This window comes from Gymnodraco acuticeps, unplaced genomic scaffold (assembly GCF_902827175.1).
Source record: "Gymnodraco acuticeps unplaced genomic scaffold, fGymAcu1.1, whole genome shotgun sequence".
NCBI classification, from domain to species: Eukaryota; Metazoa; Chordata; class Actinopteri; order Perciformes; family Bathydraconidae; genus Gymnodraco; species Gymnodraco acuticeps.
This window is the reverse complement of record NW_022990295.1, coordinates 2579829-2651917: the sequence shown is the minus strand read 5'-3', so window position 1 is coordinate 2651917 and position 72089 is coordinate 2579829. Positions and strand designations below refer to the sequence as shown.

The 72089-nt window shown below is 40.7% G+C and overlaps 2 protein-coding genes across 7 annotated transcripts; both read right to left on the bottom strand.

Moving 5' to 3' along the window:
- Positions 1-12037: 12037 nt before the first annotated feature.
- On the bottom strand, positions 12038-67118 carry col12a1a (collagen, type XII, alpha 1a). Of its 6 annotated transcripts, none has more exons than XM_034222065.1 (66): positions 66961-67118; positions 65606-65711; positions 62028-62144; positions 61801-61944; positions 61252-61305; positions 59891-60154; positions 59623-59787; positions 59238-59411; positions 58817-59107; positions 58105-58707; positions 57438-57716; positions 57029-57304; positions 56655-56927; positions 52883-53152; positions 51142-51408; positions 50723-50915; positions 50511-50635; positions 48857-49006; positions 48634-48753; positions 48363-48527; positions 48120-48266; positions 47435-47574; positions 46571-46700; positions 45718-45863; positions 45153-45282; positions 44443-44579; positions 43278-43407; positions 43036-43175; positions 42685-42817; positions 42463-42495; positions 41465-41604; positions 39133-39262; positions 38881-39020; positions 38618-38747; positions 35286-35431; positions 32271-32400; positions 31982-32124; positions 31667-31796; positions 30997-31116; positions 30723-30869; positions 30490-30606; positions 30248-30400; positions 30035-30109; positions 29794-29933; positions 29535-29658; positions 29288-29431; positions 28859-29023; positions 28566-28604; positions 28320-28458; positions 27302-27444; positions 26779-26888; positions 22058-22216; positions 21666-21743; positions 20736-20822; positions 20251-20304; positions 19337-19432; positions 18980-19033; positions 17972-18025; positions 17601-17654; positions 17005-17076; positions 16868-16903; positions 16709-16775; positions 16434-16616; positions 16108-16185; positions 14687-14863; positions 12038-13811 (listed from the first exon to the last, which is right to left on the bottom strand). In XM_034222065.1, exons 2-66 carry the CDS (start codon positions 65673-65675, stop codon positions 13801-13803), a joined length of 9231 nt encoding a protein of 3076 aa, XP_034077956.1. In that variant the 5' UTR covers positions 65676-65711; positions 66961-67118; the 3' UTR covers positions 12038-13800. The 6 variants fall into 6 exon arrangements, with proteins under 6 accessions (XP_034077956.1, XP_034077952.1, XP_034077953.1 ...); XM_034222061.1 differs by having other exon boundaries at positions 12038-12926; XM_034222062.1 differs by having other exon boundaries at positions 12038-12926; positions 35286-35428.
- Positions 67119-68039: 921 nt separating this feature from the next.
- Positions 68040-71771, bottom strand: LOC117550188 (cytochrome c oxidase subunit 7A2, mitochondrial). The gene is made up of 4 exons (XM_034222546.1): positions 71754-71771; positions 69804-69893; positions 68393-68477; positions 68040-68148 (listed from the first exon to the last, which is right to left on the bottom strand). The coding sequence occupies exons 1-4, from the start codon at positions 71769-71771 to the stop codon at positions 68093-68095; spliced, it is 249 nt and encodes an 82-aa protein (XP_034078437.1). The 3' UTR covers positions 68040-68092.
- Positions 71772-72089: the final 318 nt, after the last annotated feature.

Below are 72089 nucleotides of genomic sequence, written 5' to 3'. Positions count from 1 at the left end.
AACAGAAGGTTTGATTAACTCTGGCAAAATAGTCAAACTGCCAGTAAAAATGAAAAAGGGCTCTCAGCCTTAATCACTTTAAACCAGTGATTACTAGGCAGCAGTTTTCCAACAATTATGCAAAAATGTCAGCATTTTTACATTATAAATCCACAAGTGCATTTACTTTTTGAATAAGCTACTTGTGGTTTTGCATCTGGTCTGCGTTTCCTCAGGGCCTGGATGTCTTTGCAAAGAGTACAATTAAGAAAAGAAAAGACCTTTGTTGATCAGATGAAGATCTATTAGACCATTAAACCTAGCCCTAATTGCAGTAGTTAGACAAAATTACAGGGGTATTACACTGTATTCTGGTATTTCTGTTCAGCTCATATTGAAACAAGAAAAGCAAAGAACATCATAATTCAGACTTGTTTGACTGGGCCAATCACAACAGTATCAGATGACCTATTCAATTGATATCGGTGGAATTTACTGATTTACTGTTCGCTTAACCCCTCCCCAAAACAAAATTAACCAATCATAGCTCAGCAACCAAAACCAGGCACAGCAGGTCTGACTCTCCACATAGTGAATGGATAGAGTGATACTCCGCATTTAAAGAGTTTGAGGGTGTCATTTCTAACGCCTTCCAAAACCAAGATTCAACAGCAAAAGAGGGCCCTGGAAGCTACTGTATAAGAGTGTAGTAAATGTTATTGTAGTAAGCTTAGCAGCCATATTTGTTAAGTTTAGAATTACAATTTGATAAATGTTTTCTTATCATAGGCTGTAATGAAGCAGACTTGCAAAGCTAGGCTCAGTCTTTTCTAGCAGACTATCTAACAGATTGAACCTTTTTCACAACGTTATTTTACAGTCCTGCTGCACATATAAAAAAAAGTCAGCCCTGAGACTTTAGAGTGTTTTCAATCAAGTTTTGGAGGGAATGATTGCATTACTACTAAGATTTTTTAGCAGGTAAAAGTGAGAAGCCTGCTATGAGAGATTGACATGCATAGCAACCGTAAGTAAAGGGCACAGTGCATAGCTAACGGTAAATCAGCCAACATTTTATTTCACTTTTCTGCTTTAAAGTGGACCTATCATGCTATATTTGAAACATATATTGTAGGGCCATACCTACAAAACATGTCTGTGAAGGTTTTTTTTCAAAATACCAAACAGTTCACCCATTGTAGCCATACTGCTCAAACCCCTCTTTTGAAGCCCTGTTAGAGAAACGCGGATCTTGGGTCCTTAGCTTGAAAAAAAAGAAAGAAGAGGATGCGAAGCTAATGCCTGATCAGAATTCTACCGGAGATAAAGTTAAATTCTGCTGTGATAAAACGCCATCCTGTTTAAACCACGTCAAGGATTATTTCTGAAATAATATGGAGCTCAAATGCTTTTTCTCTTGCAGGTTTATCACAAGGTGAGTACTTTTTTTATTTCCTGCTTTTTAAACACATTTAAAATATTACATTTTAAATTTAAATTTAAATTTAAAACATTAAAAACACATTTTAAACTACAGCAGTGGTTCCCAACCTGCGCCAAAGATCGCAGCCCCCCTGCGATCTTTGGCCTCAAATGATTTGAGGCCAAATATCATATTTAGACTTTTTTTTAAACTTTTTTTTTTTTACATATAATTGTAACGCAATACATGATTGTCACTAAAAACCTTGTCTCTACATTACAATAAAATATAAAAAATAATTGATTAATTAATTTGAATAACAATTCAAGTTAGTGGCTATTATAGGCATACAAATACAGAATTGTATCATTTTTTCTTTAATAGAAATGTTTCTTCTTCCCGTAAAGTGTCCAAACCAGGCTTTTCTGGATAAGCGCATTTTTAAAACAGTCATTGTCCATGCCGGTTTCAGTTGGATTATTTGTCACAGTTGCTCCGATCAGATCGGTCTCCTCCATTTTGTAGATTATTTACGACTTTTGAATCCACATAAACACATCGGCACAATCCGGCTCACTTTGAGCATGTGTTTTAAACAGTTTAATCCCTTTGTGAATTGTTTCCACTTGCGCCGTCCTTTAATTTCTTCATACAGCGGGAATCCAAATGAATGAATCCTGAGTCCAATAACCATCAAAGTCACTCCAATAGTGCTCCTTAATTACGCTTTCATCCTCCTTTAACAAAATACTTCACATTCATCCAGTTTGTGACAGTAGTTGTAGCATTTTTGAGACTTTTAAACTTTAATTACCACTGCGCAACTTCCAACAGGAGTCATTTGGGGGAGCTCTTGGGCAAAAAGGTTGGGAACCTCTGCTCTCCAGTAGGCCTACAGGTTAGCTCTGAGTGTTAGCGAGGCTTGCTAATGTAAACAAAGACGGGATTACGTCCAAAACACGTCAGACATTGTTTCTGATAGCAACTTTCTGTGGGTCCGCTGCCGATTTGACGTCAGTTCGGATGGAATCTGTATCCGCTCGTTGTACACCCGTTTTTTAAAAAGATTTGGGTACGGAGGAAAAGAGAGAGGGTTGTATTTTCTGACGCTGCGTGAGTTCCCCGATGCACCGGGGACACATATGTATGTATAAAAGACATCACAAAGTGCATTTTGCATGATAGGTCCCCTTTAAATGTGAATGATTGTTTTTTACTGTACTCGATATGCAACACATTTAGGTTTACATTTACTGGAAGTGTGACATCTCTTCAGAATATGCACATCATCTTTGTTTCCCCTTCAATGTAACGTTCTGAAACATGGTAATGCAGGACTCAAAGCAGGATCAACTGCTGCCATTACTCATTATTTAGTGAAGACAAATGCTTCTTTGGGGAACATAGGGGGTGGAAAGAGGAAGACTACGTCGCCTCCAGTTGTCATCCGGTTCCCTGTAACAGCAGCAGTGAGAAGCAGACACTGATGGTCTGTGAAATCCATCACTGATAGGAACAGGATTATAAAGTCTCCACTATCATCCACTAGGAATGTCCCTCCCACACAGTTGAGGACCATCAGGCTTTACAGCAGGCCCCCCCCAACCCCACTAGTCTGGAGGAAGAAATGACTCAAACCCCCCTGTGGTGGAGTTCAAAAGAGGGAACAATAAAGCAACATGAGGATTCATGTTATAATTGAATGTGTTCTATTGATGATAATGAGACGCAGATAAACATCTTCCAAATGCATTTGTATCATTTGTATCACAAGCTGCTGTAGCCACATTTCCTCATAGTGACAATTTTAAAGACCATGATGGAAACACCACGTCAACGCACCGAGTCATGATGTACTATATGTTCTGTAACCTTAAACTAACATGCTCCAACGAGACGTTCGACAATGACTTCAGTGTGACGCCGTAAAATGCCTCCAAATGACCAGTGAGGGACACATGGAACGGCTACAGCGCCTGTACTTTTATTCCACTGGCTGCTCACTACATAACTGCAGCAGTAAGGATGGAATTAGACCTGTTTTATCAGCCTTATAGAAACAACATGTCGCCTTGATTCAAGTTTTCTGGTGTCATTTTTGTGGAAAGGAACTGCTGCCAGTTCCTTCTGAGAATCAAAACAAACAAGTTCTCCAATATATCATGGTGTCAAGGCTCCCTTTTCCTGAGTCAGTTGAAATTAGTCAATTACATTTGTCTCAGCTTCTGTTTGAGAAAGAATCCCAAAAAATTGAATAGTTAAACAATGAGAACGTTTTGCCAATGAGCACACCAAACGGGAATGAACTATTTGAACAGAAATGTATAAACACAAATATCCCCGTGGTCAAACTTGGTTGAGTAACGCATTGCAAAAATGAGAATATTGACAGTAAATTGGTCTATCTAACATTTACGTCCTAAATCATATGACTATGAAATAATGTATGAATAGTTCATGAACTACAAGTTTTTCTAATCTTTAGAGACTCGGCTGAAGTTTCCTCCTGGCAACACACGCTTCTTTAGGTCTCCCAAAGGAGGAATCCTAGTTTTGGTGACCTTGTGACCTTACCTTTAACACCAACCATCCATTCATCTCTTTTATGATGCTTATCTTGGGTCTGGGTCAAGTAGGCATTAGGCTAAGCATAGTAGCTTTTACAACCTCCAACTCTCCCTGGAGAATCCCAAAACCTACTCTCAAGATAAATCAACTCTTGGGTGTTTAATGACCCCATGGCCTTTCTTCTGGTAAACCTAAGCCTTTTTGGCTCATTACTAATAAGCTTTATAAACAGAAAAACCTCTCAGGTCAAAGAGATTTCATGGACAAATACCAGATCTGACAGTGGGTTATCTGTATTTCCAAAGTAAAGTTTGAAAGTCTGTTGTTGACCTTTAGAAGTAGTCATTTTATGAGAAGGACCACATACTAGCTTTTTTTTCTTTTTAGCCTTTCACCACATTTCAAGGAAAGTCTACTTCATATGTAAATATAGACAATCTGTTGTATGTGTTCAAACCAATTTAACAAAGTAGGTGTAACAGAAAATTAATATATAATCATGACAAGTACAATAATGCTGACATTATAAGTGGTTCATGAATCAATAAGTGTTGTGCTTTTCATCTGTTTTGGATCAGTAAAAGTAAGTAAACCCAGAGTATGTTGCGGTCATATTTAAATGTGGGAATCCTGCTATAATTGAATATGGTTTTTGTAATTACTCTATTGTATAACTCTAAAATACGACTTTGTTGTAAACATCGGAACAACGCTCTTCTTTTTAAAGGAGCTTTAATTATCTTTCAATCTCAACAATAGTGAATCATTTATACTAATTTCCTGTCTGCTAAAAAAAGGAAAACACAACTGGTGGTGAAATATAAGAAAGAAATGTAATTATTTTGGTCTTTCCTAGAACAGTAGGCCCTTTTTGCTTTTCTCCTCGACATTCTCAGACACCTCTGGGATCTGAGTCACGGAGAATCGTCCTCAGTTCGGGGTTCACAGGTCATCATGGCGGCTGCTCTGCCAGCTGCTGCGGCCTGGAGGGGAAACTGAATCTTCTCAAAGTTGCTGTGCAAGGAAGCAGTGACGCAGCATTACGTTGACCCTAGCAAACGATTTTCCTCACTTTCCTCAGGGGAGCCCAGGCACTCCACACTTTCACCCACAGAAACATCTGAATGAACACAGGGTGTGTAGTCCTAAAATGTTCAACTCTTTTCCAGTTATTCTGATAGCTTTATGTATGCCTGGGTCTCAACCGAGTCAGCTATCATTCATCGATAATATTCCATGACTGATTTTGATCGGTGGTTTCCAAACTTTAGGGAGGGGACCTCCCAAGCGATCCCAGGATACATCTGAGGGGTCACAAGATGATTAAAAGGATAATGGAAAATGTCTGGTACAGAAAGTCGTTTATTATTTCAAACTTCTCATAGAGGTCCTTGAAAAAAAAGTGAGTGAAATACTGGATATTATCAGCTCTCAAGGCCTCTGAAAATGCTTAAAGAAATATTTCCACTTGTATATCTGTCTGTCAAATATGAAGATATACCTAGGGGACGGTTGGCCTAGCATATCAAAGAGAGGTGGAACAGCTAACCTGGCTCTGTCCAATTGTACTTTTTCCTACCAACACCTTTAAGTTTATTTTTTCATAAGCAACACACTGTCCCTACAAGACACAAGTAAGTGACTGCTTCATGCCGACAGATATACTCGTTCTTCCCCCATGTAACCAAAACGGGGTTTTTTTGCATGTAGATTTTGTACAAATTACAAAATAAGATGTCGAGCTTTGAGGCCGGTCACAGCAGGATTTTAAATGTGCAGTAGAATCTTTGATCAATGGACTGAATTGACATTTCTGTGATCATAGATCCGCTCAACGAGGCAATTGTTCTGCACATAGCTGAACTCTGTGCAGAACATCAATTCATATAACTTAATCAAAACAAGATGACACAGATGACATCATTTATGTCACACTTCATTCTTGACTGATGCTAGATCACTCAGACAAGTATCGACACTGGGATGTTTGATATCTTTAGTGAGAACTAGAAGCACTGTGCTGACATGAGAAACTTGATTTCTTTTTAATGCATCCTTGCTTGGCTTGTAATACCGCAAAACCTCACTGGGCAGAAAGCACTGGAAAATAAGGCTGAAATAAGTGAGCTCTAATAGAAGCAGATGGACCCTGTCAGAAGTTGGGATAGCTTACAATAAAATATTTCACATCTGCCTGGAAGCATTCAAAAAGCCCCCAAAAGAAAGAATAAACATGTTAACTGGGTAACACTTCGAGGAAAATGGTGTTGGAGAATGTCAAATGAGTCACATCGTTGGCACCTACACTATTGAATGAATTGAGGACGTAAAGCTGAAATTCACATTACAATGTGGCTGCCTCCAACATTCAACCACTATCTTATGTTCACAACGATCCCCTGGATAAGTTTCACCTCATTAGCCTTCCAGTCACAACAACAAGACATCTGAGACCACCCTGATCTCCCAATAAACACACCATCAAAGCTCACCCTGTGAAAAGGTCAGACATTTCACAAACATCAGTGCAACCTTTCGTGGGATAGGCAGAGGAATCAAAACACATACTGGCCTTCAACCGGTGATCTCCACAGCTGTGCTCTCCATGCGCTGCTTCCTGCAACAAAGGGCAGAGCTCTGAATTGTGTGGAGGGCTTTCAGGCTTGCCTGCCTTCAAAATTGGAGAACAGTTCACTTCAAAATATAATATATATATTATAAGATGTTTATTAAATCGAGGCATGTTTAAAATAATAGTCATTCAATAACTTTACATTCTGTAACTAGAAGGACACTTAGAGGGATTTGAAGCTGGTCCACAGGTGAATGCCCTACCTTGCAATCTTAAAGGGGCACTATTATGCTAATTTTGATGTTCATATGTGTATGTTGTGCCTCTACTGTGACATGTTTACATGCTTTAATGTTCATACATGTCTTTACTTTTCTCATACTGCCTGTGCTGCAGCACCTCTTTTCACCCTCTGTCTAAAACCAGAGTCCAGTCTACTCTGATTGGTTGACCAATCTGTTGTGATTGGTCAACCACTTAGCTAATCGTGTACAATGCGTTGGAGCGCGAGCCAATAGAAGCCTGAGTGGTACATACATAGTGATGTCACTATGTTACTGAAGTCAAATTGAGGCGTTTCAGGCAGGGGGGAGTATGTTGGAGAGAAAATTCCCCTGGAGGAACTTTGGGAATTTAACCTTTGCAGACTATTTACATTCAAACATATATAACACACTTACAGGAAAGGGAAAACCGAAAAGCCCAAACAGTGCCTTTAACTAAGGAGAATAGTCATGTGCGCTCCATGATTCGGATCTGCTCCAAAATGTAAAGTGCTCTTCCGTGGCCCACGTTAGGCCTTTCTTCGATGTTTCATGAAAATCTGGCCAGTCATTTATCCTTAATCCTGCCAACAAACAAACAAACCCAACCGCAACCTTAACTCCTTGGAGGTGGTAACTATGTCTTTAGTATTTCCGATTGTTAGGGACTTAGTTCTGGCAATGCTTTTCATTTTAACTCATTGATTTCAGCCTCAATGTTTATCCTTAACTTTCCTAGAGCTGTATGAAGTTACTGCTAATGCAAACACACCAGCCTCTGCTGCTGCTGCTGCACATCAAAGCAACAAACACAGGGTGGCTTATTTTGTCAAGCAGCCACAGGAAACACAATGTATCTGTCCCAGAGGTTATTGCTAACACTGTTAGTTCTTAAAAATTCATCAGCAGGTTATTTAAAGTTTTACATGAATGCAGCAAGAACAAGGAACAATGAGTTGTTAGATGAAGAGTTACTGTACAGACAGGTAAACTTACACTGCCCTGTTGTGCAAAAAACACTCGTGACATGTGCAGCTTAAAATCTGACAGTGGTTTGAATTATTTTGGACAGACATTTTTATAAAAACAACATGTTTGGTTTGGCTGAACAGTAAACAGAAAACAGGAGTTGCTCTTTTGACGTATTTCTAACAAAGCTGTTGCTCATAGAGTTTCGTTTAGTCCGACACTACACATACTCTTATAACAAAAAAGGCTAAAACACATTGAAAGCATTATACATCCAGACTGATCTATCATGGGCTTCTAATTTCGAACACAGTGTTTTCTTTTGATAGCTTTATGTCTCTCATATTAGTGATTTAAGTTATACGACACTACAGGCAGCTGTAACAGGGACCTTTGGAAGGCAAAAGTGTGATATTTAGAAAACACATCTGTAGTTTTATTCCCATCTAGAGGACATTTTGTTGACAGGCAAATCAGGACAAAGATTTTTTTAAGAGGAATAATTCACAATCAAAGCTCAGTTTTTAGAAGGAGAAATGTTGGCTCTCCTCTTCCCGTATTCAAAGGGGAGTGCTGCTCCACTATTTCTCTTGGCTTCTCAGTCAGTGGAAACCTACTTACTGCTGACTGAATATTTGCCGTCTGAAGAGTCAACCCCCCTTTAAGTTCAAAAGGACTACTCCATTCCTTCCTAAGGTTTTGGTTGGCAGGAATCAAAGCCACTCCGTTCTAATGGGTGGCTGCTTCAGGCGAAGAAATCCATAGACATTTGTGTCTGGTTTCCTTTGTGCAGCGAGCTCCTCTCCAGACCACATGAAAGCCGAGCAGAGATTATAATCAGTATGGTATGACGGCACTGTTTTCAGTAATGTCATAACACATTGTAAATTGGTTTTGTTGAGTTTTTAATGGGATTCCACAAATGCATCCATGGTAATAAATTATTCCACGACATCTAAATGAGTGTTGCCGAGTTTTAATGTTGCTTCAGAGGCGTGCCCATTCTGCTCAAAGTAAAATAAAGACTTTTTGTTTTAAATAAAACAAAATCAAAACTGAATTTTGGCTTGTTCCGTCTGTTCAAGAGAAAAGCTATATTTTTTCATCAAAAACCCATACTGGTCAACCTCTCCTGTTGTGGTTTGAATCTTCAGCTGAACAATAGTGACACAAGATATGTAATATGTTGTATTACATGTGATGGAGCCAATGGTTCCCTAAGGGTCTTTGTCTCGCCATGAGTTCGATCAGAAGATTGATACCATTCTCTGTATGCTAAATATGAAGCTACAGCCAGTTAGCTTAGCTTTACATGATGAAAGGAAATGGGAAAAAGAAACCTCAAAAGCAAAACACAAAGTAGATGTTTCATACTCCAATTTTAGTACGGAATAGACATAATGAGTCTTAGTGATGGCTAAATGATGCATGTTTACATTTGAGCACATCAGAGTCTTGCTTTGCCTTGAGTCCATTTCCTGATGGTGCTCTCCTTCGCCATAGGATCTGCAGTGTAATGATTAATGTTCTGTTGAGTGGGTTACATTATGAGCAGAGCTACAACAGGTTTTCAAGGCAAACAGGAAACCTTTCCATGTGTGTCGATGTTCCACGGCATGTGATCTCCATTATTTAGCTGTTATCCCACCAATTCTCACGCTGGTGCTTTCATAGCAGTGCTAAAATTCCTCGTAAAACTCTACTTTTCAATCAGTTATGATTGCTTTTCAATGCGCGGCTAATTCATCTCATCTGCTGCTCATTGCCATGCCCATGCATAGTTCCATTCTGTTATGGCACAGAATTGTTATAAAACGCCATGCAAACACTTAGGCTGCTTGATGAATGTCATGAAGGGTATCGTAAATTCTTTAACAAAGTTTCTAGAAAAATGTCTTGCAGGGTTCTTAAAACCTTTACTCAGTAACGCAGCTCCAAAGTAAATCAAATCAGTATGAATTGGCGTTGTGAGGTTTGCTTTCTTTGAACCTCAAGCTGTGGTGACGTCGTTATTTAAGAAATTACGCAAAACCTTCCACAGGTATTTTAAAGTTATATCATCCAGCCCAGATTTACATTTTTTCCTCAGCAATCCGTTATAGAATAGGTTTTCCAAACTTGAATTGCCTTTTAATTGATTATAAGCAGCATCAAAATAAAGTTTTAAAGTGTAATTAGCTATATTTTGGTACCACTTTACAATAAGACTATACCTTTATAAAGGGTTTACGAATAGTTTGTAATTCATCTATTAATTAGTTTGTGAACACGTTATAAATCATTAATAAGCTTTTATAAGACATGAGATAAACAGGGCAACTGTGACCGGTTGCTTGCCAAATAGTGAGCCCACATGTATCTGTACTGCTAAGCCTTATATTGGCTACCTAGCTTACTTCATCTTCTTCATCAGCCAGCATCCTTGGTATCTGTTGTTCTCTGAGTTGATTCTCGCTAAGTAGCCAATATAAGGCTTAGTCATCTTGCCAAATAGTGAGCCTGTGTTGATGTATGAAAACTATGTTAGAACTGGTTTATAAATGGTTCTTAATGATTAATAAAGTGTTTACAACTTAATTCATAACCTAATTATAAACCCTTTATGAATGCTTTATAAGGGTAGTCTTATTGTAACGTTTTACACCAACATAAATCAACTATGTGTCATTCAAGTGCTTGTAGTGATGAGTCCATAGGGAATTAACACCTCAGCAGTTCCTTGCATTAAAGCATATTTAAGATGGTTGTTGTTTTAAGGTCCAGAACTGTTCTTTCTTGATTCAGGGTTAACGAGTTGTTTCCGGAAAATGATTTAATCTGAAATAAGTCTGATAAACCAACTGTATAATAACCACCTATCACCAAACAGCAGGTGGACACAGTTAGCAAACGTTATCTGAATATAGTTGAGCATTTAGCAAAGTAAATGGTAATGTTGCCCTGTTTGCTGGATTTGTGTTTGCGGGGGGGGGCAAGCGGAGATAAAACAGGTTAGTTAAAAACTGTAACAACCGCGGACTCTGACACAGCCCACTTCAATCTTTTGCCACAAAGTGAACACAGATGAACGCTGGATGGATTGTCAACAAACTTAAAGAAATCAGCAGACAGAAACCAGACATGGTTGCTGTGAGGATGGTATCAGGCATCACTGAAGACTTTTTTAATGTTGGTCGAGCTAGAAAAAAGGTGACTCAAAGGCTACATTGCCGTATTGGACAGAAAGTGACGTAGAATGACATTGAAACCAAAATAGAGCCTGATGTTGTGAAAAAACATGAAAGGCGTATCACTTATAACAGGTGTGAACATTCTTCAACAAGGCCTGCATGTCTATACCAAAGCTATGTTTTTTTATTATTATTCTGTTCTCCCATGTACGACAATGCACTTCAAAGGAGGAATTTAAATGGCAGGCTGTCTACTTTTGTCCTCCTGTAAGCCATTTTCTGTGTGAAAAGCTTTAGCAGACTTTGCCTCTACTTGATGACTAACATGTGGCAGCTGTTCCCTCATACTGTACTTAACCTGCACAATTTTCCAACTCTCATGAAATATAAACTTCTATAAAATCTATTTGAGGTGCTTCGTAAATTGCTTTTGCACTAAAGTAAGTAAGAGTAACCATTGTAATGGTTTCCATAGAGGATTTCTCCCATGTCTTCTTGGTGGTAAACTTGACCTTGACGCATCACTCCTCCAGTCCTTATCTCTGGCATTTGTGCAAAGACTCCTTTGTGAACATGCTTCCCCTTCATCAGTATAAACAGAAATGGCGTGAGTTATTCCTTACCTCATTCATACATCTTTTATTTAACCATTAAATATGCTTAAAGGGTGGAAAGCTGTAAGATTTTCCAGCTGGTATCTGCCAAATCTAATTTCCATTGAAGTCGACCCATTATCATAACAAACTGATAGGACAAAACCCAAATGGGTGCATGTAAAAGGAGCAGCTAATATGTTGGCAATTCTTTTGTTTTTAAATGTTCTCCTTTCTTTTCTTTTTGCCCTGACGTGAACTGACATTCTGGACAATATATTTTTGTCAAAAGAAATAAAGGTCCACACTTCTAAAAGGTTTTTCCAGGGTCCTGATGTTGGGAATAAACAGTGTTGTCCTCTTGGTTCAAATAAAATCTATTTGGTCTGGAAACATTAGGTATAAAGAGAAATATAGTGGCATGGGAGGTGCTGAAGTGCAGGAACTGTGAGAAGTTAAACAGCAAGAGACATAAATGAATGGGAATCTGAAACAAATTGTACATTTTCAGTAGTTTTATTGAAAAATGCCTCTTCTGTTTCAGAAATAAATAAGAAAATAAGGCTGTGTGGAATTCATAAAAATGTGCAGTTACAACATGTGAAAAGCAATTCTATGTCCATAGTCTTGCAACCAAATCCAAACTGCATAGATAGAAAACAACAACTATATTCTGACTAAGAAATCCTCAGTAAATATACAACACATGCAATTTCAGCTTTGGTAACAAAATAAAATAGTTTGGTTTGTACGTCAGATTATCATTTGGTTTAAAGGCTTTAGAAAACATTACAATAAACAAATCTTTGGGGATCCGATTTGACCTTTTTTTTGACCATCAGAGGATCTGAAACAGCTTTACATGAAATTTGACAAAAAAACAAGAAGGATAATCCGGATGTGTTGAAAAACATACAGACTGTCGTTATTACGACATATTTTCTGCTTGTTTTCACATGATTAGTGCATTAAACATTGTAGTCCGATAAACACTTGCAGTTATATTACAAGCAGACACTTACAGTAAGGGGAACACTTAGCAAGCACACAGGTTTGTAAATAACAAACATTTAGGTTGTATTTTTCTTGCTTAATTTTCTCATGTCAAAAAAATATAAGTTCAATATAGCCAAGGGTATCAAACCCATATAAGTACTAGTTGTGTTCAGGAAAATCACGTCATCCTCACATACCATCATAGTTATTTAATATTACACTTTCTGAGAGCTCCTTATAGCAGCTATGATGCTACTGTTTCTGTTTTGTCTTGTTGTAGTGATCTCTTTCCGCGTTGGTTTCGTGAGTAACCGGGTGATTGTATTGCCTCAAACTCTGCAGCTGGCTCCACAAGTAAAGACTCTACCACAGGTTCGGGCTGGAAGTTGTTGGCTAGAAAAATATTCAGGATGGCCAATATAAAAAATTTTCCTTTGACAACTTTTCACATGCACAATTTAAATTATATTGCACTTGGGAATTCCAAAACAAAAAAAACCTTGTGTTAAACTAATGTTTCCTAAAGCATCATAAAAGCTACAAAAGAAAAAGAAACATTTTTGGTAATGACATTTACAATAAAATCCATCAAGCTATTGGATTATAAGACGTAGTAAAATAACCAGCTCATACTACAATGAACACATCAAAATGACAAGGAGGGCACCATTTAGCGCTGATTTGTCCGACAAAGAAACATGATGATTAAATATTACAATTGGAACATGCTTTAGTCTGGACCAGAGCTGTCTACGTCACTTAAGGTGTCATAAATAGAGGTTATGGTTATGCTGGTGATCAGTAAGCAGAGGGTTATGAGGCACAAGCTCAATACAGATGTTAACTTGATTTTTAGTGAAAATGTCCTGGTTCATACAATCATTTACAAGGCACACAAATTAGTTTTATTTACATATCACCTCTACATTATTGCTTTCAGTTATGAGATCCTCTTTGTTAGTAGTTGTTTTGGGTGGTATTTGTACATGCTCCTTCCTTCGTAGGAATGCTCAGTCTTTGGTTTTTGCCCCAACGGTTTGTGGTTCAAGATGCAAACAGGCCAGCAGGTTGCCATCACTGTAGCTTGTAGCTGAAAGATGATGTTAGTGCCAGTCTGCTCCGTTCTGTGTTTTTTGGCTTTCGTAATTTGTTAAATGTTCAAAAATTATGTCCATGGTGATTATCCTTTACACGCCCCATAGCAAATGTGCAAACATCTCAGAAACCGGACTTCAAAGTGTAAGCGGCAAAGGTGACAGAGCGTTTACTATGCCACACCTGCAAATAGTTCAAAGAGGGTGTGAGTATGTTTTCTCTGTGGAACAAAGTCATTAGCATTTGATCTAATGTAAGTAATCATACACTATTAGCTAGAATGCTTTGCATGCCAGTTTTAAAACTTACCATCAAATGTATGGAGGTATTGTAGTATAGTGGCTTCAAACTGACCATTCACAAAACCTCTCCCCCAATGTAAATGTGTAAGAAATACAATTAACTGTGTGTTAGGTTTCTAAATATAAGCAGCAAACATTGGCTGCTTAGCTAACTAGCTAACTGACTTCAGTGGCAGTGAAGTAACTGAGTGTTACCCCAAAGATCCCCAGGGTTTTATTTCAAATCCAGTCAGCTTAAAACATGAAAATGTCAGCCAGAGAAATTGTTTCCAATCAACTACTGGAGATAACATTAGCTTTTTAAGCTAGTTAGCTAGCTAGCTACATCTTGATTGAATCTGCTCGCTTCAGTTTTCATTACATTAAAACAAAATTGATGGTCTCTGACCAGAAAAGCCAAGCCTTCTTTAGTCCGCCTCTATCTGAAGTCAAGGATCTATTGTTCCAAAATGATTACAAACTGTTATGGCAAATTTGCCAGTGTTATCTTCTTAAACGACTCTGTTTCATGTGAAAACAAAAAGCCTAGCAACAGTTTGCAGGGTGGGGCTCTGCGAAGGGTCAGTTGAACTTTTTATGAATATAGGTTATAAGCTCTTTCTGTTCAAACCTTAATAGTCCTACACTTACATGAATATCTCCATACATTATCAAAGAAAGAAGTAGTGCATTGAGTTGCAAATGTAATTAGTCTGCATACACTTAGTCTATTATCTGATATAGTACCATGCAGGACCTAGACAGTGTTTAGTGTACCTTGGTATCCTTGTCCATGTCCATTGTAGGGTATGCCAACACACTGAGAGGAATCGCAATATCCAGTGGGTCCTGGTGGTCCCCTCACCCCTGAAGTACCCTGGCGACCTGGAGGGCCACGAGGCCCTGAAGAGCCAGAAACACCTGTGGGTCCCGTTCTTGACTCTCCTTGTGGCCCTGTAGGGGTGTGACAGAAGTTGAGTGGGACCAGTTTAAAAAGTCTCTGGAGCTCAGCCCAAAGATCCACTGACATGAACCATAAATCCTCAGTGGAAATGGTAGGGGGTTAACACAGGGCTGCAGCAAAGTAATTTGACATTTTCAATGGCTCAATTAAAAAAACTTCACCAAGAAAAAAATATTTGGGGCTGTGTGGAGTTACCCCCCGGCCCCGTCTGTCTAGACGGTAAAAACTCATAGTGGAATTTTCCCCCTCTCTCTTTTCCTCTTCCTTAAGTGAGCCCATGTGTTGTCAATGAAGCAACCAAAGACAGCTCATTGTATAACAATCAGATTCTTCCACACAAACACTTATACTGTACACACACACACACACACACACACACACACACACACACACACACACACACACACACACACACACACACACACCACACACACACACACACACACACACATACACACACACACACACACACACACACACACACACACACACCACACACATACAAAAGTGAGTCATCACTGTTGACTTCCTCTGTTGTCTCTCAGTTCATTCATAGAAACAGACACATCAGTGTTTGGCGATGTGGGGTCGACATCAATAGAAGGTTGCTCTTTTCTCACAACAGTTTCCCAAGGGAAAGAAACTCTCTTTTCTTTAAGAGAACACATATTGGATATCAATTGTAACAGTAGAAAGCTAAGGCCTATTTCAAACTGACAAATCAGCTGTTTCCATTTTTTAACAATTGTTTGTAAAACTGCATCATGATCTTGACAGAGGCTTGTCTAAACTCAAGAAACAAAAAAGATCTCCTTAATTATGTACGAAATACCTTCCATTTTCTGTATAATATTTCAAATGTGCACCATGTTTTGAGTAGCTCTACATGTATATATGTGACATAAATCCAGAGAGGAAAGAATTGGAAATATGTTTGGTTTCCTTCCAACAAATGTATGCAGTGCAGCTGCCTAAACGAAAGTGCCTGAGACAAATATACTAAAGGTACATTCTGGCCTCTAGTAGGAATTTGTGATTTTAATTGGACCAACTGTGTCATAGAAAGGCCCACCAAAAAAAACTGTCACTGAAACTGTGTTTGAGATATAGTTGAAAGAAAACTGTGGCCATTAGAGAGTCTGCATCTGCTGATGAACACTGTTCAACACAAAATGTGGATGATTGTGACTCATTTGTCATTTTAAACCAAAAAGCTGATAACCATGTGTTTTACCTGGGGGCCCATTTGGACCTCTTTGTCCTCTGATACCAGTTCCTTGAAGTCCTCTCTCTCCCTTCTCTCCAGCCAAACCTACATAAACCAGAGAAAAGAGGAAAAATCACTTAAACAACAATAAAGCATGTATGAAAACGATTAGAAATCTCAAAGGCAGGAATGAAACACAGAGAGATTGAGGATTTAATAATATTATACAATAATAACCTCGAAATGTGTAGATTACACAAGTTAATGGCCCAACGCTACAGTCTACAGTCAAATGTCATGCTTGCTTTGTTACACTGCCAAACATTACAAAAAAAAGGAGAGAGATAAAGTACCTTTTTCTCCTGGACTTCCAGGTAAACCTTGGTTTCCAGGGAAACCAGTTCGTCCACTTTGTCCAGGCTCTCCGCGGGCTCCCTGGTTGCCAGGAAGGCCGGGGGAACCGGTTGGCCCTGGGGTGTTGCTACGATGGCCAGCAGGAATCTGGTTGAGCATGGTGTCAATTCTGCTCATCTGACCTGCAAGAGATGAACACAAAACCAGTTACTATTAGATTCAGTCCATCCTTTTAACCATTTCTCCTAAAAGATTCAACAAATGTTTTGCTTACTGTTCACAAGCTGTTCACAAACTTGTCTGGCAATAGAGCGCATCATGCTCTGGGATGCAAAGTCTCCCTGAAAAACAAAGGCATTTTTATAAAGATGCCATTCCTTTACTTATTGGTGATGCATGATATGGTCATATATGATCATTTCATTATACATACCTTTTCTCCTCTTTCTCCTTTAGGGCCTGCAGTCCCCTGTTAACAAGAAGAAAAAGTGTTAGAAAATGCAATGACCTTTGTTCCTCACCTCTCCTGAACGTATGACCATAATTATTATCCTGTTATTCAGTACATACTGAGTTTCCTGTTTCTCCTGATTTCCCTGGTTTTCCAGTTATTCCCGGTACACCTGGATTCCCAGCGTTTCCCTGGAAAGAAAAGAAAAACACAGAAAATGTGTTTATTCAAACTTACTGCCCAGTAAACATAATTGCAACGTTTAACTCCTGCTCCTTGTTAACGGACTTATAACAAGCTTTAAATTGAGATCTACGCTTTGACATCTGCAGAGGTGGGGATGTGTGGCACAGGCTGCCTATAACACTAACACACACACATAAACACACACACAAACACACATGCACACACAGCCATCAGGATCTGCTAATGGTCTTGGAGCACTGGCATTTTGCCCGTTGGCATGATGGCTGGATTAAGTAGAGTCAGACCTCCTTAAACCCACAGATGAAGAAAACGGGATGCATGCACCATCTTCGTAATATTTTAGGGGCCTACAGCATATAGTCTGCTTATTTTATGTGCTGTTCCGGCAGAGTGCAACTGTGGAGCCAGAGCAGTAATTGTTGCAGATATATCAGGAAAGAAAGCACGCTCCGAGGATTATTTATTTGGCTATTTTTTACACAACACAGAGACAAACACACACACTCACCATGGGCCCTGTTGGGCCTCTTGGTCCAGATTGTCCCTCCTTTCCTGGTTGCCCCTATATAGAAACAACATATAATCACACGTAGGTTACAACACACTGGGGACCCTACTCCTGCAATACATCAGTGTCATGACTTTATATTGCTTTCAGCCTTGACTGTCATTTTAAATTATATTTATAAGGTAGTGGCTCAATTATTTTTGGCAAGTGAGAACATGCACTGGGACTGGGAGAAATACATGCCAGTACTTCTGTATACGCTAAGGTAAGTTGGCGATCACATGCAAAACATGAGTTTAACTAAGTGTTGGATGCATGTGTAGGCTTTGAATGCAGTGTGTTCTCTTAGCAGGCCTGTAGGTAGATCTTACCCGCGCTCCACTTGGTCCAACAGGGCCCAGAGGACCGCGTGACCCAGTAGAACCCTGGGAAAAGGTAGACACACTTAATCAAACACTATGATCAGGAACCATACATTTACAAAGCTCCCTAATGCCTTTGTTGAACATACATTTAAAGACATAGGTCCCGGAGTTCTTCAGCCAAAGACAATATATCATCTTGTTACAAAAAACTAGAACAATTTCCCTCTTGTCTGTAGACACATGATGTCTAATAGAGATACGAACAGAGCGTGCTGTTATAATAAGCTTTATTGTGTAAAGATAATGCTGCCAATAAGCTCTTAAACCAATATAGATAAAGGACTTTCTCTCATTTCTAAATTCACTCATTGAGAGGCCAGAATAACCAGAGGCTTAGTTCTGTCCAGTTGAATAGCGGGAGATGCCTAAAAGACTTCAGATGGATAAAGGACCATGTAATGCCAGCCCACTGAAAAATGCCCTTTTGATAAAAAAAGTTCCCATGGTATGTGCAACCGGTTTAATTTAAATGTATATCTGTTTCTGACTTAATAGAGCATTGATATCATTAACTTCAAATAACTCTGACTTCTGAACTTTAAAGGTTATGGTTGGTCTGGTTTTATGTGACTTTAATTTTCCTCCAGAATGACATCTACTGTAACTCAATGATGCTTAGTCACGATCACCTTCAATTACAAGGCTAAGGAAGAACATGTTCCATTCCTCATTCCCCAATTGGTAACATGAGTCTGCGCTCCTTAATAATTTAACTGCATCCCCAGCCTCCTACTGTTTGTCAATCAACGGGATAATTCCAGAGTCTGGGTCTCCCTGAGGATGGCATGGTGAACCTCCCACTTTGAGTGTGGTTTAAATCTCAGTATGTGGACCGAATCCAGTCGAGGCTCCGGTAGCAACGCTGCTCTCTATGGATAGTCTCCTGTTTCCTGTTCATAAACCACAAAATAGAGAGGGGGGGGGGGGGGGGGGGGGGGGGGGGGGAGTACTTACTTGCATGCCAGCCTGGCCCTGGTCTCCAGCATCTCCCTTTGGTCCTTGGCGACCCTGATATTGGAAAAGGAAACTTTAGTCTTTCTATTATCCCTTTTGAATTTGTGATTGATTTCATGTTTTGGCAAGAACATCTGCAGGTAAGAAAACAAAGTAGCTGGATAGAAGAGGAGGGGAGAGCAATGTGTCTTGACTTTAGCTGTAAATCCTACTCGTGGGTCAGGAACAAAGACACACAAACTGCACTACATCAACAAAGATCAGTATCCATTAGGGGTAGTATATATTAAACTCTATCTACCACAAATTCTCGACTATTTATTCCCTGGATGGACTTCTGTAGAGAGGTTAACTTACAGGTGCTCCTGGCAGAGACAGTCCGTTAGGGCCCTGTGGACCCGGTGGTCCCATTGAGCCAGCGGGGCCCATCTCACCACGTGGACCCATTGGACCCTACAGCAATTCCCAGACAAAAAGCAAAGATGTTTCATAACCGCAATCTTACAAAAGAACAGCGCAAATCAGAACTTTTTATTGCATAATATAGAAAATGAGCTTAAACAGTGGAAATGGACCAAATACAATGGCCATGTGCGTTTTAGGGCTGTCCCGAATACCGATTTTTTTTTCGGGCTCCGGATATTCGGTAGTAATCAGCAGCTAACCGCTTCAACACGTGTATTTCGGTGTATTCACGGCATTAATTTTGTTATTCTACAGTATTGTTGTTTTATAGTTATTTGTTAATGTAACCCAATTTGTGTTCTTTGAAATTGAAAAGGATATGGCATTGTGTTTGTTACTTTCGTTGCAGTTGTATATGTCTCCTATTTATGGACATGCTTTTATTTTGAAGGAGAGGTAGCGCTGTTGACAGGAAGTTGTTTTTGCTTTGGAAACAACGTGACAGAGATTAACGGAGAAAAGTAATATCTACATATAAATACGGAGAAAGTAAACGATAACGTTTATGGTTAAGTGTTAGCACCCCCCCGAAGAGGCACAAGCTCTTACGTTGATATTGGAGATTTCAATAAATTCAATTTGGGAAAAAAACGGGGAAAAAACAAACAAAACGAATATCCGAATAACGAAATTGAAACCCGAATAGTACTCCAACGAACGGATATTCGGGTACAGCCCTAGTGCGTTTAGCATTCATAATATCAAGTTGGTTATGAATGAGGTTACATTTATTAATAAGAGTAAAACCAGTTACAAATTCAAACTAAATTATTATTTGCTTAAAGGAAAGAAAAGGCATTACTCACATGTTTGCCGTTTTCTCCTCTATCTCCTCGCGGTCCCTTAGAACCTGGGCCTCCCTGGAAAAATAATCCCATACACAGAGTGAGAGAAGCAACAGGAGGAGATTCCAAAAGCCCTAAAACCTCAGGACCTAGCAATCCTCACAGGGGCTTAGTGATGTTATATTCCAGACGTCTCCTCAAGACTTTTTTACTGTGTGTTTTTCCGACAGGCATTTATCTTTTGACACTTCTTCCTGAGCCCACATTTCATTGCATGCCACTGGTCTCATCCTCATCTGGTGTCTCCAAAGGAAAACAAAATACCAGTCGGCTGAAGTTCAAACTGTGTAGCTGTACAGTCATTATTGCTAGCAGGGTAACGTATGGCTTTATCATCATCATCATCATCATCATCATCATCATCATCACATTAAAATAGACAGAGGTAGAGGAGGTGAAGATAGACGACAGAAGGCAGGAAGGGATGATCATGGGAAAGTCTTTACCAATGGTCCAGGGGGCCCCTGAGGGCCAATGCTGTCCTGCGTGCATGTGCAAGAGTGGGGAAGGGATGGGCACTTGGCCTCATCTCTCTGAAAAGAAACACAGAAGATGAAGGAATTAGATACAAACATTCACACAAATGAGAAGTATTCATATAGTCTATTTTGAACCCACTGATAATTGAGACCATGTCTTGGCATTCAGAATACAAGGGGTAAAAAAAAGGCAAATTCTTTATATAATTTTGTGACAGCATCCTGGCAGATGGAGCGTTTTGATTTCATGGAGTTTAAAAAGAAGAGACAGTCTAGAAAAGGTCATGACAGAAGAGTGGCTCACGCAAAGTCAGCGTTGTGCTTTGAGACCAGACGCTCACTGACAGCTGCAAACTTTTTCCCATTTCAGAAAATGAGTCTTTGACAAAAGTAGTTGCATAACAATCATTGAAGTGATGTATTAATATCTGATGCACATTACAGATGAATTACACATCATTTGATTAAAGTGCATGCATCCGGTATTAACTCGTACTGAGTCAAAATAAATGTGATTTTCCGTCTGCTTCGTGATCTGCTGCAAAGGAGCACTTGTTTTCAAGTCATTTTGAGATCATACTGGAAACAATCCAAATCGCACAATTACTCAGGATACAAGGTTCTATTCAGTTCAGCTCTCTTTTTAAACCGCAATCTGAGTATCAGCCTTGCATTGAGCCTAATGACTACCTACCAGCAATCATAAACATCTGAGAAAGTCTGCATGCACACAGTAAATAGACTTTAATAAATGATTGCTCTACTATTAATGCTAAGAACCATCAAAAGTCAGGATTATATTTAATTATATAAAAACACTGCCAAATAATCCCTCTATACATGGCTTTTCAGCTAGACTTTGTTGTTGTATCATTCTTAAATGTCCATTGTTCTTACTGTGGCGGGCAGGTCGCAGCATTTGTCTCGGCTGATCCAGCTCAAGCTGCAGATAATATCGAACATCTGGAGCTGGAACTATACAACAGAAGAAGGTGGAAAAAATGGAGGGGTGTTACAAATGGCTCCCACACTTGATTAAAATGAATACGGTTATCAATCAATGTTTATTTATATAGCCCAATAGTTATAGTTATAAACAACAACAACAACCAAGAATTGGAAAATATGCAATGTCCATTCTTTCAGGACTCACTGGGAGCAGTTTTAACTTAATTGTGCATCTACACACAAGAGGATTTAGATATTGATTCGTTGAAAAGCCGTGAGAGGCTTTTCCGTACGTGCTTTTCCACGGATTCACGTTTTTACAAGTTTCTTTTTTCGCTTACTGTTGCAGACTGCTTCTTCCCGCCTCCAGACTTGGCCAACTTGCCAAGCACTTCATAGCCGTCCACTGAGATGTTTTTGGCCTCCTTGATGGGCTTCTCTGCCACCTCCTGGCAATCTATGTTGAGCTTGACTTTCTCCGGAGTGACGATAATGTGGAGCTGCGGGAGGGAAAGGATGGAGAGAGGGCATAATTAACAAAACACTCTTGTCTTCTTAATATTCCACAGCTGCCAGCTTTGTTGCAACACAATTACTTGGCAGGGACTACTAAAGACCACTGAAGGTTTTGAAAAGCTGGGTTTGGCATTCATTTGTATTCGGAAGAGCGCCCTGATTGCCCTTTTAAAAAGAAGGGCAATTCTTTAAGAAAGTGCAACCATAAGGCTGGGAAAAACTCCACTCAAGCTCTTTCAATCATGTCTGAATCTTTTAAAGATGCTTATACTGTATTCCACATAATTGCTAGATCGAGTAAATTGTTTAGTCTTTGCAGAGCCATGTTAATTATAGATACTGATATTACCCCAAAGTGGTTACTGATTTGGCACAGGACTGCTGTTTGATGCCTCTACAGATGAATGGATAAAAAAAAAGGAAATACACAAAAGCAGGCGTATCTATACCCACGTTGGTGATTGTATAACAACACAAAATGATAGAGTGCCAGATTTGGAAGATTTTTGTTGAGAGAAATCTGCTCCACATCTTGAAGCAATATAATTTGTGGTGTGCCATCAAACGTAACGTCCTACACTTTCCATACTTTCCACCACACTGTTGCACATTTCCCTCTGCTTAACAGTCAGACAAGCTTTCTTTATGTCAGGAAAACAGCTACCATTTCTTTCAACAAAACCATACCAACCACAGACTAGGACATAGCTCTTGGCAACCAATCACAAAATTACAGTTGACTTCCTTGGCAACAGAACACACTCTCCTGTGGACCGCAAAGAGAGAGGGGTGTCGTTTATCCCGGGGTTCTGGCATGGAAATGTTATACCATGATGCGCCTGAGGGCTAACCAAAACAGCTTTGGATGATATAGTAGGATGGCCAATAATGAGCATGTAAATGTTACCTCACTGACCAATAAGCAAACATAAAGAACACACTGTATTGACTGGAAAATAAGGCCTCGGAAAACTAGTTTTCTTATGACCACTGCTCCCTCAGTTGCTGCTAAGTGATCTCTACTGCAGCAAAGTGTTGACAGATGAACTGTTATCATTCATCAATTGTTAACACAGAAGATTTCATCACGCTTCGCTGTGTCAACACTCACTCAGATTCCATAAGGTACGATTTCAGGCAGACACTGTCTCCGCTCCAATACACTTAAATATTTCCATGATTGCTATCAGATTAGTTCTTATTGTTCTTGGCTTTGTCCTGACTGTTCCCCCGTTTTTATAAATCTCTCATTTTATATCATGCGTTCACTAATAATTAGGTGAGAGTCTTCTCTATCAAAATGTGGCCAAGGTTAGGTTAGCTTCATTGAGAGGAAATTGGAAAACAGTATGAATCTTCATTAGATTGGTATTTAAATGAAAACAGTGTTGTGACTGATACTAAAATCCCCAGTTGGGCTGATACATTTCATTGTATGATTGGAGATGAGAAGCTCCCATGTCTAATCTGGCACCTGCGAATAGACAAGGCTTTCTGCAGAAAGAGAACTTAATATATCAATTCCTGTATTTATAGTGAGTTTTTCAGGGTCAGTTAGTTATCCATCTCACTGAAGGAAGACTTCTTCATGTCTAAAGAAAGTGCTGACAAATGAAGAGCACAATGAGTGCAGTCAGTGGACAATTTGGTGAAAAAAAATCCTCTCTGTTTTAAAGAGTGTATGCGAATATTGGCAGAACCTTCCCAACCATGTCTCGGGGACTGAGTTCTGGACTTATCAAAAAACAATAAGGTTTCTAGTGCACTGTTTAGTGACTACAGCAACATACATGCTCAAAGTTCAACCGGTGTAGCTCTTAATACATGACTTGTCATCATGGCTTGTGGAAAATGTCTTCTTCACGTCCACAGGAAAGTTCCCTCTATGGCTCCCACCCTGTAAGTGTGGGAGGGATTCCCCAGTGGGCTAGTGAGTGGCTAGCATCTGCTTAAGTCATCTCTGAGAGCTTTCCCACATGTTCTCATAGTGGTAGACCACGACCTCTCCAGCCTGGGTTACTTTTATTAACTAGGCTGAGAAGAAAGGCCAAATCTGCAAGCACTCTCTGACCCAGCACTGAGGGATGAATGCACATAAAGTGTACTTTACATTTAACAAAGCAAACAACATAAACTGCAGCTCAAGTGACACAATTTCTCAATAAAATGTACTGCCAGCAACCATGGCACCAATATAGAGACGAGGAAAGGAAATCCATGATTTAAAAGTACTAACAAACTGTATTAAACCTGATTACTTCTAGAACTAGAAACATTAACTGGAATGGTTGGTAGAAACCCATTTTCATAAATGTTATAGGAGGGTAAAGCATGGGCCATATAAAAACCCATTCAACTTTGGAGTGGACCCAAATCCAAACGTTTTGTAAAACGTTACAAACAAATGTCTTTTCAGTTTCTTAAACCTTGTGTTTAGGCTCTATATCTGCTTTCTGGTCCAGAGGCTTAAGAAGTAATCAATGATTCAAAGTCATAATCCATTGGTTAATCAATAATTCAAATATTCTTTAGAAGCTGTACATCGTTAACCTTAAACCTAAATGTCACCATGTGAGTTTACTGGGTTTTGTTTTGTTTATCTTCACACTTGGACAATAGCCCAACAACTAGCAATTTGTGACAACCCTCATCAATGGTCACTCTGGTTTCAGCACGAACACACACTTTATTACAGAGGTCACTTTGTAGTAGCCATGGACAAAGTGTTGGGAAGCCACTGACATCATGTAAACACAAACCACCACAGCTGCTGGTAGAGGCACTTACTCAGCAGACCAGTAAATGAGCACCTAGGTTCACCGCTGCAGCTCCTGGAACAACAACGACGGCACCACAAAGTAGCCACCCAATTTACACTCAGACTACAGTCTCCAGCATGGCCACATACTAAGAGAACACAGACGCACACTTCTGCTGTCTTACTAGACCATCAGTGATGTAATTCACATCCACAGCCCTGACCCAACATTTTCCAGGGTCCCCCTCTTTCATGAGGTTACCCTCTCATTAGTTGTGGAGATGCTAAATGGTCAAAGTTAGAAGAAATGTACATGATGCTCTGATCTTGGGGCCAATATATCTCTCTCATCTGTTATTCAGTTAAAAAAACTGCACTTTGTTATATCAGGAAGTGGGCGGACTTTGATCTCGGATAAGACCCTGGTACATTGTAAAGGGTAGTTCATTTTGATTACCTTAGAATTAGGGGAGAGGAAAGAAACCTGTGTGCTAAATCACTATGTTGTCCTTGGGAACAAAGTCAAACGCAATTAGACGTGATTTTTGAGTACATTGGAAGCAGTCGTTTTCCCTCCAGCATCTTAAGTCTTTCAAGGTTGGTATGAAAATATACTGTCCCCCATTGTTCTAGTCTTTACACCCTACTGCGGTGGAACAAAACAAAGGATGTTTTATATTCGCTGCTGCTTTGAGTTTGATATGAAGGCATTTGATGTCTCTCTTTACCTCTTGCTGTGGCCATAAAAGACTCCCTAGTGTACAAATTGCATTTTTCACAGTTTTAAGCTTGGCATGTGGCCTAATGCAATGGTCCAACCACTGAAAGGAAACAGAGTTTGCAAAACAATAACACCATTGTGGGTGGTTATTGTAAGTGAGAGCTTTTGACAGAGTGTTTGAAGGGCAGTTGATGTTAATGAATCCTTTTATTAAGATCTGCCATAAGGGAATCCAATCTTAATTCCTTTTATGAGAGACAGGGCCTCTGATGGCATGGATTAGTTTCAAAGTCAAGAAAATTCTTCATTGTACAGATGGAAACATCTGGATTCAGAGCGTGGAGTTCTGAAGACAGGGATGGTTCCCAGTAAAGGGGAAGTCTAACAAACATGCCATTGATTTATGGAAAATAAAGGATCCAATACTTTTGGAGATTGACCGAAACAGGGGAGTAAAATGTTTGGCCACAATTGCATCAATTTTATCAATGTTTTCTTCCAACTTTCTGTACACTTAATCTCTTGGGAAGGTTTCAAGTTATACCACAAAGTCAGTTTATTTAGGGGAAAATATACAGACTTTAGTATCTTTTATGGAAATTCTTCAAGCCTTTTTTTTATCCAACATTAAAATTGATCCAGTTCCCTGACTGTTACTTCAGTTAGGACCAGACTGGTTTGGAATTCACTTAACAACTACCAGGACAGTCTCCAGCCTTAATGTGGTCGAACCTCCATGGTTGACTGTGTCAGTTTGCACGTATTGCTGGGTCACTGGGGTATTAGAATTTTGCTCCAACCTCTCTTTAAATGTATTTATAGCCTCCATCACCCATTCATCAAATGAACAGCTTAATGTCAAATCATAAAAAAGGCCCAAAGGCCACTTTGACACCAGAGCAATACGATACGTTGGCTGTTTGTCAAATCTTTACATTCAAAATCACCATTTCTGAAAGGATACACACAAAAGATTCCCAGTGTGTCCTATTAAAGTACATTTTAATAATATCACTATGTTGTGAGCAGAGGTACTCCTCTCTGTAAGAATCATGCATTGTGTTTACCTTGTGGAAGCTCCCATGGAAAACCTGCTTCACTTGCCCCTCATTGAACGAAGCTTTCTGGATCTCTCCTCGGGTGTCCTTGTTGTAGAACGAGATTGTTTTGCTGGAAGCTGGAAAGAAAAGAGCCTTTGATTATTCTCTGACAGTGTGTTACAATGCTGTGGCATGCAAAGTGCTGACAGGACTTAACAGAACACATAGTTGTAGAGAGCAAATAAGGATGAAGGGAAGGCCTGGAGGGATTTGGTGCATGTCCGTAATAATTTGCATGCATTTACCACATGTGTAAGGCTTTCTCTTACACAGTATTGAAGAAGAGCCAAATAAAAGATCTGAATGTGATTGTGTTTTTTGTTTTACTTCAATATTTCTCCACTTGTCTATGATATTGACAAATGTGGTAATAGGGGGAAAGTGAGCAGTTTAAGTTGCTAATAAAGAGTGTACAGCTGTGTCTATGTTGGGTCAGATACAGCAGCTTCCCCCTCCCGCGGAGGGGGCCACAACAGGATGAGAAGCTTACGATTGATGGTGACCCCGACCTCTGGGTTGTTGTTTTTGTCGGAAATCTGCCAGATATCAAAAGTCTCGGAGCCTGTGTCTGGCAGCAGGCGGAAGAGGAGGATGATGGTGTAGGATGGGGGAAGACCATCCGGATGGATCTCCCTGTTAGATTAAAAAAAAACATACCATCAAATCAAATCAAGTTTTATTTATATTGCACATTTATAAACGATTTTTGGTCGAGCCAAAGTGCTGTACATATAATAAAAATAGCCTACAGTAGAGACACTTTACAGCAAATACAACAGCACAGATTGTTCAGAATATCAGTATGAGAAAAACGACACCCTCTATCCTACCATGTCATGATGACTCATGGGTCAGAGCTGTGCCCTCATTGCACAAGCAGTCAGAATATCTCACTAGAAAAGACTATTACATTTCTACTATTATACAGTTCCTGGTTTGTCCGAGGTGCAGAACCTGTAAATGATTGCCAGTTTTCTCCCCGGCCTTGCAGAAATTGCCCACATATTGAAGGTATTTCCTGTCCCCTCTAGTTTGCTGCAGTTTGAAGTGTTTCCATTTGTGCGCACACAAAGTATGCATCATTATAAACATATTAACAAAGTATGTTGAAGAGACTTAGGGACTCCCGCAGCAATTTCCTAACACCACTTAAATGAGGCCCAATAAAGGGACACAGCTCTTGACCCAGGGGTGATTTGTTTGCTACCAGGTGGGAGGAGGGCCTGGTCCCAAACATTTTTTATTCTACGACCACATTTTTGTGTGTTCCTGCTAGCACCTCATACACCACAAGCTGCAACAACAAACAAGACTGTGGGCTTTTGCCAAAGGGCACTGGGGAAACCCCTATGACTAAAGGCGTTGGAACATTATTATGAGTAATGACTGAGGGCTGGGCAGGATAATAGTGCACAGGAGATAAGACCAATAGGCTGGGAATATACACTTGGTGAGGCTTACATTCCCTCTGTTTGACACACACATACTTGTTAGTCTCTAGCTCTTACTTGGTGGGCTGGTTAAGGAAGGAATCCTTGTGCATCCTGTAGGCAATGTAGCTGTTAAAGGAGCCGGGCTCCATGGATACGCCATTCATGCCAGCAAATGTTCGGTCTGTGATGTTGAAAGCCTCCAGCATCCTGAAGCCTGGAAGAGATCAAATGAGGAGACACGTTAAGAGCATGCAAATGGAAATGGCAATCTTAAAACTAGCATAAAAGCTGTGGAGGGTAAGGTGTATGCTGTATACATACCAGGTGTTGTGAAGCCATTGATGTAGATCAGAGGGCAGGCTGAAACAGGACAAATAGTTTTAAAGGGTTGGAAAAACAGATTAAGGCTTAAAGAGAGTGATTTGTGTGTGTTCGTACATTTCATGGCAGTGTACCAGTTTGAATGTGCAGCAATAGGTAAGCTTCCTGTTGCCTCTGTAGGTGCACTTATCAACCACAATTTAGGTGAAAGAATCTAATTAAAAAGCAATGTTTTCCTCTCCGAATGCGAAAAACTAATGTTTGTTGTTGTGGTGTGTTGATGGTTGCCTTACTGGAAGTGGCTGTTTCACAGATGAAGGTGATCAGGTTGTCCTGGATCTTGGCAAAAGCGTCATAATCGTCGACAACGAACACATGTCTCTCACTGGGCTTGCTGCCGATAAGTCGCAACTCTGACATGTCCACATCGGCCACGCCAACTACGAACACACTGTAGCCTGCGTAGGGAAAACACACAAACACACACAACAACATCAGAGACCATTGTTAAGCCTCCAATAACCACAGGCAATTTATCACTCCACTGTTTGTTACAAGAGTGTATTAAATCAGCGATAAAACTGTGGCTCTGATGGAGGAAATCAAGTGTGGGTGCTAACAGGGATATGGATCATTCAAAACAGCTCTGCTACACAGAGTATAATCAGTACAGTACACAGACCGAAACACAAAGCTCGGCAGTGATTAATAATATTCCACACCAGAATGCTGTAGTTTTTCAGCGCTCTTCTTAACGTCATCCTGGGAGCGGCCATCTGTGACGACCACCAGCACCTTCGGGACGGTCTTCCTCATGCCATTGTCTGAGGTGAACACCTTCTCATAGACGTGATTCAGAGCAACGCCTGGGTGAAGGAGGAGGATGAGAAGGAAGAGAGAACATAAAGTCTTTGGAATTCATCACATCTAGAACAATTTGTTTGCTAAACTGCAGCTCAAGTGGTGTACCTGTCTTGGTGTTTCCTCCTCTGTAGCGCACATTCTGAATAGCTGATATCACTACACCCTTGTCTTGGTAGGTGTTCAGCTTGAACTCGGTCTTGGCATCGTCGCTGTACTGCACAAATGAAACCTGTTTGAAGGAAACAAAACAAATGATGAAAGTGAAAATGACACACACAAAGTAGATATTTCAAAGTGTTGCATATTGTCAGTTTGTCTGTACAAAGAAATAAACATTGAAGATGGATTCAAGGTTTGTGCTGACCTGCATGCCGCGATTGCTGATATCTTCAAAGGCTCCGGTCATGCTCTGGACAAACTGGATGACCTTGTTGAAGCTATCATCTCCAATACTCCATGAACCATCAATGAGGAAGACCACGTCTGCCTTGGCACCCTTGCAAACTATGGCGCAGGTACAACGGTGTTAACAAAAAGTCTTATCCCAGCAAAATCTAAGTACTATTATTTAAGCACGATTATAAGAATGACTGGGCTTTTCTCACCATCGAGTGCAGGGGGGAATGTTGCTGCAGGAGGGGGGGTTGGAGGCTCGGTGGGCACCTCTGTTGGTTTGACCACTGCTCGACAAAACAGAAACAAGTGTGAACAATTGACAATGATATACTACACTGTGGATTGTGAACGCATATTCGTGTAACTCCAAAATAAATTAGAGGTTACAGTAGCTAGCATGAAACTAGCATTGATGATCTTACATGTCCTCTCCTTCACACCGACGCCAGGTCCCTCCAGGTTGGGGGTTTGGACGAACACTGTGGCATCGTAGAGAGAGTCAGGGGACAAGCCATCGAAGCAGTAGCTACTCTCTGAGCCTCTGACGGTGATCTCCTGAGCCCCACGCTTGGATTCTAGAGGAGGGAAAAATAATCCAGATTAGACAAATTCAGGTTGCTCCAACATCAACAATGCATTTATTGGGTTGGGTTTAAGCACTTACGATCAATTGGATTGACTTTGAGTCTGTAGGACGTAGCTGCTCTGTGAGGGGTCCATCTGATGCAGTAGGACTCATACCCAACATTGTAGGTGGTCAGGTCGGTCACATTCAGGTACACTAAAGGAAAACCTTTATCTCAGTACATATTCTTTTATTTGCATGACCATGGATTGATTGGCAGTCAATTACATTGTGTGCTGTTAAAACTGTAAAGTAATAAATGATCAGCTTACATGTGGTTCCTGGTCCAATGAGAGGCTCACTGAGACCTGTTGCATACTGTGCCAGCACCTTCACGTCATAGGTGGTTCCAGGTTTCAGGTTGTGCAGTTGGTGGGTGGTCACATCTCCAGCAAACACCTCTAAGGACTCATCAGAGCCTGAAAGGAAAACACTTACATTTTAAAAAGTCTCTATATGTGTTTGTATTAAAAAGAAAGTCTCTGATTATATATATATATATGTAACTTTCATATACGTATGTATATTTAAAACAGTTGTCCATACCCTCAGCCTGGTAGACAAGTTTGTATCCGGTAACCTTGGAGGGGGCGGCGTCCCAAGACACCCTGAAGCGGGTATACCACTCATCGGAAATTTGGAGGTTCCTGGGGCCGAGCATACCCACTGTTGGAAACAAGCACAGTCAACAAAGGCTTCTTTTTTATGCAATGGGGTGTAATTTCAGCATCTTGTCAGCAGGGTTATTACTTTATTATACTTATTATGACTTTTGAATGATGGTTGAAAGGTGTGATCAAGGGGATGATAAATGTAACAACGTCAGAGAAATTACAAAAAAGAGGAGCGGAGAGGCATAGTGATATGTAATAGAGCTTCTTTTGTTTGAAAGGCAAAATAAGGCAAGACATTGGCCAACACTGGAGGCATGAGCTCTCTCTGATTGGAGGACAGCCAGTTCATAATTACCTGGCAGAGTCTCTTGGTGCATTTGGCATTCAGGACAAGTCAAGAATTTCACTTCCTCCACTTTTTGCAACAGTAATTGATGATCCTAATTAATGGGTAAATCCATTCAGATGTTCCACTGTGGACTCCTCACTCATGTGTGTGTGCACTTCATGGTATATTTAATACATGTCTGTCAGTATGCTTAGTTTCCTATCCTTAAAGGATCTCTGTATCAGTTCAAACCCATAGATTGAAAAGTTCTTACATGTGCGACCATCTCCTTCCAGCTCTCCTCCTGCTCCGTCAGCATACATGGCAGTCACTTTGATATTATAAGGAGTCTCTGGATCCAGGTTCTGCAGGACCACATTGTTTCTGTTTCCTGGTACAACAGTCTATATAGAAATAAACAATAAATCAAGATGGACATGAGGGACACATTTGCATTAATATCTCAGACCTATTAGAGTTGTTTTATGACTCAGGACCATCAGACAAAATTGATAACAGCCAATCTAAAACAACAATTTATCAAATCACAAGCAGCAGTAAAACTATGTAGGATTTTAAACATGCTTACAGATTCCTCGATGGGGTCTCCTGTGGTCTGGGCGTAGGTGATTCTGTATTCTGTGACGGGACCAACCGCGTGTTCCCAGCTCACAGAGAGAGTACTGGTGGTGGGGTCATATACAAGCATGTTCCTTGGGCCACTGCGGGGCACTGAGTGAGGAAACATCAGAAAAAGAGTGTTTGTGCTGTACATTCGAAACATCGACATATGTCTTATTGCATGTTAAATAATGGGGCTAAATGTAGAAATACATTATTTATGTTGTTTATTGGTCTTTAAACCCCCAGATTCTTACGTGTCTTTCCAGCATCACTGATAGCAGGTCCTTCGCCGTCGCTATACAGGGCGACCACTCCGACATTGTAATCAGTATTTGGGAGCAGCTGCGGCAGCAGAGCCTCATGTTTATTCCCTGGTACCAGAACCTGTATGAAGACACCGGGCATGTCAGAAAAATACACTTTTCAAGAGTTTCAGGGCACCAGGTTTAGACTAAAATCCTTAACAAACAAGTACAATTAGACAAAGATAATAGCAAATGTGTTTATTTATATAACAGCTGTCTGTGTTGAACACTCTCCCTGACACCTTTCCTTGACTAAACAGGCCTTTGCTGTCAGCACCAAGTGAAAGGTAGAGCCTTTGATGTTTGACAGGCGGCATTGCTTTTGAACCCGACAGTGAGGGCAGCTGATTACATAGGAGCCACCTCCTAACTTGCTCCCTGTCTCTTAGTTACTAATTTGGATGGATTAAGGTCAGCATTCCTCGAGGGCTGGTGATAACCTCTGAGAGTGAGTGAGGCAGCGGGAGGGATTAACACTTGTGTAGGTGCTTACGATGGCATTGGAGGAAAGTGTGTGAGGGGGGGGGGGGTTGTGTGAGGGATGGAACACATGTGAGTGTCAGACCAGCAAATGGGTTTAGGAATCTGCTTATTATTGTTTCAATGCAACAACAATGTCCTTTTATCTACAGGCAGCTCCCATCTGTCCATGTGTATAATTTAAAGAGGTGCTTGAAATTCTCAGAATGAAAACATAACATCACAGGCGAGTTTAGTGAAGCTTAGAATTCTCACAACAAATCTCCAGCTGGTGTTAAATTTGCTGGTGGCCACATTCGCTCCAGTCACGGAAAAGGCCTGGGCTTGCCATAAATGTGCTCAAATGTCTCTATCAATAAACTGGAATATGCCTCACTCTTCAAAGACCATAGAGTCCCAGTGAAGGAACCGTTCTTAATGGTGCAGTCTTTCTGGCAGATGCTGGAGAAAGCTAATGGCGGTAACATTTCAAAAGTTCCTTCTTTTAGCAACCCAGAGAGATGAGGGCTCACTGGTTCCAGATGTCACATATCGTGTCAAGAACGGTAGTTGGGATTTAATGAAAGCAGTCTTGATTCAAATATTTAACAGTGTGTTAAAGGAAGGAATTCCACTGGCAGTAAGTGGCGTGCTGACAAACACACTCACATTGACCATTTGGTGAACAGACTAATGGACGTTTCATTCCTGATCACATATGGTAGACTGTAAATGCTGGTCAAACATTTTAATGGGTTGCTGCTTGGGCGACATGTGCTCACACCTCCATCGGGGTGTGCTGTAATTCTCCTTAAACTCTTAGTGTTTGTGTGTGTAGAGCAGAGGTGCCCAGTACGTCGACCGCGGGCGACCGGTCGACCGCGGGGGCAATGCTGGTAGATCGCGAGTCATTCATAAAAAAAATCCTGTTCCGTTAAAATAGACTAAACAGGTTTTGATCCCTCCTCCCTTGGCCTCCCTGACACTTAATTCAGGAGTTTACTTGATTGACAGAAAAAGCGACCTATCGCTTTCCAGTCTGTTAACCCAGAATGCAAAGCGATACAAAATCAGTCAAGTGCCGGGAAAACTCAAATTAAGTTAAAGAGACAAACAAGAGAAACAACAAAATGAGTGCGGGACCGAGCAAGAAGCTAAAGACATACCACTTCCACCCAGAATGGAGGAAGAATATTTTTTTGTGATGTCACATTCAAAGGTTATTTGCCTTATTTTAAAGCAAGCGTCGCTCTGCCAAAGAAAGGTAACGTGGATTATTATTATTATTACGTGGATAACGCATTATCGGAGTGTTCACAAGGCATATGACAGCGACTTCCCTCCGAGTAGCGAGTTTAGAAAGGTCATGAATTATTGCTACACAAATATTATCTCGCAGTCTTAGTGTCGCCAACTCGTTTCTAACATGCAAAAAGACAAACAAATGCGTCAATGGTCGGTGTATTTTCGACCTTTCCGATCCAGACGAGATCTCTCCCCCGTCTGTGTGCGAGGGGGCGGGGCAGTTTACACACACGCAGCTGCTCCATGCAGCAACACATGGTGGGGATGGCGGAGAGAAGCGCTCCAAGGTGTGGTTAAATGTTACCCGTCTTGAGGCAGACAATGCTCCTTGCCAAGAGTGTTTAGCATGTAAGGGCGGTAACACGAGCAATTTGTCTAAAGTTCATTTAGCAAAAGTGCACCGCATGCAGACGGAGGAATGCACCGGGCTCGACTGTCTTTCTAGCAGCTCTGCAGCTCCATCCACGAGTAACGTTTCCACGTCAGGTGTTATGTATGCTAGCAGCAACACACGAGTTAACACAATGATACAAACATGGGTTAATGATTAGAGGAAACTGAGTTACTCTTTTGTTAAAGTTTCAGCTATTCTGTTTACAATTCTGTCATCAGATTATTTAATACGATTTGTTAAAACATTGTTGTTTCTTTTGATGTGAAATATTATTTATTTTATTTAAATAAAAAGCAATGTTAATTTTGTAAACAATTTGTTAATTTAATAATATATGTATTTTTGAATCAAGTATTACTCTTTATTGTCTTCATTGTTAGTTTCCACATGCCTAAAACAACCTCAAGCTAAATCTAAAAGTTGATGGCTAAATAAGAGTGTTTGAGAAATTGTGCAAGGCATACAGTAATAGTCCGAATAGTCGATTAGTCGTTTAATTAATCGATAGATTAATCGATTATCAAATTAGTCGTTGGTTGCAGCCCTATTATCCCATGTATAAATAAAACGTGTTATTCAGCAACCCTTGCAATTTGGGATTTTATTTTTGGTTGGTAGACCTCAGTGAGCTGGTCATTTCAAAAGTAGCTCACCAGCCCAAAAAGTGTGGGCACCCCTGGTGTAGAGCAATGATTTAGGGGGAATAGTCATTGTCATTGATGGGTTGCTATTGCACACCAACTCTAAATGTTTTCATGCATATGTGCTAAAGTGCATTGCTTCCTACACAGTGGTTGGAAACTCACCGACTCAGAGGGCCCAGCTCCAGTCAGAGGAGAGTAGACCACCCGGTACTCCTGGACCGGGCCCGTGGCAGCCTCCCAGCGAACGTTCAGAGTGTTGGTAGTTGGGTTGAAAACCTCGATGTTCCTGGCGGGGCTACGCTCCACTGCTGAGCCAAGAATGTTGGGTTGTCAGATGTAGAGAGGGAGATATGGAAGTCAAAGGTCAAGGTGGGGTAAGGAAGAGCCAAAAGAAGATTCAAGTGGGAAGAAAATAGTGATGACAGGGTGAGGTTAAAGGTCAGCAACCCAAGAGGTTTGTTTAGATTAGAAAGGCAGATTGGGAGAGGGGATGAAATAAGAGACACAAACAGATTGTTTAGGTCAGATAATCGTAAGTGAGGAATGGACAGAGGTCAGCAAATGAGAGGCTAAAACCATGAATACCATAGAACCACCCCAAGCATTTTCCATGTGGTATTTTCCTATTTGTCTAACTTTGACCTTATGTGGTTTATAGGGATTATTAACAACTTTTTGTTAGGCTACTAATCAGTAGTAATGTCCTTCTACTTTTGTCCCATTTAACGTGGTCTAGACTAGTTTTGTGGACAGGCGGAGCAGTCCAATCACTAAATGAGAACATTTCAATAAAACACTGAACAATGCTGGCCACAGACCAACGGAGACAAGTTTAAGACGTTATTTAACAATACTGCTATCACCAGGACGCTTCCTGTCAGTGCCCTGAAGGTTAATGAAAAGGATACAGGACGAATGTGCAGCCCTGTGTGAAAGCTGACTTCTAAAAAATCCAAAGCAGATGTTTAGATGTTTTGTGCCGCTGCTCATAATGAGCCCATAAATGCATGGGAAAAACACAGTGGGCCGAACACAGTGAGTGAGCTTCCGTACTTTAAAGTTACACTAACCAATGCCTGTTGCATGGAAAAGCTGCTTTGTATTTCGAGGCACAATTAAACCGCCAGGGGTTTGAATATGAGCAGATCCTTCCTTAAATTCAATGGCAAAAAGGGGGAATACATTTACTTTGAGTGGAGATGACAAAAAATTCCACAGCTGTAACAAGATTAGCGGTAAAATAATGTTGTCGCAGTATGATGTAATATACTGTACATACTGTACAACAGTGGTTAACATTTCGAGGGAAAAGCCACTGAACATGAAGGACTATTGCTCCAGGAGGGAAAATGGGGGTAACAGTAGCAGGCATGGAGCATGACCTTAGCCAAGTGACTTAGAGCCATAACACATATAATGCTCTCCATTCATTTCTAACAACCACCCCCCCTCTTCTGTTTCTTTTTCCCAAAGGACAGCCAATTACTCAATACACCCCCTCCCCCATTCCCAAGCTCCATCATTATCCTGACCACTACCCTTCATTCCAACCTATAAATGGATGATATTACAGGAAAGAGAGAGAAGACACCATTATAATGCTGCCAACCCGGAGGAATTCCTTCCTACACAATCACCCCGCAAAATGCTGACTCATTCCCAGCAGAGTTTGGTGGTCTGAAATTGTGCGAGAAACTGGAAAAGTCTGTGTTCTTCAATGAAGTTCGGAGTTAGCTGACTGAGCGAAACGCTGTCTTTTTATGTTACGTCTCATGTTACATTTTACATGTAAGGTGTGCATTAAGTCACCGCAAAAAATGGAACTGGATCGGTTTGGCTAGGCTTACAGCTTGTGAAAGGATTTTGACGAGTTGAAGCAATCAGCTTTAAATGGCTGCCTTATTGAAGGCTCCTGACGTACAATGACATCAAATCAGCTACCAAAGCCAGAAATCTCATTCTGGAGGGACATGAATGGATTCCTGTCAGGGCCCTCTAGGCCCTCTGTGAGGGCCTAAGATATTCTAAAAAATAATATTTGAAAACATTAAAAAAAAAAAAACATTTTTTTTTATATATTATTTTTCATATCTTTTTTGTTGTTACATTAGTTTTACCAAAATAACTTGATTTAATTGTATTTAAAATAACATTTCCAAAGAAATAAATCCTTCGAATCTGCCTGTTCAGTTTCTGTTGGAATGTGAAGGGTTAAATGCCGTCTCTGCGAATTATGTGAAGACGGGAGAGCTTGTTGGTCCCTCTCTACATCTACATTCACAGAGGGCCCGCTATAGTAACTCAATGAGAGAGTAATGTCAAATGACAGTACAATTGACCAATCATATCTTCCCTCTAAATGGGCGGGCACTATTTTTGCGGACTTTATGACAAGTTCCGCCCGCTGTGAGTTCTATGCAAGTGGTGCAGTGACGCGTCCCAAAACCCGGAAGTAAACTGCGCTCGGATTCCCTCGACAGAAACCAATGTGATTTCTCCATAGGATTTTGGAAAATAGCTCGAAATAAGGTCTGTGGAACGTACCTGTTAGATAAATGCACGTTTTGTTCAGCCGGATAATATCCACATGTCTACCCTACTTTTATTATTTTCGAACCATAAATCTAAACGATAGATTTATAATTAGCATAAATTCGTTCATGATGGCTCACTTCAGTGATAGTGATGACATCGTTGCGAAATTATTAACCGAGTCATTTTCAAGATTGAGTTACAATGATAAACTGGAGTGGCAAAGGATCAGCTGCATGGCCCGCCATCAAGTGCTTCATCCAAAAGGACAGGAGGATGGACTTTGTGTTTAAGTGATTTGATCATCAAAGGTAGGCCTAAGTCATTTTCAATGTGGGCTGCCGTGCCGACTTAATTCATTTGTAATTGTTACTTGGCTGTGGGTGCCCTGTCATGGTAGGTGTTTATATAAATGATGTTGTTTTGTGTGGTAGAGGGTCGCTGTCATTGATGCGTTTTGCACCCCGGGCCGCTGTTTTTATATTCCGCTGAAGTAGCCTATACGCTGTGACCAGCGACGTGCAGTCAGGGGAGGCAGGGGAGGCAGAGCCTCACCTGTCATACTCATAGACTGGCCATACTACAATGTAACGGAAAAACAACTAAAGAAAAACTAAATAGTAATAATAATAAAATGTCTCCACTGATCTGTGTTGTAAATGTGATTTATGTTTGATTCCAATCGCTTTTTATAGTCAAAATCAGAAAATTTGCCGAGCTCCGCTACAACTACATGGGAGCGATGAAGAGTGAGGCAGGGACGAGCTCTGCCTCACGTAAGCCCACGTGCTGAAATCCCACTGACATCATGCAGTATGTATCATTCTCATCTTCTCAGTCTCCATGGGCTATTCTAAACCCTGGGAGCTGTCTTTCAAGGATGGCACAGCTGCTTTTTAAACGTCCCTGCATGGATCAACTTTGTGACATGGGACCAATGATTTAAGGCATGCAGTTCTTACATGTTTTGCCATCCTCAGACATGCGTTGTCCCTCTCCAGCGGAGTAAATGGGAACCACAGTTACTGTGTAGAGAGTGTCAGACTGAAGGTTATTCAGCACAGTTTTGTAGGTGCTTCCTGAAACCTGGACCTGGATAGAAGTAAAACAAGACATACATCAGGTTGTGCTCCGGGCATTAAAGGTATGGCGTAATTGCAATTATAGGAAAGGAACATTTCATTCAACATAGTTTAATGTTTTAGAACCGTTTTTTCCATCTTACCATCTCTTCCTTTCCTCCAGCGGCAGGCACATAGAAGATCCTATACTGACGCACGTTGCCCTCGGCAGCCTCCCACTGGACATTCAGGGTGCTGGTGGTGGGGTCAGTGACCTGAAGGTTCCTAACACCACCCAAAGGCTCTGGAGTGAGACAAAAGTATGATGAATTCAAACCCAAACAGTGTCTGTAAGCCTTCATGCAAAAAAGCATGAGAGCTGTTTTTGGGTGCAGCCAAAGTGGAAGAAAACTCACTGGTCTTTCCGGGGCCGTTCAGCTCTGGGCTAAGTCCTTTGGCGTAGACTGCTACCACGGTGATGGAGTACTCAGTGTCAGGGGTCAGCTTGGGGAGCAGGACAGTATTCTTCTTCCCTCCAACCTGGGTCTAGAGAGGGAAGAATAAATGTCAGCTTACATCAAATATTCTTATAACTCTCAATCAATCAATGACACTGTCTGCAAACCTTAGATGATTATATTGATTAACTAGGGCGGGTAAGGAGACAATGAGTCCAAGGGCTCAGTCATTATTTTAGAAAGTATTATAGTTGCTTTGTATCTCTTTTTGGTTATGGTTCCCCTCTCCATAGTCAATATGGTCTCTTTATGTCTCTTTGTTGCTTTTATGGATTTGTTTTGTGGGAATGCTGAGTCGTTTTTAGTTGTGTCTCTTTGTGTTCAAAGAGACACAAAACACTTTGGGCTCATGGACATGTCTAGCTAATTAAACAGTTTACTTCAGTCTTAACTGTAAAAGACAGTAGACTATTCATTTTCTTAAAAGGCATTTGAATTTTCTACATGTTTTAGTTTTCAACTACTTTTGGCAAATCTAGTGTACACTGGGGGAATATGTATCTGATCTGTTTATCAGATGGGATAAAAGAGAACTCACGCATGCGTGCCTTAAATTGATGTCAATAACTTTATGGAAATAATTCTACCTGACAGCTACTGGACTGTCAGCATTTCAGAGGAGGATTGTTTTGACATGATTAACACACAGCACACTGGCCAAGATAAATCTGTGCTCTGATGGCTGAAACAGACGGATGTTATGTCATAACGGTCATGACTGTTGATGATTTATTGCATTACTTCTGTGTTTGCGTGAGGATTTGTGTATGCTATTGTATGAGCTTTGGATTTAATCCTCTGTGGATTTGTTTAATCACTGTACAGCTCTGTCTCTAAACAAATTAGCTAAATGTTTTACCAGCAAACAAAAGTAGGATGTTTTATTGTACTCAAGTACAGAATGTGTGTCAGACTATTTTCCAAAAACAGACTTATTGTCCCAGACAAAAAAACGCAAAGCTCCCGGGGCTATCTTCATTTGCTGAAATCCTCACAGTGAACCAAGACAAATTGGCTCATGCTAGCTAGTGAGTTTCCCGTTTTCCATCAACCTCTCAGTGTGATATCAACCAGGCAATCAGTGCAACTTAAATTTCATCAAGTAGTTAAGAGGAAAATGTTCCACCTCAAAATGGAAACTAACAATAAACCAATGACTTGACGTGACACCAGCTGAACTTGGCTGAATTCTGCACATTTCTAACAGGGTTAATTATAAGGGAAGCAAATATTTGTAAACGTTTACCTGTCCTCTCCAGTAAGACAGATGTCATCTGGATATTATTAAAATATGTGAAAGAAGAGTCAACCTATAGCAAGATTTGCGAGCAGACTTAAAACACTATCTGCTTTCAAATATGACACCTGTGGCACAGTACTCTCTCATTACACAAACACACAATGACCTGACAGGGCAAGTGCATTCCATTTTCAATGCACACACACACAATTCTCTGAAGTATCTGTTTAGTTTCTCCCCACTGAGCTATTCAATTATCAGCCTTAAAATGTGTCGTGCAAACTTTGTATGACTTCCAAATGTTATCTTTTTTCAGCAACTTTTTACAACCTTTATCTGCCAAGTTTTGAGGAGGAAATATTTGTTTTACCATTTGTTAGAATTAACTTGGCTTATCGGTGTGGCTGACAGTCTGTACAGTTTTATGTAAAGGCATGTGCATAAGCATCATTTAGGCTTTTGGGAGTAATGAGAAATGTCTGACCGTTAATTGAAACCAAATATTCAACTCTAATCCAAAAACACTTTCTGCACATTCAAGCAAGTCAGCCAAGAAAATGCATGACCAGTGAGGAAATATTTACGCATTACGCTGCCAAGTCCGAAACAACAAATTAAAAGATTTGACTTAGAATAAACTAAAATAATGCAATACCAGTGGCAGAGTTGTAGCTGTTGTATATTTTATCGAGGCAAATACACTTAGGAGGAATAAGCCAATTCAGTGATTGAGTTAAAGCTCAAAGAGACATAAACAGCAGTTTTCTCTGGCTTAGTAATGCTGGCCTGCAGCCGTTCAGTTCAAATGTTAACTTCTTGGCATTTAACTCTCGCCCATGGAGAAATGCCTAACCTCAATCTGTTGTTTGGTGTTAAGAAATTCATTGCAGTAATAAAAGCACCTGTAAATGAATACTATACGTCCTATATTTGATTTTATAAAATACGAGAGCTACCCAAAGCAGTGTGTTGTTCTGTTTTGCGACTCACAGTCTGGCTCCTGCCTCCAGCCGTTGGGACGTAGGTGATCTTGTAGTTCTGCACGCGGCCTGGAGCTGGGTTCCACCTGGCGTTCAGAGTGGTGGTGGTCTCGTTGAACACAACCAAGTTGGTGGGAGGTCCACTAGGTACTGAGAATGCATGCATGCACATGTCACAATTACAAGCATGTCAACACGTTGAGCTGTTTGATGTAGTTAGAGCACTTTTCCCATGAAGTTTTTCTTGGAAATGTCTTTTAAAGCCCCAGCCTTGATACATTGGTCAGCCCATGTTTAAATGTTTGTTCTGTCTTGAAATTACTTAGTCATTATCAGTTAATGAATTTTTTGATTATGTATTTACTTAAAGGTCAAATTAAGCAGGTTTATCACTGGTTTGTATCAAGGATTTCAGCTTTTAAAGAAGAAAAGACAATCTTCCTCTTGGTTTTGTCTTTTCTGAAGCCAGGATGGATCGTTGTGAACAGCATGGCAAAGTGCATGGATCAATGCATCAATGGATGGATGGATGGATGAATGCATCAATGGATGGATGGATGTATGGATGCAATGGATGGATGGATGCAATGGATGGATGGATGCAATGGATGGATGGATGGATGATGGATGGATGGATGGTGGATGGATGAATGGATGATGGATGACAGAATGCACTTCAAAAACAAGGATTCACATCCCTGTACGACATGCAAAACTGAAATATATCTTCAGCCGATTTAATTTATCTTTGGCCTAAGTGAGAACAGATTCAGGAACAGCCATGTGATGGATGGGATGAACAATGGGACAAAAAACAAGACAAAGACAGACAAACACAATAAAATGGGGTTGTGTCAGGTGCATCACAGCACTGCTGTAGCGGTTGATTGATGATGTGATGATGGTTGTTCAATGAACAAAAGTGCAGATGACTGGATGAATTAACAAAACATGCTTTCGTCACTCGAAAGAAAAAGCATCCTCTTGGTTTACTACAAATATACTTACGTCTTTTAATTGCAGGCTTGGCCCCTATACGCACTAGAGGCAGAAATAGAAAGGTATGATGGGCATACCCTTCGCTCAAGTATCACTCAGGATATTTTCAATGAGTGAAATTGAAAGGTTAATCAAAAGATCCAACAGAGATTTTGTCAAGCAACAGAAGTAAAACAGTGTTAACTATAGTGATTAATCAGTGGTCAACACAGAGTTGCTGAGGTGTCTTACATGTCCTCTCAGTGCCCAGCAGATCCTCGCTCTCGGATTCATCTGGATAGATTGCAGTGACGGACACATCATAGGGCGTGTCTGGATCCAAGCCCTCCAGAACGTGGGTAATCTCATCGTTGTTCAGAATGGTCTGATGAGGAAAACACAATCACAGCGTGAAGGAAGGTGCTTGACTGCAATTGTTAGCCAATACAAACCAAAGAAACAAGATCCATATTAGATTGATTATAATTGGATTGGTGTAAGAATCTGTTTTTTAGATGTTCCAGATTACTCGACAGGGGTCTTTTTCAAAGCATCTGCGGGACTCGTCAAGAATTTCCTAAATCTAAACAGCTGTTCTCTTACATATTGGAAGTTGGTTTCTCCCTTCTTGGTCCAGCCAATGCGGTACAGAGCCACGTCAGGGGCTCCGTGATCCCAGGTAGCTCTGAAGCTGGTCTGGGTAACTTCTGAAAATCGTAGGTTCTGTGGGGCAGGAACCACGTCTACAGAAAAGAGAGAAATAAGTTAATCAGGAACTCTATAACAGTGAGTGGCAGGCGAACTGGGACAGTGCCATTATCGATAATAATGATTGTCATTCATACCAGTGATTCCATCTCCCAACATTGTCTGACCAGGTCCCTCATCATAGATCGGAGTAACAGCCAGGCTGTACTCAGTCTGCGAGGTCAGTTCTTCCAATAATCTGGTTGTCAGGCTTCCGTCCACTTCCAGCTGTAGAACAACCAAACCAATTTGTTGAAATCGATAGAACAAAATCATTAATGCAAATAGATATACTGATGTTTGAAAGCCCATAGAACTTCAGATGTTTTTCTCATTAGCTACATTTTGCCAAGTCTTGCAAAACTTGAATTCCATTCACAGCACAAATTCCCAGGAACACTGGCAACAGCAAAATGTGCTACCAGTAAGACTCCTAGGAAATTCAACCATAAGGCATAAAAAAGTGCTTGATTCCAGAGGAAAATGGGAACACTAAAGACATGAAACAAACAAGCAACAAAACAAACAAAAGCAGCTGGAACACTCAGGAAACACCACACTGGGTTTATGGCTCTTAATCCCATTATGTTTTAACTGAACTACAGGGATTCATTATGAACAAACATTTTAGTTTGAGTCCAAACAGGCACCGTATTTGTCTTCTGCACCATAAAGCCATGCATAATGCTGCACCTGGAGGGAATATGTCCTGGAGTCAACTTGTGAGTGGCATACTATCACTTACATTTATTGGATCCCATAATCCGTTTGGTCAAACGAGAAATTCTGTTACTCCCTGGGCAATAATCTCTTCCTCCCCACGCTATGCATTTATGACAATCACAACATCCTCCAGTGAGTCATGTTTCATGTGAGTTTCCATCAGAGGAGCTTTGAGGATCACCTCCACCTGATTTATGGCTGACTAAGTAGCAAAAAGCAGAACACAGAGTTGTCTGCTGTAGCCCAATAACTCCTTAAGGGGGACATGAAACTATAAAGTAGCGGTCCAATCCGCCCTTTAAACCACGCAAAACCACATTCTGATAGTTTCATAATCTTTTCATTGGACTCCACAACATCCCCTTATGTCCATCCAACCAGCTGCACCCTCCATTATGTGGCCTCAACCGATATATAAAGGGATCAGTGAGAAATGGTAATATAAATTCATCATCATCAAAGATAATGGCTAAAACAGCTGTCACAGCTAGTGACATTTCTTTCGGAAAACGTAAGAGCCAAACAAAACTGGAAACTCACTTCTTTAGCATCTCCTTCATCGGGCTTGTAGGTGAGGATGTATTTGCGAACAGCACCAGGAGCAGCATCCCAAATGAGACTCATGGAGCTGTGAGTGAATTCACGGACCGTCAGTTTGCCTGCAGGAGGCAGGGGAACTAAACAAAGGGGGAAAAGGTTTCAGGGTCAACGGTCAACTTGAGTATTTTGGTTTTACTTAACTCCACTACATTTTGGAAGCCAATATTGTACTTTTTACTCCACTACATTTATCTGGCAGCTTCAGTTACCAGTTACTCAACACATTAAGATTATTAGCTTATACAAAATATATAAAACTAATAGAAAAAAAGCAAATGAGCTCCAACTTGATCAGCTATCATAGTATCATTAATGCATTAGATATTTTAATAGAGTAGTTGCATTTATATGATTCTAAAATGGGTTATTATACATAACAAGTAATTTGACTTTTGGTACGCCAAGTATATTTTGATGACAATACTTTTGTACTTTACTTAAGTAAGATTTTAAACTTTAAGTATTTTTACAATTTATCATGCTAAGTGTGCTTTAGTAGAAAGTCTGAGTATTTTTTCCATCACTGGTCAGGATTATCGTTAAGCATTCATGAAGACAATTTTGAGCCAACCTACTGTAAGATATCAACAATTAACAACAGCTTAGTGAAATGCTGTAGATGTCACATGTATGATTCAGTGACTACATACGGGTGACTCCCTGCTTGGTCAGCGGTTCGCTAGCCAACTCTCCATGTAGGGCGAAGAGCGAGAGGGAGTAAGCCGTGTTGGGGAGTAACTTCACCAGCTGGACTTCAGTGGTATCTCCTCCCACTCTGATCTGCAAGGGGACCAAACCAACAATGATTTCAGAGGGGAAACGGGTTGACAATGACGCTTCAGTGAAATAGTTGGGGATGACAAGAGTGGGAGAAATATTCTGATTTGGAGCACATCTGCCGTTTCCGGTTCTGACGATTCATGAACCAATGATGATGTTCCCTTAGCAGATTGAGCTCATGGTTCACCCACCCCGTAGTACAATGTTCCTCTGTATTTCCCCTTTTGCCTTGTCTGCTAAATGATGAGGCAAACACTGGTGGCTTTGTAAAATGTTATTTCAGTGTGTGACCTCTGTATTCTGTCACTGAACTGCTGACAGAAGTGTTTGTGTCTGTTTTGGTGCATATGAATGCATGCAAGCTGATGTGATTGACAGCTGATTGGCCCTATGCCCTTTCTTGAAGTAACAGCTTTATTAGATGATATCTCTTACCTCCTGCCCGACAGTGGGCTCAGTGGCATTGATGGCGCTGTATAGCAGCATGTAGCCACTGGCACCGGCCGCCTGCTCCCATCTCACCCGCATGGTGGTGGTCTGCTCTTCAAAAATGTCCATTGTCCTCACGGCACTCAGGGGCACTGGATAACCAGGCAAGAATGTTAAAGGCGCCAAAAATATACAGAAAAAGTGATGTTATAACAGTTGAATGTACTTGTAAATACACTCAGAGATGTATTACAGAGAAAAAACGTAAGGATAAGAGAAATATCTTTGCCGATTACGGGGATACATTCTTTTGTTTGGTTTTTTCTTTGATTGCACAAAGACGTTCTCAGTCCTTTTTAGTTGGCTATAAATAGACTAGTAAAAGAGAAATTAACGACATCTTAAAAGAAACAAAGAAATAGATCAAAACCCCAGTGTAATCACATAGATTGCCTTGAGTATGCATCTAATTAATATGTACTAGTGCTTTCTTTTTGTAGCCGCATATTGTTTAATAAACAAGACCAAGATATTACCCTTAAAACATTTGTTAATAGAGACCATCCAGTCACTGAGTGCATACCATTTGTGTGATGGAACTAAGCCAGAGAGATTCAGCTCAGAAAGCCTGCTGAAGTTTAAAGTGTTGCTCTTTAAAAAAAAACGCATTTATTTGTGTTTTCTTAAGTGGAAAATGGTCACATCTTGCCAAATGATCAAAGACCAGGCCGCCATATTTCCTTTAGGGCATTTACTTTACTTCTGACAACTTTTACCATACATTGATTTTGATAAGTGGATCTCTTTAAATCAAATGATACAGGCCTAGATGAAAGAAAGCCAGAAAGAGAAGACATACGTGTGGTCTCGACTCCTTTGAGGGGCTCACTGATCTCCTCTCCCACCACGGAGAACACGTTGACCAGGTACTCGGTCAGAGGGTTGAGGCTCTGGAGGACCACCGTGGTCTCAGTGCCATCCACAAACACCTAATACAGATGGCATGGTCAGAAGATTGCAGTTGATAGTGTTATCTGTAACAGTCTCTAAATTGTTACAAACCTTGGATATGGATACTTTCTGAATAAATATTCTGCATCATAACTGTAGGTGAACATGCCTGAATCTATATTTTGCAGGATCATATGGCACAGGGGCTGCCTATGAATTTTAAAGCATAACAATCAAAAGTTCATTCTCCAGCTGAAGCTCTCCAATCAAAACCAGAAATCCATCTGACAAGTTTTTACTGGACTAAAACTCAGCATGTGCTTCAATTTCAGATCAATAAACAACAGTGAAACCTCATCCACTATGTTCGCTATTTAACAAAACCATGGGAGCCTGACAAAAACAAACATCTCCCACATGTAGTAAGATTCAGACACCAACAAATGCATCTTTTCCCCCCGAAAGCGGAGCCAAGTCCCTGCTGGCTAATGGAGCCATCACTTGTGAGGTCATTATTTGCTTTCTAATCCTCTAAACTGAAAGCAGTGTGTTTTTGTTTCCTTTCCCTGTGTTGGATGATGATTTAATTGGACAAACAGCGAGAGGCCAACACAAACAGGGGGCTGGAAATAGCAGTTTGAGTGGAGTTTCCCATTAGAAAACAGTGGGTCAGAACACATTAAAGCCAATGTCCCCTTGACATCCACACAGGGAGTTATGCTAAACTAACTGCAATGTGTGTGTGTTGCATCAGGTTTTTAGTGTTGTATACCTCTAGTGGGCGTCCATCCACGGTCATGTACTCCAGACGGTACTTCTCCACTGGTTCTTCGGGGCCGGTCCAGGTGGCTCTGAAGGAATGGTGAGTCACCTCTGATGTCATCAGGTTGGTAGGAGCATCGGGTGCGCCTCCTGTTTCAGGTGTAAGCATAAAAAGGCAGAAATTGCAATCTTGCCCGTGATAATAAACATGTGACAAACTAAATGTGGCAACAGATAAAAGCATATTTAGCTACAAGTCCCAACAGCTCTGTCTACCAGCCACAGTACTTATTGAAACTATAAAGCCACATCCTCTCCAAGGAGTTCCCCTTCAGGATCCAATAGCAGCTCTTTAATTTCATTAACGGCAGGCAATTTCCTATTCCGGAGAGGTACAGAGAATATTAGGGGGAAAAGAAAATAATAGATCTGCAATCATTTCCAAGGGCTTGGATGATTATTTGCTTCTAGTGTTGCTTTCCATGGTGGGCCAGACATGTAGCTGTGTGGGTGTTGGATGCTATACACTATATTTATAATTAATCTCAAATGTCTGGGATTGGAGCAGTTGGCTTAGGTTGTATGTGGTTATTATTTTTTAGTAGAAGGCGTCTGTCCTTGCAGTCGGGTTTATTATTCCTTAAGCGTTTCCTTTGTTAGATCAGTCAGCTGTGTTGCTGTAATCTCATACACACCTGGCCCCTTGACACTGTTACACAGGTTGTCAGTGAGGTTGTCAACGATGTCCAACAGGAAGGAGAAGTCAGCCACGTTGTACATGTGAATAGTATCTGGATCAGTGGCAATGGACCTCAACTCGTTCTCATCAGCATTCTTCACACCTACAGAGCAATAAGGAAGACAGTAATCATTAGCACTTTGATGCACTTTGATGCACTCATGCGATGAGTTTGTGAATAGCACTTAGTTTTACTTACCGATGGCGTAGAGTTCAATGCCCTGTTCCCGCAAGCTCTGAGAGTTGAAGATGACATCATCCTGGGATTTGCCGTCAGTGATCAACACACCGATCTTTCTGGATTTAGGTCGCATCCCGACGTTCTCTTTGAAGTTGTTCTGGAGGAGGTAGTTCAAAGCCAGACCTGCAATAACGATATCAATGTTTAGTTTTAACTATGGTAGTCACACAGAAAGAAGTAAGTGGCAATGCTCCCACTAGCAAATAATTAAATAGATAGATCAAAGTACCAGTCAAGGTGTTTCCTCCTTTGTAGGGCAGGTTAGCCACAGCCTCCAGGAGAGAGTCCCGGGTAAGATGAGCATTCAAGTGCCATTCAGTCTTTGGGTCTCCACTGTACTGGGCAAGACCTGAAGACACCAGCAAATAGTTAAACCAACGTAAAGATACTTCTTTCTCTTGTATTAGTAATAACCAGTTGACTGTTACTGCGTTTATTCTGGGTAGACCCACCAATTTGGACCCTTTCAGGGCTAATGTCAAAGACTCCCACCATACGGGAGATGAAGGCGCGAATGGTCTTGAAGTTGAGACGTCCAATACTCCAGGAGCCATCCACCAGCAGCACAATATCAGCCTGTGCATTGGTCTTACACTTCACACCTAAAAGGGCAAAATGTCAGTGTTGTAATTAGACGGGTTCAAAATTATATATATATAAAGTAGACGTCCATGTCCAACTGTCATATATATACAATAATGTGTGTGGTGAATTGGATTGAAAGAAGTGCTCAAAGAGGTGTGAGAGGTGAAGGGAAAAGAGAGGTTTATGAAATTAAATTCGATTTTTGGCATTGAAACAAACTTAATTAACAGTCCAAACATTCTCCAAGGGGACAAACAAACATATTCACAAGCAAGTAATAAAACATATTTTCCGTTTTTTTAATCAGACAACTTTTATTTTTCAGGTGTAATTATTATCTTCTTGTCTTGTGGCGTGTCGAGACAGTTTCAGTCGGTTTTCATATCCATGAGTTAGTCCCAGGGGCAAATCAGGAGAGTACGCCCTTAATGGCCTGTGACATATCAAAGGCTTCCGTGTGAGAGATTACCGTGCCCTCCAGAGCAGAAGATTTTACAAACACCTGTGGGATGAAAAGGAAGGCATCCGATCCTCTGTACCTAAAAAGAGGGCTGTCTGCAACTGAAAACAGGTTAGAGGTTTGATTTACAGATTGGTTTGTTCACAGAGTAAACCCGACCCAGGTCCCATGACAGAAAACCAGCTGTCAAGCTTTCAAGGGAGAGAAATGCAAAAACATGTCAACTCAGAAAGTAACTCCAACAAGTAGGTCTGCTAGAGGTAGAATTAATTATATCTGACACCACGATGAATATGCAAAAGTAAAGAAACATTGTGGCACTAATTATGTTGTCCTGTAATTAAAAAGATTAAATTAGGGCAAGTAATGAAAGAGAGATGTTGCTTTTGCCACACCCACAACTTTCTTTGCCCTCAAGCTCCAGAAGAGTTGTTGAGAAATGTGCCTGTTGTCTATACTTGGTAGAGCTGAGAGTGGGCTTCTCTCATATTTTTCATTTATCTCCTGACCTTTCTACATGTACCTCCTTCCAGCTAACTTAAAAATAAGTTCTCCTCCTCACATGCTTTGACAGTCACGCTCCGACTCAAGAGGTAGTAAAAGCATTTGATAACCGCAAAAAGATTATGAGCGTATGGCTTAAATCTACACTGGCCTATACTTGGACTGGAAATAAAAAAGTGGAAGTCCAAAGTGTCACAGTGAACAAAGCTAGTAAAGGCGCAGACAGATGGAATAACCATTACATCTGTTATTTTGTGAGACAATTAGCTTTGAAGAAAGGCATTTAGGGAAACTCTTCAGCTGTTATGGGGCATGGGTTTAGAGAGTATTTTCCTAAGCAAAACTTTACTATGTGATAGTGTCCCCAGTGTTTGACTGTTGCTGCCCTGAGACATAACATAACGGAGACGCTCCTTAAAAGTGTTGACAGGTGTATAAATGGAATGACTAAAACATGCCATGTTTAGCTTTAGCATAAAACGTAAAATGTTTTATGTTTTTCCTTTGCTGACATTTTTTTAAATGTTGTATGTTGGTTGTTTAGAAAATGACTTTACCTGTGGCCTCATAAGGAGGAGGCGTAGGTAAATCAACAAGAGTTGTTTTCTCCTCTCCAGCCAATGGCATGCTCTCTCCTCCTTCAAACATACCAAACACATTCACTGTGTATTTGGTACCCGCTCTGTAGACCAATAGAAAATGATTTGTGACATGACATGAGGATATTAAACGAGAGACATTAAGACTGAAAATAAGAAATCAGCCACACCTTAGCTCCTCTAGCACCACAGTGTTGTCATAGGGACCAACCAGAAGTTGTCCCAGGTCAATGTCTTCGCCTATAGGGTGGAAAGTGACTTTGTAGCCCGTAACATCACCGGGAGCATGGTCCCAGGTCACACGGAAACTGGTCTTAGCCGGTTCTGAAGTCTGGAGGTTCCTGGGACCTTTATAAGGTGTAACTACGGAGAGAAGAGGAATGTGTAAATTGTCTAAATGACAAAGAACTGAATGAAGGAGTGAACTGAATGAACAAAATATTTTAAGGACTTTATTATGAAGAACAAATAAGTGATGTAATTGTGCCTTAGTCATTTAGTGTAAAATTGGTTATAATTACTTTAATGGATACAACTTGGCAACAGAAAGAGCAATACTTGTGGTTGAGTGAATGATTAACCAACGTACGTGTTGTTCCTTCTCCCTGTCTTGCTTTGCCCTCTCCGGAACGGTAGACTGGCAAAACAGTGATTTCGTAGGTGGTAAGGGGGGTGAGGCGTTTTAGCACGGTGAAGGTGGTGCCACCGGGCACCTTGGTTGCTAGCTGGCGCCCTCCTGCTTTGGGTTTGTAGGTAACTCGATAGTTGAGTACGTTTCCAGGTGCCGGTTGCCAATCCACCTTCATACTCTTCTCCGTTTCCTCGGACACAACAATCGTTCTTCCAGCGGCCGAGACTGCGAGGAAGGGAAAAAATCAACAGAGGTTGAAAAAGGCAAAATGATGAATGGATGGTATGAGGTAAAATGTAGACTTTGGGACTTGTTCAAGAGGGAATCTATGCTTAATGTGTGCCTAACCGCGTTTCTTCCTGTATACCTTTGGAACTATAAGCAGCATGGCTTTCCTGCTGGTAAGTCAAACTAAACAGTAACACACTTGGCTACCTCACACTCTTCCATCTGGGTATCTGCTCAGTTTCCACATGCCTGCGGACACAAACTTACCCAAATATTCAGATTTTTAGGAGTATACATTAAACAGGCCCAAATGTACATGATTGATCGTGTTTAGTTGGAAAGCTTGGGAGCCAGACTTACATGTCTTGTACATTTTATCAAAGCCATAGTTCTCATTTTTCCATTGTGCGCCATGGAGTGTTTCTTATTTTCAAAGAAGGAAGGGCAAGTGTGAATTGTCAGTGGCCTTGAAACGAGCAAAGGAAAATATTCAGACTACTCTACTTCAGAGAAAGGACTTTTATTAACGGAAAAAAGCAACGCTTCCAAGTTTGACTCCTGTGATCTGCGAAGCACGAAAAAGGGAGATAGCGGGTGCAAAGCAAAGGAAGGTTATGAGCAAATTGAACATTTTAGTTTACAAATCTGCCTTGTGGTTATATTTGGTGTGTGTGCCAAATGTATTGCTTGCCAGAATCAATAAACACTAGTGAAGGTTGGAAATGTTTTTTCCTTGAGCCCATTCCGTTTAAATAACTAGTTGACGAAATCCCTCCCAACTGGTGAGATTTTCCGCTCAATGTGCTTTTCTCATCCAAGCGTGAGTGTAGTCTAACAAGAGAGAGGCCCGTGTCTATCTATCCTGCATCTCACAAAAAAACTGGGTGCAGGTGTGCTTGACATTGCGTCACTTCTGTACATACATATAACACACACGCATAGTCTTAAAGGTGCACGCAAAGGCTCTGTACTCTTGATACTTGATGGCTCAGACGAATGACGTTATCTCTTAGCTCAACCGTATAACACCCAAAGATGAAGTTTACAGCCCTGATGGCTTTCCTTAACTTTTTTTTTTAACTTACGTCACTGTTTCATATGCCTACGTGATCTCTTAAATGAAATCTCTTACTTAACCGGGTGTAAAACTTTAAAGCTGTAGATGTGTTTATGACATGATATGTGATGACACACTATGTCCTCAATTCCAAGACCGCATTTATTTCTTTTAAAAAGGATCTCCTTAACAGTTACACATGGGGGAAACTCGAAAGCCTTATTGGATTTCGAGTTAAATCAGGCTTAGCTTCGCACTTTCTAGGTAACAACATGAGACATTCAGAAATTCAAAGAAGGAAAATAAGAAAAAAGGAAAGCATTGGAAAAACAAAAAGAAAGAAAAAAGGAGCAGATGTATAAAACGAAATATGGAGAGAAGCGAAGGATAAGGGAACAAGTCTGTAAAACGTACTATCGGTGGTTTCCTCTCCAACCAATGGCTGACCCTCTCCATGGCCGTAGGCAGCAAACACAGAGACCTGATAGCGTGTCTCTGGGGTGAGACCCTCCAGGATTGTGGCTGTGGTGTCTCCTTGTACCGTTGTTTCCCCAGTCTCTTCAGTGTAGAGAGACTTCCACCTGAGCCGGTACTGACGAACATTTCCGGGAGCCGCAGCCCAAGACACAGCGAAACTGGTGTCAGTGACGTCTCTGGTCACCAAGTCTCTGGGTGAACCAAGCACTGTGGATGAATGGAGAGGAACAATCTTAGAAAGAGCATGTGGAAAAATAAAAAAGGTAGCTTTAATGTTGTTTACTTAAAGAATTTCCCTAAAGATGTCTTTGTTTTGACTTGCTCCGATGCAAAAATAACTAAGATGGTACTGTAAGGTAGAGAAATGCTTTAGGGAGCTACAGTCCATGTGCATTCCACTTTGCATCAGCCAAACGGCTCGCTGCACCCGCACTGCGAGGGGGACCCAAGTTCCCATCAGCAAAAACAGGTCGGTTTGCTATCCTGGCTCCAAAATGGTGGAATGAGCTCCCCATTGAAATCAGGACAGCAGAAAGCTTGCACACCTTCGGGCGCAGACTGAAAACTCATCTCTTTCGACTCCACTTTGAGCGATAGAATTACTAACAAAGCACTTATATACTAATAAAGGACTGGCTTATCTAAAGCCAGTTGAGTAGCACTTGAAATGTGTTGGCTCTATGAAACCTGATGTACTTATATGATTCTGTTTTCTTCAAGTGTGTATCTTCTTGGTCAAATGCACTTATTGTAAGTCGCTTTGGATAAAAGCGTCAGCTAAATGTAATGTAATGTGGTGTTGATTTCTAATGCAGATTTATGGAGGTTTTAGGAAGTGAGCGAGACACAAAATGGACAAAACTAAGAACCCCGGCAATAAACAATGAACAATCACTCATCTGTCTCTGCTTTAACCCCTCAGGATCTGTTTGAACAACCTGATTTTCTCCCTTCATAATCAGACACTGCTGGAAAAAATGTCTGCAAAACTAATCATAAATCACATATCCTCAGCGCCTCTCCCGGCAGCACTTTAATTTTCCATCGAAATAGAGGAAACCCGATCAGCACCAGTGTGTTTGCTACAAATGCAGATGTTGAGTTCTCTCTTTTCCGCCTTCACTCAATTTTCTTGAGAAACCGTCATGAAAGGAGAACAGAAAATACAGTGGAGGGAAATTTGTGTAGGTGTTTCTTGATGGACAGCCAGCACATGCTTGGCTGAGAGGGATGCCCGTGTTGAGATGGACTCAAAGCTTAGGTCTGGTGGCCATATAAAGGAGCTGTATCTAGCATAGGAGGATACGCTGCCACACAAAGCCTCCCACACAACCTCTGTGATCCTCATCCTGAATAGAGTCCTTAAGCCCCTACATGCCAGCACCTAATGGCAATATAATCAGAGGCAGAGCAGTGCAGCTGGGTGGTCTCTCTCAAACCTCATTCATCAGAACTCACAAATGAGGTTTTACGTAAAAAGCCAAATGCAAAGAATGAGATGCATCACCACAAGTCTAATGCATGATCATTTGGATATGCTTAACAACCATAGAGCAGAAAAGGCAGGCTATTTGTCACCCTATAAGTCGTTCTGGGAACAGATCTAAATAGAAATAACCTCACCAGCTCTGCCTGCCAAACAGAGTGGTCTGCACCTCGAGAGCAGAGGCCATGATATGAAGAGTAATGGCCACAACCACAAACTAATGAGCCCCAGAGCCCCAGATGTTGGAGGTCCATGAAAACAATGTGGGCCACTTAGAGATGGTATTGGTGTTTCAGGTAATGAGAATACACATATGACCTCTAAGGAATGAGATTGTATTATTCTGGTTCACACTTTGAAGAACCCTTTTTTTCTACTCATCCCCACCCTCTGTCTCTGCCTCTGCCTGTCAATTGCCCCACCCTGGCGGAAGAAGATCAGACAACTCTGCAGACAGACAGCTAACACAACTTTCAAAGTCCTCTTATGTAATGTCTTCCACATGCTGTTTAAAACTCACTCTTCTTAAATAAATAATTTTGCCATGTTGTGTTTAATATACACATTTGGGCTGTTCATTCAAGCATTTGCTATGACACCTTCTCTGTCCTCCTTGTAAGTCATTTCAGGATGTTTAGTTCCTTCCTATTCAAAACTTCTATATTGGCCTCCATCCACTATAACCCACAAGGGAAGACTTTGTGCAAGCCACTCTCTTCCAGTTCTCGCCTACATGGACCTTACAGAAAGGGTCACTCAAAGTGATTGGCACTCCAAACAATGAGATCAGTGTTGAGGTCTCCTGACGTCATGACAGCTTAATAGAGCTGGCTAAACAAAGTGCTTTGTCATGGAACCTTTTCCTGTGGGGGTGTATGGTTGATGACGGCACAGATTGGACATGTGGAAACTAAACTCTATGATCACGACCAAGCCTTTTGGTCAATGTGGGAACAGAGCAAAACACAGAAAAACCAACATTTTTTTCAAGTTCTTACCCACATCGAAATGCACACAAACATTCATTTTATGCAGTTGTAAATTCATGGTTGAAAAACTTCTATGCACCAAAGTCCTCTTACTCAAGCCAGTGCACAGATCCATGTGGTTTGCAATAAATGTCCCTAAGTAGGGAGACGCTGGCACTTAGGACCTCACTTATGCCAGGAGTATAAAGAGGCGACATGAAGGAACTCCACTCTTGCTGTTATGATAAATATAACAACTTTAATGTATCTTTGGCCTTTAACTGCTTTAAAAGAGGTTGAGCTACGCCAACATTTACATTTGATCCCAAAAAAAGTGATTTAGCATTGCTTCTTTCTGATCCCCATTCTAATACCATTCTAAACAGCATAGTGGGGTTAACTCCACACTATAAATAAATACATGGCCATGTAAGCTCTTACTGGTTTAGCAGCCATTAGTGGAACTAACTGAAAACCTGCGATATTCTCCTCTTTGTGATACAGTACCTTGATTGTTGTTTTGTCCCCAAAGAGCCAAGCCCCCCCCTTTCTCTCAAAAGAGATCCTTTTGACTTCCTTTCCTGTGACACTATCAACAATCTCCTTTCCCACTCTGTGTGAAATCAACAGATGGCCTGCCTCCTGTTGAGTCTTCCACACTGCATATAAACATCTATAAAACGAAACAGATGCTCAGATATTTAAAAAAAAAAAAAAAAAAACGACTGATATTTATGATTAAATATTCCACATTTATCTTATAAAACAATGTAAATCCAAACACACTAGGTCTCAGACAGGCTAGATGTAAGATGTAAATGTATTACCCCAGCAGGCATATGACTGTCAAAGTCTGTTCCAAGCCATTGCACAAAGTCTCTAGGTTTACAAGCACTCCCCACCCATTTCCATCTCACGGTGGGATAGCAACCCTAACCTAAAGTCTATATGCCAAAAGAATTACATCAAGTGCCACATTCCTGTATTTTCCCCTGTAACCACAGCCCATATACCCAACCAACCTTCCAAAGTTAAAGCACAACTTCCTTAATTCTGATGTGTGAAATTATGTGAGAAACACCAGATGGTGGATACTTGAAGGGACTTGAAGGGTGACAACTGAACTAATTTTGAATAAAGCAGTACCTACTTCCTGAGCCCACAGCCACTTTACATTTCGGTCACACATTGGCTATAGTTACAGTTCTACCATGCTTCAAAAGTTTTACATTCAAATTGAGTAGCTCTCCCTTACCTTCTAAGGTTGTTCCTGTGCCAAGAAGAGGTTCACCCAAACCAGAAGAGTAGCGAGCGCTCACAAACAGCTCATATTCAGTGGCTGGTTGGAGGTTCTTCAGCAAAGCCTGGGTAGTATCTCCCTTGACAGATATCTCCTTCCTGTCACCGCCCTCGGCAGGTTTGAAGGCAATGCGGTACTGAACAACATTTCCTGGAGCAGCCTGCCATGCCAGTTTCATTGTGGATATGGTCTCGTTAAAGACACGGAGGTCCCGTGGAGAGCCACGGACTGAAAGCAAACAAAAATGTGTGAGACACTAATACATATCCCTTGTGCAAGAACACAAGTTTCACATAGCTGTTTACGGATACAAAAAATTCATGACTCACCTTCCTTGGTGGTTCCATCTACTTGCATCTCGTCACCTACTCCTGATGAATACTCAGCAGACACAGACACACGGTAGGTGGTAATGGGGAAAAGCTCTTCGAGAACTATGGTAGTCTCCGTTCCAATGGTTTGGGCCTCCAGTATTTCCCCAGTGCCACTCACAGGGACATATGTGAGGCGGTATCGGATAACGGGACCTGGAGCAGCTTGCCATGACACCCGGAAACTGTTGGTTGTCTCTTCTGTAACTTGAAGGTTCCGTACAGTCCCTTGCTCTGAAAAGCATAACATCATTCAGATTCTAAATATTCTGTCTGCACATTTTCAGCGATATTAGTGCTGTTCCATTGTTGTCTGTCATTTCAACTATGACAACATTGGGTTAAGGTCCACAAAAACTGTTCTTACCTTCTAGTGTGGTCTCTTCACCAGTCAAAGGGAAACTGTCCCCTTTCTCATACTGAGAAAAGACGTTGACCTCGTAGGCAGTGAGGGGGAATAGGTGGGGAAGAACAGCTGTGGTGGTATCGCCAGGCACTGCCATGGAAATGTAGTCACCAGTCATGTCTTCAGCCTTGCGGAAACGTACCAGGTAGGACATAACAACGACGGAAGGAGCTACCCAGGTGGTACGGAAGCTCCTGGAGGTAATCTCTGAAAATGCCAAATCTCTGGGTGGAAGCAAACCTGAAAGTAAAAGGTTAAGTGTTAAAGAAGTCTGTAATTAAAAGTGCATAGTCCTAAATCATGTAAACGTTTCAGAAACATACTACCATGATCTAATTGCATAACAATATTTTAAATCTGTCAGATTTACTGGAAGCAATGCAAAGCAAAGCATTGTAATCTTGTTCAGCACCTTTACTTAATTGGAGTTGGCTTCTCTCCATTAAATCGACTCCTGGAGACCAGGCTAACTCACAATCAGATGTTACATTGTCTAATAAGGACATTATGGACCAACGTGAAGGTGCAACTATACATAGCAAAACTGATGCCAAGAAATTATGGACATGGCATCCGGCACACTCATGGCCATAGTTATTGGGTTTCGGTATCCTATCCTCTTACTTACTTCTCTTTTTGATGTTAAGCAGCTCCTGTTCAATCCTTAGACAGATGGACTGAGTCAGCTCCTTGGAGATCCTCTGGAAGGCATCAAAGTCCTCCACCTCATAGACATGAGCGTCTGATGGTTGATTAGCAATGGCCTCCAACTCTGACCTCACAGCATCCTTCACACCAACGGCAAAGATCTCCACATCAGTATTCCTCAGGCCAGTGGCTGCATCCTTAAACGAGTCAGATGACTTTCCATCTGTGATCAGGACCATGACACGGGGGACATTCTCTCTTGCTCCACGGGCATTGATAAAGATCTTTTCCGTAACATATTTCATGGCTCTGCCAGTGTTGGTGGAGCCTCCACGGTAGGGGAAAGTGCGAACAGCTTTGACAACAGAATTTATGTCATGGTGGGTGTTGAGGGCAAACTCAGTGTGTGGATCGCGACTGTACTGGACCAAGCTGATCTGGACCTTGTTGGGTCCAATGTCAAAGGAAGTGACCAGAACCTCCAAGAAAGCACGCACTTTGGCAAAATTTTGTAATCCAATACTGTAAGAGCCATCAACCAGTATGACCACATCAGCTTGTACATCCACTCCCAAAGAGCACTCTGCCAAAATATAAAAAACAATTGATTAATTAATTGTATGGCTTTTGCCATGAAACAAGGGAACTATTTAAGGAAAAGTAAAAATGGCGTACTCAGCAATTAATCTTACCTGTTGACACTTTGACAGGCTGGGTCTTATCCATTGCCAGGATGGCTTCACTGGGATACAGACCTTTGAGGGCAAACAGGCTGATCTCATACTCAGTCTCAGGGGAAAGGTCACGAACATTGATTGATGTCTGTGTGGCCCCAATGTAAAGCTCTTGGCGTTTCATTCCAGCTAGCATGGGGCTTAGGGTGAGCTTGTAGCCTGTGATTTCACCCAGGGAGGCATCCCATGTCAGTCTCATTGACTTTGATGCAATTTCTGTCACCTGCAGGTTAGAGGCTGGCTCTACCACTGTGGAAAATGCAGAAAATGTATCAATATATGAGCGTTTCAAGATGTATTCAAAGAAACAGTGCTTCAATTTATTGCATGTCAAAACCAAATTTAGCAACAACAAATTTGATAAAGTGTTTTAACTTACTTTCTTCCCCGCTGACAAGAATGCCAAGTTGCTCATCGACACCAGAGCACACCTCTGTGATAATCTTTTTCTGTACCTCTTGGATCATGTCAAAGTTGGCAACATTGTACACATGCTTGTTGTGAGGTGTGGAGGCAATTTCCTTTAGCTCATCCTCATCTGCTCCTTTGATACCTAAGGAGGAAAATGTGAACTATGTCAACAGATGTGGAATATGTTGATGCTTTTAGACTATTGAGTATGTTAGACAGATCAACAGTACTGGACTTTTACCAAGTAAAATATGCTTATGAACAATAAATGGAAAACCAAATGGTTTCCAAGAACAGGCAGACTTTTAAATGGGAGAGCACTATTCAACAAAACACTGACTAACAAACCATACCTAGGACAAAGATTTCCACTCCAATGTTCCTAAGCCTTTTAGCATATTCCTCCACTGGGTCCTGGGACTTTCCATCAGTGATGATCATGGCTACCTTAGGAAAACCTTTCCTGGATCCAGCTGCCTCCGTAAAGATGTTTTGCAGAAGGTAATCTATGGCATCACCTTAAGATAGAAATGTACATACATTAAAGTTGGAAATAAAAGAAAAAACCTGTAAATGTATACCTCTACAATACTGTATCTCGTTCTGAAATGAACTCCTTACCTGTCATAGTATTTCCGCCTTTGTATGGCAGGGAGTTGATAGCTTGGAGAAGATCTCCCCTTCTGTTGTAACGTGTGAGGGGGAACTCTGTTCGGGTGTCTGTACTGTACTGAACTACGGCAACCCGTGTCTTGTCAACGCCAATGTCGAAGGCCCCTGCCATGGCACTGATGAAACTACGAATGTGCTTGAAGTTCTCTCTGCCCACACTCCATGAGCCATCCACCAGAAAAACCAAATCTGCCAATGCACTGACCGAACACTCTAAGGAAAGATTGGAGAAATAAAAGTCAGTCAAGATAGAATAGGACAGTAAGAAAATAATGTAGAAGGTTTTTGTGAAGCCAGGCAGTTTTGGTAGTGAGCTTTTTTTTATTCCAATTTTACAATATTTTCACTGGCCTATTTCTATTCCGGTCCAAAACAAATCAAATCCTTGACAGATAGTTGGACGGCTCAGCAATGTGTATTCTGACATCAAAGGAAATATTAGCCAGTGCCAAACAGTGGGCTGGTATAGTCATTCTGGCAGTCTGAGGAAAAGGATCAGACTAAACATTTAACAGAAGTTCCAACAGCATTACTCACTTTAATACTTTTAAATCCTAAGGGGCTTTCAATCCTAGATTAAATTCTCTGGAGCATTTAAGATGAATCTATTGATATAATTGGCAGGGCTCATGTAGATGGCCTTTATTCCTCATTTCCCCAAAGTCTCATTGACTCCAAATTATGTTCCTCACCACTCATGAGATTCCTTCTTAAAAGGGCATACTTCTCCTTAAAAGTTTCCCTGACTTAATGTTGAAAATGATGGTACCAAATTAGGGTTTATTCAAAGTTTTTGAGTGCTTGTAAAATAATTTCTGAGAGCTTCACGTAAGGATATAGGATGGGAATTTGGCAAAGTTTCCAGAAAGATCAACAGTTATGGGTGGAAAGTGAGCATGTCCTTTTGTAAATGTACACAGATAGATCTCACAATATGAGTAGAAGAGTTTGACAAGGGGACATCATAATTAGAACTGCCACATCTTTAAAACTTGCCTCTATGTGGCACAGTGAATACGTGATTGCTTGACAACCCCCTCCTGCTCCTCTCCACCCAATGACTCATAAGAGAACACATGTCTCCTAGCTTCAAGCCTTTCTTTCCCTTTTTTGTATGTACAGACTGGTGTCAATTATAATAACCAGTATATGCCCTCCCACTCCCTCTCTGCTTATCCAGTTATAACCCCTCCAGGGGGTGAAATGTACGCTTGACCAAATTATCCATGGGAAAAAATATTTTGATGACAAAAAACTAGAAGGACAGACCCGGTTTAGATTTTGGTTGACATTACAGTAAACATACTCACTGATTGCATCTATCTGTGGCTTCCTGACTCGTTCACTGGTGTTACTGGATTGGACTGAAACACAGGAAACACTTGGTGAGTTAGCATCGCACATATGCCAGCCTCACTTTGCGCTTTTTCACTGGCAATAGAGTCAACACATCATAAAATCTGGTCAAGAGGGTCAAACCCACATTTACACAAACGCATATCTTCATGCTGCATTAACTATAAACAGTGAGCAATTCAGAGATAGAAAGCAGATGTGATTTTTCCCTACTTTCCTTCATCTCATGCGGCTAGATGAAACTGCTACATGGAATCATTTATTGTGTAATTAAAGGTACATTTTTATTTATATTGGTATGGTGAAGAAGGAGATGTTCTGTATGTTGAGACGTAGAAAATGATGTAGATGCTTAAAGTTGATTTTGTGCTTACTAACTAGCATGACTGTAACAATGCAGTCATGCTTGTGTCTTGTGTACAAGTAATTTTACACTTGAAATGAAGTGAGTTGTGAATTTTCTAAACAATCTGAATGAATCCCCTTTGAAAAAAATGACTTACTTGTAAGTTGTCCAAAGATGGGAATACTTTCCTCTGACCCATAATAGGAGTTTATGGACACCGTGTAGTCCAAGTCAGCTGTCAGGTCAGTGATTTTGGTCGTTGTGGCATATGCATCAAGCGTAAAGTCTCTGGATGGTTCATCTAGGAGAGGGAATTCAAAACCAAATCAACTGATGTTGGGCTCATATAAATAACCTACTCTAAGTGCTCACTTCCATACTGACCTGCATCAGATACAACTTGTAGCCGGAAGCCCTCTATTCTTGATGAGGGTATTGTCCATGACATTTCCACTGAGTTCTCATTGATAATTTTATATTTCAAGTTTGAGGGGGGTTCCACTGCAAAAAAGAGTTGAAACACAATTGGTAAATCACAAATATAAACATATGTATGAATTTAATATTTATGATCAAATTAATGATAGGCATTTTTATCAAGCATTCACATTGATCCCAACGACAAACACTTCATGACTGAAGTGGAATTGCTCGTTGTTGGGGACAGACACATGGCACTGATGTCCATTTGTAAGGATGACAAGTAAAGAAAATGTGACAACATTGAAAAAAGTGTGAGAAGCCATTTTGGAGTAAAATGGCATTTGTTTGAGTTGCCCAACCACGATGGCCAGCAACTCAAGCACTGGCATACGCAACATGTGCACGACTCCACGCAAACTCTACCAAAGTGCAAATATTGAGTGAACCAAACAACACATGCTGAGTGCAGTCATAACAACGCATGCCCCGACCTTATACTAAACTCCTTATATGTACGAGTTGATCTCAGCATAACAAAAATACAACAGATACTGATTATACAATGGAATCAAGGTTGCCATATAGTTGTTGAAGTAACTCTTGACAAAGTTAAACACCATATGTTATATATACATTGTATATAAACATATTTCAAAGATGAAAAGTGCTTTGATTTGGTTAGAACTCTTTACACGATGAGTGGCACACATCCATTGCAAAACCTTTTAAAAAGAATACACAATTTGTCGCCGGAGACCCTTGTGTACTTTTTCATTGGCAGAATAATGCATTCGTCAAGGGAGAACAAATTAATTTAGACAATCTTTAAACTGTTTAGATGTACTATAATAGAGAAAGTGTGTACATCAAAATAAATAAAGGAAAAACATATACAGTGTGACAAGGCCTCGCGTCTTTACATCGAGCTGACTTGAACACAGCGTCATGCATCATGTACATGAGAAAGTTGTTTGGTTTAACAACTTTAATTGACTGGACTTAGTTTCCATGTACAATTGGAACCACACAGACAGAGATGACAAACATATTTTTAAATGATATTCCTTTTTTACAGCCTTTAGGTTGGTACGAAATCGAGGGAAAGGGCTAATGTTAGTTAGCTAATGTTAGTTGGCAAATGTCATCGAAAATGACATTTGTTATTTACATGCATAAAAGTTACATTTGTTTCCCATTTTATTAACCAAGTTATCCATTGCCACTTAAAAAGGGTCATAAGGTTAGTTTTAAACTACCTCTGTCTTAATTTATTTGTTAATTAAATAGTTAGCTAAGTTCATGCTTCATGCTACTCGCCTCGAAAAGTGATGTAATTAGAAATAGTAGCAAATAAGTGTTCAATAAAAAAAGAAAATAGTGTAAGACTAAACAAATTATTTTGTGATACATTCAATATTTTCTTGAGGATAGCATGATGACATTTGAACTGACTTGTAGTGCCAGGCTGAGCCTTAATTTACCCATAATGGGGCTGATCTTAGGTAAGTGAGCATGCATGGGACCGTAGGGTGGGTTCATGCTAGCTGTAAAGTAGAATAAGAATGCCATGGGAGGCAAGAATATCATTGTAAAATACATTTTGAGGAGGAAGCCATAGCTTGGGACACACTGAATGCACAGGCAGATGACAAACAGGAGCCCACCAGATAATTTAAAAACTGCGATTTGAGGATCACCAACCTGACTTATCAACTCAAGGAGCCCCGATGGGCCGCGTTCCACCTGATTTCTCCGTGAGTACGCATCTCCAACACGAAATGGTATGGGGTACGGAAGTGTATGTGGGTGTGGGTGTAGGAGTGGAGGTGGGTAGCAATTGCCAATCAATTACAGATTCGAACATTTTGATGAAATTGTGCTAGGCGAGGGTTGACTTCCATGTCAACGTGGCTCTCCTACATTTGTTTGTTTCAGGCAATTTCAATGTGTTACAATGTCTCCGACCATGTCCTCCTGCTTATAAAATATACTGAGGAACAAAGGTGGTTTTGTCAAACTAACAATCTCTGGTTATTTGGACATTGTGGTTGCTCTTGTTACATGGATGTCAGTCCCATCAGTTCCTAATAAAAGACAACTCAGGCTCCCAGGGGCCAGAGTCTGGCTACTGTTCCATTAGTAACCTTAGTCTCCAGCCAGACAGCCATCCTGGCCTGAGTTGCTGCCAGGAGGAGAGACCAAAAAGAGGAGGAAAGTACACCGACTCTCCCAAAGAGGCAGGACAGATGCCAGTAATTCCACAACATGTGCTGACATTAAACATTGCTGCATATTAACTTTCCATATGTATTGCAACTCAGCATTTTGCAAATGCCCGCAAAAGAGCCCTAGAAAGGCTCTTTGTCTTTGCGCTGTCTGAGGATTAATTTGCTATTCTCGTATTTCATCTTTCCATTCGGTTGGTGGAGATATGTGAGAGGAGATGTTAGACTCCTCTCACGCTGCCAGAGAGGTTTCAGAAGGAAAGAAATCTGAGGGTTTCCATATTTGCCATTATACTGGATTGAAATGTTTGCATATGAAATTACTTTGAGTCATTTTCTGTCAAAAATTCCTGACAGATTGTTAACAGTCTATGACATGTTGGCCGTTGTGATAGGTACAGTAACGTGCATTTAATAGGTGCTAAAACAATAGTAATATGAGCACAAAATCCAACAGGGATAGTCACAAGATTATACATACAGTTTTGAACCCTTTGGATATAACCATTTATTAGACTTTCTACCAAACTTAATTGCCTAACATAGCACTACTTTTACGCTTTTTGCTGTTTTTTATGTATTTTAAATTATTGCACTCTGTTTCCGCGATAGTACAACTATGATGTTGCTTAAGTAATTTAATACGTTATAGCACTGTATTTACTTGCTGCCACAGGACGAGATTCACAACATCCTACTACAACCTCAGCATAAATATATGATGAAGTATTTAAATGCCTAATTAACAAGAACTTGGCAATGTTCCAAATTTTGCTTTGGAAAAAGTGCACACGCTTGCTGCCATTAAATTGAAACGACAGCAGCCTTCCTAAGACATTTATGGGTAAACACTTGTATTCTACTCTGTGCCCTGCTGTTAAATGCATTTAATAAGAAATCGGAAATGAAATAAACTTGCAAGTGTGGTATTTTTCATATTTACATTTGTGAACATGGCTGCAGAATTATTGGTTTAATCCAAAAGAACAAAACCATACAAGTAAATGAGATCTGGATTTGGATTTGACATTAAAGCCTGTCCACACAGATAAATCGGACAAAGTACGCTGCAAATGAGGGATAAAAGCATTACAAATTAAGTCAGTAGTCCAAAATGCACATAGTCATATAACATACACATGAACCAAGAATAACTTTATTTAGTTTATCAATACAAAGAGTTCAGTGTCAATGAGATGACTCTTTAAAGTGACTAATCCCTGTAACATAGAGAACCATTTGAGGTGTACAGGAGAAAGAAGAGAAGGAAGAGATAAAGAGACAGAGTGTATGAGGCCAAGTGCTTTCTTTTACCTTGGGCATCTATGGTGGAGAGCAGTGCTGCAAAGAAGGCAGCCGCGGCCAGTGACAGCCCTATTTTCATGTTTGGTCCTGAAGGGTCAGCAGAGCATCAATCAGTCTGATGATAAAGAGAAAACATGTTTTAAGATGCAGGTTTATTACAAGCTCAATGTGTGGGCATAGGCAGCAACACATGCAGGCGATACATTATGACTAATATACCGCTGTATCGAGATTTAACATGAACTGAAGAACACCCAGTTTGCGCTTCATTAAAAGTACATGGTGCATTTAAAATAATATTTTTCTGGAATAAATAATCATAGCTCCTATTATTCAATCATTACTCTCCTTAATGACAGACTGCAAGATCCATCTAGACTTTGTTACACAACAACTGCCACACCTGACTGCTTAGTTGATTCCCACACCCTGAGGTGGGTACTTATTGTAGGTATTTGGTAATGAGGGACTTAGAAAAACTGTTTTACACATGTTCATCCGTCTGATTTTATTAAGTATAATCTGGGACTCTTTTGCCTTCTAGCTCTCCTGATTGTTTTAGTGGGTCGCTCTGTAGCTCACACATAGTCTAGCCTTTCCTTTGGTTCTACCTCACTTTACAGGGATGATGTCTGGGTGAAACTCTTCATTCATGCAGCTTAATGATATTGTTGATATATGATATATATAATGATATATTCTAAATGTGTAAAATATTACAGTGCATTTTGATTGAAAGTCATTTTGAACAAAATAAGTTACAATTACAGCATTTAAATACAATACCGAAATGAATTAAATGTATGCAATGGGGTTACTCTTTTTACTTATACCAGTAAACCACATCCACACAGTATCCCTTTTTTGCTGAAAGTGTCTTTAAATGTATCCTACCACAGGCTGTGCGCACCGCCTGGTGCACGAGCAGGAATACTGCAGCCAAAGGGACCAACATTACTCTGTTGGCCCCTCGCACACAATTGGGGTTTAATCTAATTTAAACTGCAAATAAAGCCAAAAAGCTAGCCTATTAATGCATTATCACAAAACAAATGTGCCTAGACATTACATAGACTTTGTTTGTCTTTGAATGTTGAAGTTGCAATTTCATTCAGCTCAGTTCAATAACGTGATTAAAAAGATCTTCGAAAGTAATTTATCTTAAAAAAACAAAAAACGACGTTAAGTTAGATTTATCACATAGTGATTAAGTTGGTGTGAAATACATCCTCCTACAGTAAAAAAAAAAACTGCGACAAAAATCAACATATTCTGTCAAATGTATTGAAACATAAAGTAGTTATTTGTATTGTTAAAGCTCCGATAATACACTTTTGAAAATAAATAACATTAAGTCAACTTACCTATTCAAACCCCCCAAAAAATGTACCGAGCAAATGTGAGAGCAGCCTGCTTGAAGCCTCCCTCTCTGGAAAGTAAAGTAAGAATTTCAGGAGCTGCGGCTGGACCCCTCTCCTCTCTCTGGCTACTGGAAGCTCCAACAGCAGATGTCCAAGAAGGAAAACCCTCTTTCAAAGTGGGAAGAATCTTTCCACCATCGACTACTTAATAGGGGGGCAGTTCCAACTCTCAGTTTACCATCATATGGGTGTCTTACGAAACTCTGCCCGTCAGTTGATGCATGTCCCCCGCAGAGACCGATCCAATGTTTGGAAATTACATTTTTTCCTGCATTCTTTTGGTCAGTTGATTTAATGAGTTTCCAATGCCAATGTGAATTTCACAGCAGGGCAACATTTGGCCAGACGGCACTAAGAGGAAGAGAAGTGTTTTATATGCGCAACAGGCAACCTTATCCAATTTATTTACTCAGATGTGGACTGAAATGAAAGCTTTAGATTTTAAGAAACCTCTTGGATATTTGTGTCATATGTGGATTTTCTCACAATGCGTTCAAGATGCTTGAATACACCACAATTCATTTAATAAGGTTAATCCATATATTCCATAAGTTTATAAATAATGTGGGAACCAAAGGAACATTCATTTTGCTGGAGAAATCGAAGTATTTCAGAAACAGCTGAAAGTAATTGCCACTGTGAGCCTTCTGACTGGTTTTTATTGCCCTCTAGTGCTCAAATCAGAGACCTGCAGTAGATACAAATGTTTGGATATGTGAAGGAAATCCAATCTAGTCTTAATAAATATACACAGGTTACTAACAGACTACAATATCCTACTTTAAATCTGTTGGTGAAGAATACAAATCTATTGTCTAAAGCATTAGACTCAATGCAAAGTTTACATCTACAGCAGGAATCCATTTTTAAAAAGTGACACAATTTCACAAGATATTTATTTGTATTATTATCAACAGCTCATGATTTGTACAGTCAATAAATACATCAAACATGACACATACTGAGAGTATTGATAGAACAAATAATGTCCAAGAATACAAATCTGAGCAGCACAGACTTGATGAGTGAGCAGCGAGTGCATGATTGTTCCGTCAGATAGCCCGATCCTGTTTCACTATGCCTTCTTGGGCATCGCAGCAGTAAACAGCTCGTACACCACATATCCACTCCCTGTGGAGAGAGCAGACACGTATTACAGATGTGCCGGAGATACAGTACAACACAAGCATTTATCTTGACTTCAAACAAACCTTCATGAGGCATCGTGCAATTATAGTTATTTGACTTTCCAAGTCAGTTTCAGTAATAACATTGGGGTCAGGCGACTGGCATGAGATGTTTCCCTTGAATAAAGACAGACTGAGACATGCAGAGTGAGCCTGACTCATCAAATCTCAGACAAATGCTGACTTACCAAATACAGTGAGAGCCATTGTGAATCTGTAGATGAGAGCGTCCTTCACCCCGCCCTTCAGATGGATAGGTAAACCGTTGTCCTGCTGCATAGAAAATCAAGGCGTAGTTATTTCAGAAGAGATAACTTCAAGGCTATGTTGAGGACTTTGTTGATCTTTCTATGGTATTCAAATGGTTGTAGGGCTCATCTCTGGTTAACCATAGCAATTAAGTGGTGACGTACAGTAAACTGCGCAATGAAGCAGTGCTTGCTCTAAGATTTAGAAGCAAGGATAGGCCATTTGTCAACTACGGCCACTCTAATTCCTAGCGCTATGCATGGATCAGCAAAAGCCTGCCACATTGGAACGTTGGTTTTGCAATGGCTTTTTAATTAGCGGCTCGCAAGCATAATTAGTATAACTCCAGCCTCAGCTACAGGCGAAGGTCATCCAAACACTGCAGGGTGGAAACCCTCTTATACTTATCTGTCAGGCTACAAACAGGATAACATTTGATTCTGTCTCCAGAACCTGGGAATAAAGTAGAAACTTTAACATTGTAAAAACAAAGAAAATATAATAACCTTCAAAGTATGACAAAAAGGTGCCTAAATTAAGATTTAATTTCACAGTTATAAAGAATGTTTCATACCAACAATGCTTCACTACACATCAGACATTGACTTTTTTTCTTAAAGTGGACCTATCATGCTATATTTGAATAATATAGTGTAGGGCCATACCTATATAAAACATGTATGTGAAGTTTTTCTTTCAAAATACCAAACAGATCATGCATTTTAGCCATGCCTCATTTTGCTCTATTTGCTCTTTTCCAACCCTGTTTTTGCAAGGGCTGATTCTGTGAGAAGTCTTCTTCGCTGCTTTTGTGGCAGACTACAGCGCCACTTACAGGCCTGGCATATGTACTACAGCGTCTCCAGCGCTTTCGAGCGCCAATGGCCGTGGCCCAACCCCCCATTCCCCTGATAGGTGGAGAGTTGCCCATATAGGCGGAGCACCCCTTTTCTGACGTCAGAAAAATTCAAATCTGTATCAGCTCCGTTGCAGCCCCTTTTTTTAGAGATTTGCGTATGGAGGAAAAGAGAGAGGGTTGTGTTTTCTGACACTTGGTGAGTTCCCTGACACACCGGGGACACATATTCATGTATAAAAGACATACAAAAGTGCATTTTGCATGATAGGTCCCCTTTAAGTGTGAGAACTTGTATTTCACTTCACATTTATGATATTACCTTTGCTCAGATGTATCATTAAAAGTGTCAGAAAGAAAACTCTTAGTAAGACTAGACTACTCCTGTGGTTTACAGGAGTCAGACAGCATCTGAAACACTGTTACAAAGCTCAAATGGGAAATTAATGTGATCATAATGTTTAGGAATGTCATATCGTTTTCAAAAACATTACCTGAAACAGTTTTTGTTTTTCCTTCACACCGTTATCAGCCTGTCTGCGGGCACTGCTTGTGATGGTCCGCCTGGAGAGCAGCCGAAGTCCCTGTTGGGGAAATCTCTCAACTGAGTATTTTTCAAGTTGAAAGGTCCCATGTCATGCTTTTCGGGTTATTACCCGTCCTCTTGTGTGTTATGTAGCTTTTTCTGCATGTAAACGGTCTGTAAAGTCACAAACCCTCAAAGTAGCGAGTAAAACTCGAACACAGAAAAGTCCTGCTGCCCCAGAACGCTTCGTTGGAGATTTTTCTTTTTACATTTTTTTCTTCCTGGGTACAGTGACGTGACCATACCCAAATGGACCAATTGGTCCAAATGGACCAATCCGTGGAGCTCCTCACACCGGGATCCCTTGGCATTACTATCAAACGCATTGGGGGGACCTTTAGCGTTGAGCATAGAGCTCCCTGAACGTTGGTAATAGACGAGTTGGGATTGCGGAGAAACACTGACTCAGCCTTATCTTTTCTCAGGCCATAGTGTTTGGCGAACTGTGTGGCAAACAGCCAGGCTGTGAGTTTATGTGTGTGCTCAGGCTGAGTTTCGCAGTGTCTCGCTGTCTCGCAGACCCCACGCAGCAACCAGGAAATGTCACCAGTAATTCAGCTCACACTCGAGCCTCAAAGGGCGGAGCAGCGAGCCCCGCAACGTCCCGCCAACACGGCACCCAGACCCCACGCAGCATTCTCATCTGTTTGTCATTACTGGTGTCATTTTCTGGTTGCTAACAAACGCCACTGTAACACATAATCACTGATGTTCCGCTGTAACGGTGGTGGACTCATCAGAACAGAGTGGGCGAGCTGACCAATCAGAGCACAGTGGGCTCATAGGGAGGGGGGGCAGGAGCTCCAACAAGCCGTTTGGACAGAGTGAATACACATACTACAGAGATGCTGTATGAGAAACCAATGTGATTTTGGAACATTGAACAATGTAAATATATTCTAGTAGACCTCAACAATGGAATTATGATCAGTAGAAATGGCCATGTCATGGGACCTTTAAACAATTATAATCTAAGCATGACTAACAGTATATGATGCCACAAAAAGAAAATTGTGCTCAAAATAGTTCCCTTTTTAAATGGTCTCAACGGTGACATCTTATGGCCGACTCTCTGCATTGCACTTGTATGAAGGGTTACATTCAAGACTGAGTCAAATCAGAGGTCACTGCTGCCACTGTTGATCATATAGCTCAAAATGGTGGTGCTACATACAGTTAAAGATGATAGGTACACAATTATTAATGGTTTGGCAATATGTTTAAAGTATCCTTTTATGGGAATGCACGTGGATGGATTAATGGTACACATTATAAAAAAGCGGGTGTTAAACAGCCCTACCTAAATGTAATCATAACTTACCTGAAACTTTACCTCGATTTCTCTTTAAAACTCTGTCGTCTAACTGTCACACCACACTGTATACAGTAAACCGAATACATTATGGAGGGATTGCAAGTTTCACATGATGTGGCAGGTTGACAAGCACGTCCTTGATTCATGTTTATAGTGGGTACGTTTTTGTTGAGTTGAAGCGAAGCAATCGATACAGCCATAGGTCTGTATTCGCATCGTGTGTAACATCACTAACCTGACTTTATTGTATTCCTGTTGCAGGTGTCCTGACAAAAGGGTAAATATCAAACCATTTTACATTTGCTCTATGACATATGACAATAATATTATATGTAACATCGTTTTTTACTTAAATATCTGGAGGGTTTAATGACGTTAAACTCTCAGCTGATAGCGGGGTTACTTAGCAAATTTCAGGACCGTTACTCGTCGATAAGAATTTACCTAGCTTAAGTTTCGTATTCATTATACATAGTAAAAACAAAATTAATAACAGAACAGCAACTTGATAAGGTTAATACAAAAGTTGAAACGTTGTCTTACCAATAGTTGTCTGTACATTTTGGAAAACTTCTGTTATCGTAAACTAAAAGGTAAAGGCACAGCACAAGGACACACACTAGATGCTTCTCAATACTCAAATTTCCCCTTCTCGACTCCTCGGTCCTCCGGTAGTGACCCGGAAATGAATTTCAGCGCGCCATTTTGAAGGACGTCTCATTTCTCTAATGGCGCGTTTCCACTGCAGGCCTCGCTCGGCCTAGCTCGGTTTGGTTAGGCCTTATTAGGCCCGGCTCACTTTAATGCTGCGTTTCCATTACAGTTTAGGAACTGGGGTAGTTACTATAGTAACGCAGTGTAGGCGGAGCCGTGACGTCA

Excerpts from the sequence above, each read along its gene's own strand:
- col12a1a (XM_034222061.1), bottom strand. The coding sequence starts at position 65,675 with ATGAAAATAGGGCTGTCACTGGCCGCGGCTGCCTTCTTTGCAGCACTG. Across the intron at positions 39,021-39,132 it reads GAACGGCCCCGGAAAGACCA|AGCCTTTGGGTGGTGTTAGG; the intron begins GTGAGTTTTCTT and ends GTCTCACTCCAG. Across the intron at positions 19,034-19,336 it reads TGTCTCTGCCAGGAGCACCT|GGTCGCCAAGGACCAAAGGG; the intron begins GTAAGTTAACCT and ends TTCCAATATCAG.
- LOC117550188 (XM_034222546.1), bottom strand. Across the intron at positions 68,478-69,803 it reads AAAAACAAAAACTGTTTCAG|CAGGACAACGGTTTACCTAT; the intron begins GTAATGTTTTTG and ends TTTTCTATGCAG. Across the intron at positions 68,149-68,392 it reads AATGGCTCTCACTGTATTTG|GGAGTGGATATGTGGTGTAC; the intron begins GTAAGTCAGCAT and ends CTCTCTCCACAG.